General features: G+C 50.3%; 1 protein-coding gene across 2 annotated transcripts; it reads left to right on the top strand.

Annotated features, from left to right (window-relative positions):
• The first annotated feature begins 29,996 nt into the window (after positions 1 to 29,996).
• Positions 29,997 to 68,356, top strand: TGM2 (transglutaminase 2). 2 transcript variants are annotated; one of them, XM_033186391.1, is made up of 13 exons: positions 29,997 to 30,268; positions 33,793 to 33,972; positions 39,817 to 40,059; positions 44,726 to 44,844; positions 47,275 to 47,403; positions 48,474 to 48,651; positions 53,122 to 53,257; positions 53,952 to 54,055; positions 55,709 to 55,951; positions 58,169 to 58,441; positions 64,317 to 64,477; positions 65,579 to 65,715; positions 66,463 to 68,356. In XM_033186391.1, exons 1-13 carry the CDS (start codon positions 30,259 to 30,261, stop codon positions 66,611 to 66,613), a joined length of 2,064 nt encoding a protein of 687 aa, XP_033042282.1. In that variant the 5' UTR covers positions 29,997 to 30,258; the 3' UTR covers positions 66,614 to 68,356. The 2 variants fall into 2 exon arrangements, with proteins under 2 accessions (XP_033042282.1, XP_033042283.1); XM_033186392.1 differs by lacking the exons at positions 64,317 to 64,477; positions 65,579 to 65,715; positions 66,463 to 68,356 and adding an exon at positions 58,615 to 59,089.
• Positions 68,357 to 70,908: the final 2,552 nt, after the last annotated feature.

Genomic DNA, 70,908 nt, shown 5'->3' with positions numbered 1-70,908 from the left:
CAAATGTTTGATGAATGAATGGATGGATGGATGGATGGATGGATGGATAGATGGATGCATGGATGGATGGATGGAGACACCAAGCCACCTCCCGATCTTCCATCTGAGTTTGTTCCCCCATGTCAGGGAGTGATGAGTATGACCGCTCACTGTGGGTTTCACTGTGTGTGTTTTTATTTTTTGCTTTGTTTTTGGTTTTCCCCTTTTCTAAGGAAACAGTTTTAGTCCTGAGGGGCTCTGTCCTAACTCTCCTGTTACCAGGAAAGTGTGGGCCCTGGCATCACAGGAGCATCTGGCTGACACATTCCTCTTTGGGAGTGTTCCAAGCATACCCTGCACTCTCCCAAGCCTCTCCTCTCCTTCTCTTTGAAGCCCTGCAGTGCGGTGGACGGCTAGACTTGAGAGTGACTCAGATCTGAGTTCTAGTCCCAGGCCCACCACTTTACCAGCAGACTAATCTTAGCAAGCCACTTCCCTACTGTGTGCCTCAGTTTCCCCAGCTGTTAAATGGACAGCTTAGACGTCCTTACAGGTATTCAGGGGCTCCTCTCCCTGCTTCTTGCCTCTGCGGAAAATAAAGGGTTGAAATATGTGCTCAGGGAGAGAACAGAGATCTCTTTTCAGAAAAAAAGGCTGGAGCTTAGGGCAGGGCTGGGGGCCTCAGGCTTTGGGGCCTGAATGTCCTGAAAGCCCAGCCTTGGCCCTGGGGATGGCGGCTTTGCCACTGAGGCCTCCAGCAGGGCTGGGCAGGCTGAGCTGGCAGAAGAAGGAGGCTTGTTTTTCAGGGCCTGGCCTTCCCTGGGGGTGTCTCCTCCTTGGCCTGCAGGGCTTGACCCAGCCCCTGGCAGAGCCAAGCTCAGCTAGGGGTGGGTGGTACTGAGGGTGAGCCTCCCTTGGCCCGTCTCCCTCTGCGATACTGACCCAGCCCCACTTTAGCCTTCCCTGCTTTTTAGCCTGGACATACCTTCCCTGGAGGCTACTTCCCAATGCCTGGTTCTCTTGGACCAGGGACAGGCAGTGGTGAGAGCTGAGGGGCTGCCTGAAGCAGTGACCATAGAAATTGATCAGGGCAAGATTTCTGGACACCAGAGCATGGTGGTCAAGGGCCTGATGGCCACTTTTTAAAAATCCCAGCTCTGCCTTTTGACCTTTCTGGGACTTAGTTTACTTAGTAAAATGGACTAATGATAGTATCAATGCTGGTTTTTGTTTTGTTTTGTTTTGTTTTTTGAGATGGAGTCTCGCTCTGTCACCCAGGCTGGAGCACAGTGGTGCAATCTCGGCTCACTGCAACCTCCGCCTACTGGGTTCAAGCTATTCTCCTGCCTTAGCCTCCGGAGTAGCTGGGATTACAGGTGCAGGCCACCACGCCCAGCTAATTTTGGTATTTTTCATAGAGACGGAGTTTCACCATGTTCGTCAGGATGGTCTCGAACTCCTGACCTCATGATTCACCCACCTTAGCCTCCCAAGGTGCTGGGATTACAGGCGTGAGCCACCGCACCACACCAGTATCAATGTCTTTAGGTTGCTAAGAGGATTGGTAAGTGATTGATTGCTCATAACAGTATTTGGCACACAGTAAATGCTCTATAAACTTTATACTTGGATCCATGGACCCATAGAAGCCAGAAGTCTCGACTTTTCTCTGAAGGTTGAATTCATGGGGGGCTAGAGAGAATGTCCAGGCAGGGAGGAATGAGAAAAAAGGGAGGCTCCCTGGCAAAGTAGAACACGAGTTGCAGTGGAAGGAATGTTTCTTTGGCTAGGAAGTGGGCTGCTTTAAGTTCAGAGACCCTGGGAGTGTGTGTATGCAGTGAGGAGGCAGAGTGAGGGCAGTCCCCTGAACTGAGCTCAGGAGAGCCTGGGTCCTAGCCCCAGTTCAAACCTGTGTTGCTGTGTGACATAGGAAAGCCACTGCCCATTTCTAAGCTTTGAGTTTCCTCTCCTTCTTGGAACCATCTGGTCTCCAGGAGTTGCTTCCAGAACAATCAGTGATTCTGGCTGAACCCAGAAGACCAGCTCAGGGGCCCAGCTGAGTCAGTGGGCAGAAGATGTGGTCCTAAACTCCGCTCTGCTTGTCACTTCCCTTGTGCCCATTTTACAGATGAGGACGCAGGCTCAAAGGCTGACTCACTAATAGTTCCCCACCTGTTTGTGGCAGGGATGGGTTCAGAGCTCTCCTGCGTGCATAATAATCCACCTACAGGAAATAAACATATCTGTCACTGCAGTGCACAAAAACAACTGCGTAGATTTTTACACACTGGGGGGTGTTCGTTTGGGATGATCTGATTTTTCTTTTTCTTTTCTTTTTTTTTTTTTTCTTTAAGAGATGAGATCTTGCCCAGGCTGGAGTGCAGTGGTGCAATCACTCACTGCGGTCTCAAACTCCTGGGCTAAAGAGATGGGATGATCTGATTTTAAATACAGTCTGCCTCGAGTATTCAGAGTTTGCTTTTGGGGTTTCCAGGTCAACCCAGAGTGTCTCAGAGAAAAAGCAACTACCCATGGAGTAGGGCTGGAACTGAGGCACCAGGGGAGACATGGGAGATGAGGCGAGTAGATTAAGAAGCTGAGCAGACGGAGAAAACAGTGGCCAGGGGTAGGCGCTCGAATGCTGACATTCATGTCTGACCAAGCTGCCATTTCTTAGAACGCTGAGTCCAAGGTGTTGAAGTCATGTGCTCCTCAGGAGGCAGCAGTACTTATTTATTTAATGATGACAGACCTGACATTTCCATTTGGATGTCTGAGGCAACTCAAACTTCATGTGTCTTGAACTAAATCTTCTGCTTTCGCCCCACTAAACCAGCAACTCCTGCAACCTTCCCATCCCGGACAATGGCAACTCCTACTTAGGTCAAAACCCTTGGAATCACCTTTGACACCCCTCTCACACGCACACTCAATCTGTTAGCAAATTACGTTGGCTCTGCTTTCAAGATGTATCCAGAACTTGACCCTTTCTCACCAGCTCCCCTACCTCCACCATTGTCTCTGGCCTAGATTATTTCAATAGTCTCCTTACTGGTCCGGCAGCTCCAAGCTTCCCTGTAAGGTGATCTGTTCCTCACACAGTATCTGGAACATCCTTTTAAAAATCAAAGGCACATTACTTCTCTCCTCTGTTCAAACTCCTTCAGTGGCTCCCATCTCTCTCAGAGCAAAGGACAATGTCTTTGGAATGTTCCAGAAGGCCTAAGCAGTCTTGTCCTCTTTGTTGGTTCCTTACAATACCTCTGGGAAGTAAGCAAGGGAAGAAGGATTGCTCCCACTTTACAGGTAGGAGAACTGAGGCCCAGAGGGTAGAGATTATGTTCTTAGGTCTGAAGGACAGAGCATCTGGGGGCTCTGTCCATCACTCAGTCCCAGAAGCCTGAGTGGGCAGCTGCTGGTGCCTCTCATCAGATGGGTCTGCTCAACCCACCCTCTCCGCAGAGCACTGGCTCCCTGCCCATTCTCCAGAGTCAGACCCGATGCCAAAATAGGCTAATGGACACTGTGTGCTTGGCCGGGGCAGGCCCTCGGATTCCACCCCTTTTTAGGCTAGATCAGAGCAGTGCATGGTCCACTCTGAGCTGCTGAGTAGCCATCAGAGGAATTTAAATCCCCCAAGCCCTGGAGTGGGTCAGTCTTAGGCTGCTTACTTTGTCCCTGCTCTGCCACTGACTTGCTGAGTGAGCCTAGGCAAGTCACTTCTCTCTTCTGAGATACACTCTCTCCATCTGCATGGAGTTCTAACTTTTAGGCATTGGAAGAACAAATTGATGGAGCCTGGACTGTATCCCTATGAGGCTGACAAAGAACCAGAAGCCAGAAGATATCAACGATCAACTTTTGCCATTGCCCTTAACAAAGGTCCATGGTGGAATGTCACAGGGCTCTGCCCCCAGCCCCACCTGTTCAACAGGACTATAGTTCATTTTAAGGTGGGAAGATGGCCCAGTACAGCATAGCTAGGAGGGGCAATAAGGCATTGGATATCAGAACCAGGATGTCCAAAGATCCTGACCAGCAGGACCGATGAGCAGAATATAAGCAAATAAAATATAATAAGAGTGACTAGGCACAGTGGCTTGTGCCTGTAATCCCAGCAATTTGGGAGGCTGAGGATGGAGGATCACTTAAGGCCAGGAGCTTAAGACCACCCTGGGCAACACAGAGACACTCTGTCTCTACAAAAAAACACACCAAAAAAGTTAGCTGGGCGTGTTGGCACCCACCCATAGTCCTAGCTACTTAGGAGGCTGAGGTGGGAGGATTGTTTGAGTCCCAGCAATCAAGGCTGCAGTGAGCTACGAATGTGTCACTGCACTCCAAGCTGGGTGACAAAGCAAGATCCCGTCTCTAAAAAAATTTAAAAACTATATAATAAGAGTGACTGCCAACCCCCGAACTTGGACTCAAATGCCAACAACTATGGGTGGGGTGAAGAGGTTAAGACTGAGATGGAATGGGTTTAAATTGGTCGTTCTCTAGGGGACATTTTATATAATGCATGGGGTCGTCTTTGCACTGGGGGCTCTAGTGACATTTACAGGGCAAGAATAGGGAATGCTGGGCATCCCACAGTGGATGGGACAGTCCCACACAACAGAAATTTGCCCCATATCCTTTGTAGTTTTCAAACGTCCGCCAGATGCAAACCTACAACAACTGTAAGTTGGTCAGCCTTTACTACATTGCAGTACTGAAAGGTTTCTACAAGAAGTTCCGTGAAAAACTCAGTCACTTAGAAAAAGGTTGTTATTGACAAGGACACATAAATGGAATGGCAGTGAGTCAATTATTGAATAACATTCTCATTCCCCACAGCCTGTCTAGTCAATGTGTTAGACCATCGCCAACTACATATCTAGAGGAAAAGGGTTCCAGGGCATGAATGCAGTTACAGCAAAAACAGTGAAACCAACTGCAGATACTTATAACAGAGGAGATGTGTGACTCTTTTTTACAGTCTTAGAGACAAATATTAGTAAATTAGTAGAGATGCAAGAAATCTCACTGAATCTCACAAAATGACCATAGGATGATCATTTTAAATCTCTGTTGTGAAAAGGATACATTGAGATGATGAGGTCACCATTTGTTTTCCAGTCTTGCTCGGAAATTGTTTCCACAGGTGCCCCACATGGTTCCTCCATAGCACTTTGGATTAAAGCTGCTTTCATGATCTATTTGCTTGTCGCCTCTGCCTCATGAGGGATCTGAAGGCAGAATGCACCCCTCTGTTGCAGGTGGGGTTTTCAAGGAAGATGTGTTTTCTGGGTGACCACACAGCTACCCTGGCCTGTGTCATAAAATGGGAGTTCTTTGTCACTGCACACTGAGGCTCACCTTCCTTATTTCCCCCAGTGACAGGCTACAGCGTGCCTTTGGGGTACTCTCCTTACTCCAATTAAAGTCTTTCTTTCTGTTATCACATACAAATACGTCAAGTCTGTTATGTCTTGCCCAAAGAGCAGGTTTTATTTCAATCTTCACCCTCATCTCCTGCCATTTCATTTTTTGGAACTTCTTTTGTGTCATGGCATCTGGTCTGCTTACATCTCTGGAATCCAGACTTACTAATTACGGGCATACAGGGTTCTGGCACCTTCATTATGCCTTCTTGGGTAGCTGCGCCCAAGAACATATTGAAATATACTTTATTTTTTTTATCACAAATCACTTCCATTTTATGTCTCCTTTATATTAGAGACATTGCATTGATGTATGCATGTATTATCATCCATAAGTTTCATTTCAGAACATTTAAATGAAAGAAAGCATAAAATATTTGATAGAGAAAGGGGGCTTGGGTAATCATACTTGTGGGCTTAAACTCAGCTAGTAGGTGTTCACGTGTTCATCAAAAGATATGTGGCCAGGTGCAGGAGCTCACACCTGTCATCCCAACACTTTGGGAGGCCGAGGCAGGTAGATTGCTTGAGCACAGGAGTTTGAGACCAGCCTGGGCAACATGACGAAACCTCGTCTCTACCAAAAAATACAAAAATTAGCCAAGTACGGTGGCACACACCTGTAGTCCCAGCTACCTGGGAGGCTGAGGTGGGAGGATCGCTGGAGCCCAGGGAGGTAGAGGCTGCAGAGAGCCCTGATGGTGCCACACCACTCCAGCCTGGGTGACAGAGTGAGACCCTGTCTGAAAAATAAAAAAAAAAAAAGATATGTGCAAGAATGTTTACAGCAACACCATTTGTAATAGTTCCAAACTGGAAACAACACGAATATCTCAAATATCTCCAAGCTGAATGGATACATAAACTGAGGTGAGGCGCACAAAGGAACACCCACAGCAAGAAGAATCAGTCACTCACAGCTACACTCAGCAGTACAGATGGGTCTCACGTGAGCATGCGGTTGAGTGACAGAAGCCAGCCACAAAGGAGTGTGTGCTGAATGACACCACTTATAGAAAGTTCTAGAATCAGCACAACTCATCCATGCTGTTAGAAGGCAAGAGAGTGATTACCTTTGAGGGATGAAGGGTGGATGGAAGCACAACGGGAACTTCCGGGGTGATGGTCGTGTTCCTGTTTTGTGATCAGATGGGTTCAGTTTGTGAAAATGTATCAAGTTGTACAGTGATGTGCACTCTTCTGTATACAGGCTCATATTAGGGTTCTCCAGAGAAACAGAAAACAGAGCCAATGGGGTGTGTGTATATGTGTGTGTGTGTGTGTGTGTGTGTAAAGAGACAGAGACAGAGAGAGCAGAGAAGAGGGGAGAGATTTATTTTATTTTAAGGAATTGGCTTACATGACTGGAGACTGGGAAGTCCCGAATCTGCAGGCTAGGCTGGCAGGCCAGAGACCCAGAAAAGAGCTGACGTTGCAGTTCAAGTCTGAAGGCCACCTGCTGGCAGAATTCAGTCCTTTCCTATGAAGGCTTCCAACGGATTGACCAAGGCCCACCCACACTGTAGACAGATTGCTTCACTCTGTCTGCTGCTTTACTTCCGTGATCTGCTTTACTCAAGTCGGCTGATTGAAATACCAATTTCATCTTTAAAAAGATTGTGGCCTAGCCAAACTGACACATAAAATCAACTGTCACAATGCTATACCTCAATTAAAAAGTGATTAAAATGGGGGGTGCTTTGGACTGAGGGTTGAGAACCACTAATTTAGTTGAAAGCTCATAAAGGGACCCACATTTTTTTTTTTTTTTGAGATGGAATCTTGTTCTGACTCCCAGGCTGGAGTGCAGTGGCGTGATCTCGGCTCACTGCAACCTCTGCCTCCTGGGTTCAAGCAATTATCCTATCTCAGCCTCCTGAGTAGCTGGGACTACAGGCGCACACTGCCACACCCAGCTAATTTTTTGTGTTTTTAGTAGAGACAGGGTTTTGCCATGTTGGCCAGGCTGGTCTCGAACTCCTGATCTCAGGTGATCTGTCTGCCTTGGCCTCCCAAAGTGCTGGGATTACAGGCGTGAGCCACTGTGCCCAGCCAGGGACCCACATTTTAATTACAATCACCAAAGGGCGAGTTCTGCATTTGGTTGCACAAGCAGGAGTATTGTAACCGGATCAAGGAAGAGGATGTGTGTTCCCCCTGTCCTCCCCCCTCCCTCCTCCACCCCCTTTCCCCCTTTCTGCTGATTATTCATCACCTGGAGAATTCTGGTCATTTCTGAAAGCTCTTCCTTCACAGTGACCCAGCTTGTCATGGGAGTTATGTGGCCAAGGGAGTAGCCAAGAAAGAATGATTGGTATCTCAAAGAAGCACAATTCACACAACATAACAAAAGCCTTCAAAAAAAAATAGGTGCCCTTAACCTCATAAAGGGCATCGATGAAAAACCTACAGCTAACATCATACTTCCTGGCAAAAGATTAGATGTTTCCCTCCCAAAGATCAGGAACAAAATAGTGATGCTCATTCTTGCCACTTCTATTTGACATTGTACTGGAGCTTCCAACCAGAGCAATTAGTTAAGAATAAGAAAAAAAAAGGCATCCAGATGGGAAAGAAATAAAACTATATTTGCAGATGATATAATCTTTTATATACAAGAAGATGGTAAGGAATCAACTAGAAAATTACTGAAACTAATAAACAAATTCAGCAAGGTTGTGGAACCTGTATGTAAAAACAATATATAAAAAGCAATTGTATTTCTATACACTAGCAATGAACAATCTAAAATCCAACTAAGAAAACAACTTAATTTACAATAGCATCAACAAGAATAAATTGTTAGGTATAAATTTAACAAAAGGTATACAAGACTTGTATACATAAAACTACCAAATATTGTTGAAAGAAATGAAAGATCTAAGTAAATGGAGACACACTCCATGTTCATGGATCAAAGGACTTAATATCGTTAAGATGGCAATACTCTTGGGATTCATCTAAAGAGTCAATGCAATCTCTGTCAAAATTCCAGCTGGCTTTTCTTTTTTGGCAGAAATTGACAAGATGATCCTAAAATTCATACGGAATTGTAAGAGACTCCAAATAAACTAACTACAATGCTCAGGTAATCAGGACAGTTTGGTACCAGCCTAAGGATAGACATATAGATTAAGGGAATAAAATTGAGCATCCAGAGATAAACCTTTATGCTTATGACCAATTGACTTTCAACAAGGGTGTCAAGACCATTCATTCAACAGGTGAAAGAAGAGTCTTTCAACAAATGATGCTAGGACAACTAGATATTCACATCCACACCACACACAAAAACCAACTCAAAATGGATCATAGACCTAAATGTAAGTTAAAAGTATAAAACTCTTAGAAAAAAACACAGGAGTAAACTTTCATGACCTTGGGTTAATCTAAATCTTCTTAGATATAACACTAAAGGCACAAATGGCTAAAGAAAAAAAGACTGAACTTCATCGCAATTAAAAAGTTCTCTGTTGCAAACAATATCATCCAGAAAGTGGAAAGACAACCCACAGAAATTTAAAAAAAAAAAAGGAAAATCACATATCTTATTAAGGGATTTGTATCCAGAGTATACAAGGAAGCTTTGCAACTCATATAAATATGTAGTGGTTTACACCTGTAATCCCAGCACTTTGGGAGGGCAAGGCAGGTGGATCACTTGAGGTCAGGAGTTTGACACCAAGTTGGTCAACGTGGTGAAATCCCGTCTTACCAAAAATACAAAACTTAGCTGGTCATGGTGGCTGGCACCTGTAGTCCCAGTTACTGGGAGGCTGAGGCACAAGAATCACTTGAACTCGGGAGGTGGAAGTTGCAGTGAACCGAATGCATGCCACTGCACTCCAGCCTGGGCAACAGAGTGAGACTCCATCTCTAAATAAATAAATAAAAATCATATAACTCAACCTAAAAATGGGCAAAGGATTTGAAGAGACAATTCTCCAAAGAAGATATGCAAATGGGTAGTAAGCACATGAAAAGATGTTCAGCATCTTCAGTCATTAGGGAACTGTCTATCTAAACCATGAAATATGACTTCATACCCACTAGACTGGCTCTAACAAAAATGAGAGACAATATTAAGTGTTGACAAGGATATGGAACAATTGGAAATTCATACATTGCTAGTGGGAATGTGAAATCGTGCAAGAACTTTGGAAGGCAGTTTGATAGTCCCTGAAAAAGTTAAACATTGAGTTACCATGTGATCTAGCAATTCCACTTCTAGGTATATATATCCAAGATAAATTTTTTTTTTCTCTGCTAAAAATTCCTTTATTAGAGAAGAAGAGGAAAACAAGTCCCAAGAGACAACCAACAATAACTCCCACCACCACCCTTTCTTTTTCTTTTCTTTATTTCTTTTTTTTTTATTGAGACAGAGTCTCACTCTGTTGCCTAGGCTGTAGTGCAGTGGCACGACCTCGGCTCACTGCATCCTCCGCTTCCTGGATTCAAGCAATTCTCATGCTTCAGCCTCCCGAGTAGCTGGAACTGACTACAGGCGTGTGCCACCACACCCAGCTAATTTTTTTTGTATTTTTAGTAGAGACGGGGTTTCGCCATGTTGGCCAGGCTGGTCTTGAACTCCTGACCTCAGGTGATCCACCCGCCTCAGCCTCCCAAAGTGCTGGGATTACAGGCGTGAGCCACCATGCCTGGCCTCTTTTTCAAACAGAAGCAGTCCAATCTGGCAAAAATATCAATCCTTGGATTTGGAGAAAAAACTCATAACAGGCTTCTCTGACTTTGCCAGACATCTTCCATCCACACATAGATGGAGCCAGAGACTGTAATAAATCAGCGTCAGGGGGAGGAAGCTCTAAGTTTGATGACACATGTGTCAGAATGTCTGTCTGAGTAAATTCCTGACTTTTCACCTGAGTGAGCTCTTGGAAGAGTAAACTGTTCTGCTGGCCAAAGGTAGACAGCAATATCAAAATTCCATGTACACGCTCCAGTTGACTGAATACCATGAAGCATTCTCAGCACAACAATATAGAAAAACTTCAAAGGAAGGATTCTTCCTCTAAGTTCCACCAATTACATTACTTGGGCCTGAAACCATCTTGTTAGACTGCATGTTGAGGCTTGTTCTTATAGATTTGTTTGGTGTTGTCTTTGCACTCAAGTCTTGTTTTCCAGAAGAAATGCAGGCACAATCCAATTGCAATTTTATCATCATGTGTTTTGGATGTTACAGTTAGCCTCCATTCCCCTTCCTTCTCCTTCTTAAGTATCACTAAAGCCTTCTCGGCCCCTGACCAACACCCCGACTTTCGCTGACACAAGCCTCCCCAAGAGAAATTAAAATATACATCCACACAAAAACACGTACACAAATGTTCACAGTATCATTATTCACAAGAATTTAAAAGTGGAAACAAGCCAGGCTCGGTAGCTCAAGACTGTAATCCTAACACTTTGGGAGGCTGAGGCAGGAGAATCACTTGAGCCCAGGAGTTTGAGATCAGGTAAGGCAACACAGCGAGACCTTGTCTCTACAATAAAATGAAATAAGAAAAAATTAGCCAAGTGTGGTAGCACACATCTGTAGTCTCAGCTACTCAGGAGGCTAAGGTGGGAGGATTGCTGGAGCCCAGGAGGTTGAGACTGCAGTAAGCCATGATTGTGCCACTGTACTGCAGCCTGGGCTACAGAACAAGACCCTGTCTCTAAAAATAAAATAAAAGTGGAGACTACCCAAATGTCTATCAGCTGATGAATGGATAAATAAAATGCGGTACATTCATATAATGGAACATTATCTAGCAATAAAAAGAAATATAATTCTGATATGTGCCATGACATGGATGAACCTTGAAAACATTATGCTAAGTGAAAGAAGCCAGCCACAAAAGATGACATATTGTATAATTTGATTTATATGAAATGTCCAGAATAAGTAAACCTATAAATATAGGAAATAGGCTCACGGTTGCCTAGGACTGGGGAGAGAGGTAAGGAGTTGACTCCTAATGGGTATGAAATTTCTTTTTGGGTGAAGAAATATTCTAAAATGAGATGATGATGATAGATCTACAACTTTGTGAATACAGTAAGTATCAAATTGTACACTTTAAATATGGTATGTTCATTATGTCTCAGTAAAACTATTTAAATAAACAAAAAGAACAAATCCTTGACTTAAAAGTTCCATGGTAGAGATTTAGTCTAAGGAAATAGTTGCCAACAGGCTCAAAGATGTAGCTTATATCACCCAGAGTTCAGGTGCAGGTCACAGAAACCACATTCACTACTTTCAACATAAGGAGATTTAATGCGAGAAGTTGTGTTCTTGCAAAATCATGAAAAGTTCTGAAGCAAGGGACCTGGGCTTCTAGGACTGATTCTTAGAATGTCACCACTAAACTGGCCTACCCAGGAAAGATGCTGCTTCTGCCACCACCTAGAAACTTGGGAACTATTGTCTTCAGGAATTTGTCACCTTAGCTTCACTCCAGCCATCAGATGTGGCTGATGTCCCATCACCACTTCTCAACACCCAAGAGTTGGTGACCAGGCACTGTAGACACAGCTGTAGGAGGTCTCAATGGCTTCACAACTGGCAAAAGCAGGAGGATGATGTCTCTCTTACTTTTGCCTTCAAAACCTCACACAAGTGCATTTAATGGGAACTACTTAATTGGTCTCTAAACCCTAGCTGCAAGGGAGTTGGGAAATGCAGCCTTCACCCTTCCAGCCCCTGCAGTTGAGGAAGACATATAAGACGAGGTTGAAATTGATATGGAATAAGTCAATCCACCTTCTGAGCCCAAGGCTGCAGGGATGGCACTGTTCGCAGTAGTGAAAAAAATGAGAAACAAACTAAATGTGCAAGAAAAGTGGGGCTTGATAAGTTAGGATTCAGCCATGTGATGAAATTCTAGAAAACCAATAAATATGTTGTAGAAATACATGTGATTTGAAAATGTTAGGCACACAGTGAAAAAAGGCAAGGGACAAAATTGTGCTTAGAGTCAACTTTCATGACAGTAGGAACCACATTCTCTGGTCCACTGCCTGCCACATGCTTGGCACAGGGTGAATGTTCAACAAATACTTCCTGGACAATTGAGTGATTCCATTTTTAGAAATTAAATACATAATTATGTGAGTTTGTATATACACATACACTTAAATATGATGTAGCAACATCGAACAAGAAAAAACAAAATGTTAACACTTGTTCTCTTTGTTGGTGATATTTGGATTGACTTTAACTTTCATCTTTTCACTGTTCTGTATTTTATAAATTTTAAACAGTGAGCATGTACTACGCGTAATTACAGGGAAATCACAGATGTTCTTAGAGCCACAGAGAAAAAGCAGGCCGGCCTCATTTCTTCATCTCTCCTAGGGCCAGGCACAGAGCTGGATCCAGAGTGGGCTCCAGGTTGACCAAGTTGACCTCCATTTGCTGCCTGAATGATTTCAGGGTCTTTCTTCAGGAACTTATGGGTAGAGCTGGCTTTCTAAGACAATCTAGACTCTAACATAGTAGTGCTTCTCCCCATCTAAAACTGGCCAAGTACCAAAGCCATGTGACCTTTCCCAAGTGCCAGTCTTGAGTGCTTGCTGAGGCTGTCCCAGGGTGACTTCAAGCTCAAGGATCTTTAAGAGCTAGATCAACAACTCAGCCCTGCCCCTCCCGTACACCCGTCAGGCCCTGGGGCCATTGCTGTTTTGATCTACCAAGCCAGGCCTGACCTCACTGCTCCCAGCTGTGCTCAGTCAGGCAGAGGCTTTTTAGGGATTGAGGGGAGGATTGGTCTGTCCTCTGAGGCTGCCCCTTGGTATCATGAGATGTCTCTCAGGGGTTGCTTTGTTTGTTCCACTTTCACTTACACAGCTGTTAAGGTTTTAGGTCACACGAAGAGGGGAGTAGGGACCAGAATGAGAAAAATGAGAGTCCCAGTTGGCTCTGTGCCATCCAGAACCACACAGGCTAGTGAGGTAAATTATGAGCCTTGCTTTCCACAACCAGCTCTGCCTCACGCTTTCTGCCAGTGGATGGGGCACTGACAATGGCAGGCCCTCTTCTTCCTCAGGGCCTTTGGGAGAATTGGAGGAGATCCCCGAGTGCTTGATAATCAGTGCCAGCCATCACTCCACTGATCACCCCCATTAGCCAGATGGGGAAACCAAAGCTCCAGAGAGGAAGGACACAGCTAGGGTCACACAACTGGAAAAGGAACGTGTAACAAGAGAGTTTCCACATCAGCCACCATACTCAGAGACTGCAGGGCAGGCCCGAAGGGGAGGAGCAGAGAGAGGGATGTCACAGAGGACTGGGAACTGGTCCCTCTGGGAACAGCTCACTTCACAGGACCTGCAAACACACCCCAGCATCAGGCTCAGTCTCACCTACAGAGACCAGGATGGGGGCAAATGCTTCTGCCCTTGATGAACGGTGGGTGCCATTTCCCTTTCTGGCCTCAATTTGCTCTTCTTTTAAAAAGGGCCCAGGGATGATGATAATCACTAAATTCAAGATCTAAAATTCTGGCCAGGCACGGTGGCTCATGTCTGCAATCCCAGCACTTTGGGAGGTCAAGGTGGGAGGATCACATGAGGTCAGGAATTCAAGACCAGCCTGGCCAATATGGTGAAACCCTGTCTCTACTAAAAATACAAAAAATATTAGCCGGGCGTGGTGGCGCAGGCCTGTAATCCCAGCTACTCAGGAGGCTAAGGCAGGAGAATGACTCCAACCCAGGAGGCAGAGGTTGCAGTGAGCCAAGATTACACCATTGCACTCTAGCCTGGACAACAGAGCAAGACTCTGCCTCTAAAAAAAAAATGAAAGAAAGAAAAAAAAAAGATATAAAATTCCATGATGAACAATTCCAGCACTATTTTCCCGGAATGCAGCCTTGACTATGCCACTTCCCTGCTTTAAAATTTCCCATGGCTCCCTGTGTCTTGAACTGAGCCTGGTAGACAAAGACCTTTGTTGTCCAAGCCCCACTAACCTCTCCAGTCTTGACATTCCTTCCAAGTACCCCCAAACCCCGGCCATATTGTTTGACTCCTTCTTTCTGTGAATTCTCCACACTATTACTCACTTCTGTAACTTTACCCCTGTGTGCACAGACAAGTCTCTTTGCATGTCTGTTAGGCTGTTCTTACGTTGCTGTAAAGGAATGTCTGAAGCTGGGTAATTTATAAAGAAAAGACGTTGAATTGGCTCAGGGTTCTGTAGGCCATACAAGCATGGTACTGACATTAGCTTGGCTTCTAGGGAGGCCTCAGGGAGCTTCTACTCATGGTAGAAGGTGAAGGTGAAGTGGGAGCAGGTATATTACGTAGTAGGAGAGAGAGGGGGAAGACGCCGCACACCTTTAAACAGCCAGATCTCATTAGAACTCACTCAGGATAGTGCCAAGGGTATGATGCTAAACCATTCATGATAAATCCACTTTTTAAACAAATTTTACTTTAAGTTCTGGAATACATGTGCTGAACGTGCAGGTTTGTTACATAGGTATACATGTGTCATGGTGGTTTGCTGCACCTATCAACCCATTATCTAGGTTTTAAGCCCCTCATGCATTAGGTATTTGTCCTAATGCTCTTCCTCCCCTTTCTCCCCACCCCTTAACAGGCCCCAGGGTGTGATGTTCCCCTCCCTGTGTCCATGTGTTCTCATTGTTCAACTCCCACTTATGAGTGAGAACATGTGGTGTTTGCTGAGGATGAGGGTTTCCAGTTTCATCCATGTCCCTGCAAAGGACATGAACTCATTCTTTTTTATGGCTGCAGAGAAATCCACTTTTCATGATTTAATCACCTCCCACCAGACCCCACCTCCAACACTGGGGATTACAATTCAACATGAGATTTAGAGCGGACAACATCCAAAATCTATCAGTGTGAAATGCTCCTCTTTACCTTATCTGCAAAACTCATATTCACACTGGAAAACCCACATTGTGTCACCTTCTCCATGGAGGCTGCCCTGATCTGTCACACAGAGAGAATCCCTTTTTCATCTGGGGGTCTCTTAGGTCCCAAGCCTTCTTCCACCACGACCCTGAACACAGGTTGTGAAAATTAATTGTTGTTCTTGTTTTTTTTGTTGTTGTTGTTACTGTTTTGAGACAGGATCTCACTCTGTTGCCCACACTGGTATGCAATGGCACGATCATGGCTCACTGCAGTCTCAGCTTCCTAGGCTCAATTTCCTCTTTGAATCCTCCTACCTCAGCCTCCCTCAAGTAGCTAGGTCTACAGGCATGTGCCACCATGCCTGGCTAGTATTTTATTTTTATTTTTGTAAAGATAAAGTCTCACTATGTTGCCCAAGCTGGTTTTGAACTCTTGGGCTCAAGCAATCCTCCCACCTTGGCCTCCCGAAGTGTTGGGATTACAGGGGTTAGCCATCATGCCAGGCCAGGAATTACTATTTGCATAGTGAGCACCTTGTCATCTGTTTCGTCCACTGAGCTGAGAGTTCCTTGCCAGCAGAAACTGTCTTACTCACAATTAAGCATACAGTAGGTACTCAATAAACGTTCAATAAATAAATTATCCAATAAGTAAATTAATCTTTCAAAAATCCCATAGTTCTGTCTCTGTTCATGGGTCCTTGGACACTGGGACTCCTCTCTGGCCTCAGTGTTCCCAGTTCTACGACGGCAGGTTGACCAGACAGTTTCTGAGGGCATGACCTCTTTCTCCCCACAAGCTACAATGAGTCAGGGACCCCAGTAATGTCATCAGCTCACTTAGAGCCGTTTGGCTAAAGAGGAAATTGAGACACAGTTAAGCAATCTCCAGGGTCACACAGCATCTAATGTGTGTGGGTCAAATCTCTGTCCCTTCATCATCAAGTTCCCTCCACACTCTCCAGAGCCTGCTGTGTGGATGCAGCACAGACTTCTCAGGTGCCACACTACATCCAGGCTACCAACTCAAAGAAGAGGATGCCAGGCCAAGGGAACGACCAGTGCAAAAGTTCTAAACAGAGGACACGCCTGGCAAGCTGAAGGAATGGCAGGGAGGCCAGCGTGCCGGGGCCAAGTGAGCAGGGAGTGGCTAGAGAGAAAGTCTGAGAACAATGGGAGCAGATGGTGGAGGTCTTGGGGACCTGAGGAGAACTTTGGCTTTAATCAGAGTGAAGCGGGCAGTCACTGCAGGTCTTGAGCAGAGGAGTGGCAGGAGCTGACTTAAGTTTTAAAGAGATCCCTTTGGCTGTTGTGCGGAATACAGATTGGAAGTGGGGATCAAGGGGAAAAACAGGGAGACCTAGTCCAGGTGAAAGAAACTGGTGGTTTGCACCAGAATGATGGTGGCAGTGGCAGAGGCAGAGGTCGTGAGAAGTGGCCAGATTCTAGAGATATTTTAAAGGCAGGGCAACCAGGATTTCCTGAAAAATTGGGGTGGGATCTGAGACAGAGGAGTCAAAGCCGACCCTGGGGACTGAGCCTAGGGAATGGTGGCGTTTGCGTCCACTAAGATGGGGATATTGCGGGGGAGTGAATAGGGGGTGGGGCACATCAGGAATTTTGAGGAGGTGATTAGAAACCTGGACCTGGGATTTAAGAGTAAGGACAGGGCTGAAGATGCAAATGTGGGAGCCTTCAGCACATAGATGGCATTTAAAGTCAGGGATGGTCAGTAGACTGAAGATGATGCATGTAAATTTCAGGGCCCCTGCACTCAGTGAGCCCTTGGCAAATGATGGCCAAGCGGTCGTTGATGAGATGGTTGTCATCAAGACGTGATCCTGGAGTTAAGCTGTGAAGGATAAAAAAAGCATGAGAGGCCGGGCGCGGTGGCTCAAGCCTGTAATCCCAGCACTTTGGGAGGCCGAGACGGGCGGATCACGAGGTCAGGAGATCGAGACCATCCTGGCTAACATGGTGAAACCCCGTCTCTACTAAAAAATACAAAAAACTAGCCGGGCGACATGGCGGGCGCCTGTAGTCCCAGCTGCTTGGGAGGCTGAGGCAGGAGAATGGCGTAAACCCAGGAGGCGGAGCTTGCAGTGAGCTGAGACCCGGCCACTGCACTCCAGCCTGGGCGGCAGAGCGAGACTCCGTCTCAAAAAAAAAAAAAAAAAAAAAAAAAGCATGAGAAACAGTATGCACAAACAGGGTGTGAGCAGGGTCCTCCCACCTCCCAGCCTAGCCTTCATCCTCTCTCACCTGGACAACAGTACCACCCACCTCCTTCTGCTGCTCTTCTCATCCTTACTCCCTCCTTAGCTAATGCCGGTATTTTGCAAAAAGCATGGGTTTGGGACCTGGGCAGATCTGGTCCTGGGCAAGTGCCTCACTTTCTGCATCTATAGTCTGTGCCAGAGCATGGGACCAGGACCGACAGGGAAGGAATTAGACCAAGTGTGAATCCACCCAGACAGACCACAGGGCCCACCCCAGCTCCAGTGACCAGAGGCATGCTCCTTGCTCTCTCTGACCCCTACTTTTTTCTTTTTTGAGACGGAGTCTTGCTCTGTTGCCCAGACTGGAGTGCAGTAGTGTGATCTCGGCTCACTGCAAGCTCTGCCTCCTGGGTTCACACCATTCTCCTGCTTCAGCCTCCTGAGTAGCTGGGACTACAGGCACCCGCCACCACGCTCGGCGAATTTTTTGTGTTTTTAGTAGAGGCAGGGTTTACCATGTTAGACAGGATGGTCTCGATCTCTTGACCTCGTTATCCACCTGCCTCGGCTTCCCAAAGTGCTGGGATTACAGGTATGAGCCACCGTGCCTGGCCTCTGGCTCCTACTCTTTACATCTGGAAATTGGGTGATGGAGCCATTTGTCATCTAGACATAGAACTACCTGGGAGAAGGATTAACTTATGGTCCTTGTGCGGCCAGATGGGGCTGAGAACAAACAAACAATCAAAAGGCAACCACGGCCAGGTGCGGTGGCTCACTCCTGTAATCCCAGCACTTTGGGAGGCCAAGGCGGGCAGATCACCTGAGGTCAGGAGTTCGAGCCCAGCCTGGCCAACATGGTGAAACCCCATCTCTATGAAAAATACAAAATTAGCCAGGCATGGTGGCACATGCCTGTAATCTCAGCTACTCAGGAGGCTGAGGCAGGAGAATTGCTTGAATCCAGGAGATGGAGGTTGCAGTGAGCTGAGATCGCACCACTGCACTCCAGCCTGGGCAATAGACTCCATCTCAAAAAAAAAAAAAAAAAGCCAGGGGGGTAAATCACATGCATAAAGCTTCTTTACACAGAGCCTGGCACACAGGAGGTGAACAATGACCATCCTCTCTCACCTACCCTCAGAGCTGACTTGCAGGGGCACAGATGGAATCAAGATCTTTGAAGCCCTTGAAAGTAATTATAAGAGTAATAAAAACAGTCAACATCTGCAGCTTTTCCCTGCGCCAAACACTAAACCATGCAATAACTCATTTATTCTTATCTACTCTGTGAGTTTGGTCCTCTCATTACCCCCATTATCAGGGTGTGGAAACTGAGGTCAGAGACATGACATTTGCAGTAGGTTGTACAGCTAGGAGCTGTTGGGCCTTGAAGCCCCAGTTGCTGTGCCTCTGAGCTTCCTGATGGGCCTGGGTACTGTCCTGTGAGCACTGGGAAGGGAGGTGACCTGCGAAGCAGGTGAGTCAGGCTTATATGTGAGGTCCCCGCCGCTTCCCTCCACCTACCTCTCTGTGCCCACAGGGGCTGCCACTTGGGAAACCAAAGGGTTAATCTAATCGAAGCTTCCAGGATCGCGCACAGGGTGATTTATTTTATTTTAAAAAGTTTAAAAAAGAAACCAGCCTGTCAAGTCTTGTTTAGAAAACTGGACATTCTGAAAATATTGGTGAAGAGAGGGGGCTGCACCCCTTAGTAGATTCTCAGCAAAGGGGGTGATGTTAATCCAAGGTGACAGGGGCTTTTTTCATTTTTTTTTTTTTAGGCCAGAAAGGCAGGAAGTGCAAATTTCTCTTCTAGGGGTCAACCAGTTCTGGGCGCAAGCTCAGGAGGCCGCCTGTGGGGATGGATGGGGGAGTAAGTGCTGGGCTCCCCTTCCCCCACCAGCCTCATTCCCTGGAATTCTTCATCCGAAAAGAAGGCCCTGATGTCTCCACTTTCACAGCCACCGCATGTGAACATCACGGACGCTAGGGGCATCAGAAATTCATTACTTGGTTCATACTTGTCATTTCACACATGGGAAACTGAGGCCCAGAGAAAGGGAGTGAGGCATTTATCCGATAACTCATCAGTCAATAAACACTCGTTAGAACCTTCCTTGTGAAAGTTCCCTCCCACCAAGGTGACTGGGAAATTAGAAAGGGGGCTGTGGCTTCCTTTGTGACTTTGATTTAGATTTGAGTACCTGATGTGTGGTCTGGGGCAGGTTATTTAGGCTCCCGAAGCCTCTGTTTCCTTGGTAAAATGAGGTCAATAATCCATAAACCCCACAGAGTCACTGGGAGAATTAGGCGAGGGAGATGTCACTGTCCCATTCAGCTGCTGGGTTGCATGAATGAAAAGAGGCTCAGGGCAGCTTAACCACATCCAAAAAATTAACTGGAAGGATGTGGGGATGGCTCACAGGTATTTGCCCAAGAGAAGTGAAGACATCTGTCCACACAAGGAGCTGTACCTCTACGTGTATGGCAGCTCCATTCATAATCTCCCAGAACAACCCCAGGTCCCAGGTTAATGTACAAATAAATTGTAGTATATTCATTTGACAGAATAGTACTGAATAATAAAAGGGAATGAACCGCTGATATCTGCAACAACAGGGATGAGTCAAATGCATTATGGTAAGTGAAGGAAGCCAGACACAAAAAGCTGTGTGCTGCGTGATTCCATGCCTATGACATTCTGGAAAGGCAAAACCATAGGCGCAGTAACCAGATCAGTAGTTGCCAGGGAAGGAAGGTAGGGGGAGAGTACTGCCTGCAAAAGGGCATAAGGGGAATTTGTGGGGGGTGACGGAAATGTTCCGTATCGTGATTGTGGTGTAGTAACACGACTGTATTTGTCGACTCACAGAACTGTATTATGGGTGAATTGCACTGTATGTAATACAACACGGGTGAATTGTATCATATGTAAATTTTAACTCCATAAATATGACTTTGAAAAAATCAAGTAAACAGCTAAAAAGCCCATCTTTAGAAAAGATGAGAGCTGAAGTAGTTTTAGACATGAACCAGCAAATTTCAACCATTATTTAGAACTTGTGTCAGAGTTGAAAGAGTCAAAGTCCCAGAAGAGCGTCTGATTGGCTGACTTTAGGTCCCAGACCTGCCCTTAACTAGAGTTGGGTGGGGCCTCTTGATTGACAGTTTGACAGTATCAACAAGACTATGGAAAAGAGCAGTCAGCCAGAGGCAAAACAAAGGACTCGTTATGCCTACAAAGAGGACACCACCAGCTGGAGATGCCTGTACATGCGTGTGGGGTTTATTATTCTGGAGACCGAGCCCTGCCCTTCCAGGACTGAGGCCAAACCTCCTCAGTCTCCTGTGATGCTGGCGCGAGGTGACTGCAGCACCTCCGCAGATGCAGATAGGGATTTAAACTAACTGGGTCAAGTTGAATGTTCCTTCAGACCTACAGGCATTCAGTTGAGGCAGACGTCACTCAAGCGGCTCATCAAACAGGCAGGAGAAACAAGTGGTCAGTTTAGCCAAACATGTGTTCAATTTAGTCAAACGAGCTCCGCCACCGCCCCCAAAGGGTCATTCATTTCCATGAATGAAAGTGTGTTTGACTCTTATTGACTGAACTGGGTGTGCCAGGCAGACACAGCCAATGACTCAGCCTCCTGGGAGGGATGTAGGGGAATGCTGTATATGCGGGTGCTTCATCCCTCCGTGTCTCCAGCAGCCCCACATGGCCATGGGAGCTTGGCCAGGCACCCACGATGCAGGCTTAATTCCCTTTGCATGCTATTCCAGCAAGCACTTCTCAGCGCCCCTGCTTCACCCTTTCTGAGCTGTGTGACCTTGGGCAATACACTGCACCTCTCTGAACCTTCATTGATACAAAATCACAAAATAGAAGATTTTCAAGCACTTTCCAGGGTGGTGCTGCAGGAGCACTTTGAAACATAAACAGTTTGGCCGGGCGCGGTGGCTCAAGCCTGTAATCCCAGCACTTCGGGAGGCCGAGACGGGCGGATCACGAGGTCAGGAGATCGAGACCATCCTGGCTAACACGGTGAAACCCCGTCTCTACTAAAAATACAAAAAAAACTAGCTGGGCGAGGTGGCAGGCGCCTGTAGTCCCAGCTACTCGGGAGGCTGAGGCAGGAGAATGGCGTGAACCTGGGAGGCGGAGCTTGCAGTGAGCTGAGATCCGGCCACTGTACTCCCGCCTGGGCCACAGAGCGAGACTCCGTCTCAAAAAAAAAAAAAAAAAAAAAAGAAACATAAACAGTTTGTGAAGTAAACAGAAACTCGGTGTAGCCTTCAAAATTACGTTTCTTAGATATGATTCAATTCTCATCTTGAATTTCTTATTTATTCATGTGCTTACTTATGGGTTTGGTTCTGCAAGACTGTGCCAATATTAACAAAAGCATTTTAGGGGTTGATCGTGGATGGGGGGGGGCACATTTACTTTCTCTTTTATCTTCGACTATACTTTTTTCTATCTACTTTGCCAGAATTTCTTTATTTTGGAGTATTTCCTTTTTTAATAACAGCACAATTCTAAATGTAAAACAGGTTATTCTTTTGTTTGTAAAATTAACCTTTAATTACCTAAGTGATACATAACATTATTTATTCACAGAAGACTTTTCTCACCTTCCAGGGAATATTGAAACCACCTTTCATTACCACCGTATTTCCCCCGGTTATGGCCCCCAACATAACCCTCCCACCCTGCCAGTAATTTGGAGTGGATTTTTCCAAACCTTCTGTATATTGACATTTACATACTGTGCATATATTTACTTATCTGTTCCCATAGAAATTGAACAGCCTGGTGGAATCGTACTTCATGGAATGTCCTGCAATGTGCTTTCTTCGCTCTACCTTATGACTTGGAATTCTTTTCATGCCCACACACAGAAGACTGTCTCTTCTTTTTTAGAACTGCTGAATAATATTCCCAGGCATGGCTTCTTTATCCATCCCCCTCTACTGGGCACTTAGGTTGTGATGGGTTTTTGCCATAACAGACAATGCTGTAAAGACCCCTCCTCGACGCATCTCCTTGGGCACATACATGTGCAGTTTCTGTTAGATTTTTTTTTAAATTTGAGAATGAGACAATATTTGCAAAGACTTTCAGAGCTTTAGTCCTGGCTTTTTTATTTTAAATCATTCAAACATTTTTGAAAACCATGTTATCAAGAGATATTTCACATACCAAAAAAGTCATGCATTTAAGTGTACAATTCAATGGCTTTTAGTCTATTTACAGATTTGTGCAAACACTACCATCCAATTTTAGAATGTTTTATTTACTCCCAAAAAGAAACCCTGTATCCATTAGCAGTCACTCCTCATTCCTCCCTCTTCCTTTCTCCCTTCCCTTGGCTCCTGACAACCCCTGCTGTACCCTCTATATCTATGAATTTGCCTATTCTGGGTGTTCTGTATAAATGGAATCAGATGATATGTGGTCTTTTGTGACTGCCTGTGTTCACTTAGCATGATGGTTTGGAAGTTCATTCTTGCTGTAGCATGTGTCAATGCATCTTTCCTTTCTACTGCTGAGTAATCAACCACCTTTATTTGAGTGCTTACTGTCTACCAAGAATGGTGACTACCTTCACGAAAATCCTGTAATGTAGGCACTATTTTTATCACCCCCATTTCACAGAGGGGAAAACTGAGGCTTGGAGACGTGCTGTGACTCACTCAAGATCACACAGGACAGTGCATGGCAGAGCTGGATTTGAACCCAGGCCCGTGTCCTCGTAGTTGAACCTTGATGTTGCTAGAAGAACGTAGAAGGGAGTGAAAAGTGTCTTGTGGGGCTAATGTGCAGGTCACCAAGTCTCTCTACTCATAGGATGGCTCTGGGTCAGCACGGCAATCACTGACAATTGCCCTGTGAAGCTGCACAGAAAGAGCAGGACTGTTTATCCGAACGCCACATGGCCCCATCTGTTGTCAATGTCAGAGCTCCGGTCCTGCTTTTGCAGTTTTCTGACCCTCTCAGCACCTCCTACCTCTAGTGTTTCCTGAGCCCTAATGTCTCCTCATCTTTTGGAGTTGTCATGTCAGATGACTGTCTTTGTTAGGATCGTGTGCCAAGGAAGGGATAATCCGGTTGGCAGTTTTGATCCTATGAGAAAAGCAAATCTTGCTGCCAGAGATGGCCAGAACTCTGTTCTCCAAAAAGTCCTAAAACTCCCCATTCCCTCGGGTGTCTGGATCGCTAAGAACTGGAGCCACTTCATAATAACAATCATAGAATCGACTTATTTTCCTTATCTCCCGTTTCTTCTGATCTCATCCTTCGAGCCCAGCAGGATGGCGTGTCGGTTGTGTTGAGTCCTTTTTGAAGAAGAGGAGGCCACAGCCAGTAAGAGGAGGGCAAGCTGGAGCCTGGAGCTGTGGCCCCTGCCTCACGGACTCACTGCCGGTTCTAGCATTTGAGCCTCATCTTCCATCGCACTCCTTGTTAAATGCAATACCCAATTCCAAGTTACCTAAAAACAGCTTTCTCAAAGTTCAAAACTTACCAGTGCGTGTCCCCCAGTCATAGCCCCCCATATCTCCTTCCACCACTGCCAGCAATTTGGAGTGGATTTTTCCAAACCTTCTTCTGTATGTTTATATGTATGTACTGTATGTGTATTTACTTATCTGTTCCCATAGAAATTGAACAGTCTTGTGGAATCATATCTCATGCAATGTCCTGGCTGGTACAGGGCCACTATTTACTTCTATAGTGTTTGGAAGCCCCACCTTGACTCTGCCCTGACTTGCAGTGTGGCCTGGGGAAAGGCTGGTGCCCGCTCTGGGGCCCAGCAGTGGATATTCCTACTCTGTGCTACCCACACATCCCCAGATCTGTCCTTTGTTTATCTCCCAATGGTTGTCCTGGGATTGTAGAAGATATGATTGGAGGGTAAGTCAGACCCAGATCTCTCCTCTCTGGTGCAGACAACAAAGGCTGAGAGAGGCCCCAGCATCTCACCCTGATTCCTGGTCCTACCAGGGGCAAGTGGCACCACAAATCCTATCAAACAGAGCTCCCAGGCTAACCTCAAGAACCTGGCTTGGTTCTCTCTCTCTCCTCCTTAGAACCCCTGGTGCAGGTCATGAATTCATTCAACAAGGCTTTACTGAGCAGCTACTGAGAGCCAGATGGGTGGAGGGAGACAGAGATACACAAACACTAGAACTTATACAAGGTAGGCTGTGACTATGTCCTGTGGGTGTGGGGCCAAGAAAGCAAGGAGGAAGTCTCTGGGTGGGTTTCAGGAGGATGAGTAAAGGCTGGGTTAAACTTCGATAGGTGAAGAGGGAAGGCCAGCCTGGGTAGAGGGCATAGCTAGAGCAAAGGCCTGGAGGTGGGTGTTTGCAGGGTGCATTTGGGGGCGAGTACTGTGTCTGGTGAGGCTGGAAGGGAGGAATGTGGAAGATGTGATAGAAGGGTAAGCTGGGTCAGCCCTGCGGGGCCTTCAGTGCCTTGTGAGGTCTGGGATGTGATTTCCACTTTTACAGAAACAGAAACTGACACTTCGGATAAGTAAATAAAAGTGCCTGCCCATGGTCCATCAAGCTCAAGGGGCTGGGACCCTATGCCAGCTGCAGGGACAGTAGAAGGGGGATGGACTGCACTTGGAGGGTGGTACATTGTGGAGTCAGAACTGAGGACAAGATGACCAGGTCAGTCTCTCCATCTGCAAAGTGGACACACTGAAAGAAGCCTCCTTCCCCACACAGATGCCGTGTTCTCTGTTCCCCACAGCCTGGGAGACCCAGATCCCGCCCCAGACAGGACACTCTCTCAAAGCGCTTGAAAGGTCAAGCCTGCCTCCTGATATTTTCCTTAAGTCCCCATCCTAACACCCCTACCCCACCCCCTCCCACCTCAGGCGAGCCTGCCCCACCCTCCCTGTGCTCCCTCACACCAGACACTGCTCATCCCACTTAGTCAGTAGTTGGAAGAAAAACCTCCAGATGCCCCGGCACACTTCTGCCCACCCCACCCTCCCTCCCTCTCACATCAGCTGTCCACGTCTGTCTCTGGCCTGGAGGCACCTTGTCCTCGAGGAGTGGCTGAGCTGAACCAGGGCCTGAGAGCCTGGTCATGCTGTGTGACCTTAGGCAGTTTCTCCAACCTTTCTGAACTTTCATCTTGTTTCTGTGTTTCCTTCCTTCCTTCTATTCTTTCTCCAGCTGTGGTAACTCATCCCTCCCTCAGGCCATAAACATTTATTAAGCACCCAGTGCATACCACACACCATGCGTTAGGAGCACAGGCTGCAGTCCTCGGAGGCCTCACTTGCTGAAAGCTGTAGAACTGGACATGGCCCAGGCCCCTGAGGACTGCCCTGGAGGGCACAGGGAGACAGGACTGACCTCTGAACCTCACGGGAGCAAGCACAGGTCCTGCTTTCCCACGTCCTGACCGTGTGGCCTTGGGCGAGGCACTTCCCGTCTCTGAGCCCGGGGTTCCTCATTTAACAAGTGATAAGAATCATTCTGTGAGGTTTAAATGGAATGTCTGACTGGTAGTGGGTTATTCCAAAGTTTCTAAATATTCATGTTTGTCTCCACCTTGAGGCCTGAGAATCCTTGGGGAAGGGGCTGAATCTCTCTAATGTTGGGATACTAGGCATCAGTGGCTGTGGGAACAAGATTTATTTGTGAGACAGACAGTCTTTCTGAGCAACACCGACCAAATATTCTACATTGACTGCAACCTGCTTCACCCACACACAGAGACTCTCCCTTTTCTGGAGAAAGTCCTGACTCTTGATGACATCATCATAAAGCTTAGGAGATGTTTATTGAGTACTTACTATGTGACCTGTAAGCACTGTAGAAACATGACCTCTAATCCCCAGTGTCAGAGACTCTTACTATGCCAATTTTATAGAGAAGGAAACTGAGGCTCAGAGAGGCCTAGTAACTTGCCCAGGGTCACACAGCCAAGAGTGACCTCAGAGCCCTCCTGCTCTAAGCATTGCACAACACTTCCCCTGAATGGATGACAAAGGACCCTGACTGCAGCGTCTGGGGATCTTGAGCCCATAATTACCCTCTCTGGGACTCAGTGGAATTTTGAAACCTTTACAACCACTGAGGTAAGACAGGGCACGGTTCCCCAGTCCCTTTGAACAAATGCAGCCTTCCTGGAAGCCAGTCCTGCCCCCGGCTGGTCACATCCTGGGGTTGCTCAAGGCCATGCGTCACTCAGGTGGCCATAGTTCTGTGGAATGTGGCAGAGGAAGTGGGGCAGTCCTCAAGACACTCTGTGCAGTGGGTACCAGTACGGCCCCCATTTTACAAATGAGGAAACTCAGGCACAGAGGTTAAGTGACTTGCTGTGTAGTGGACATGGCTACACAGTGAGGAGGCCAAAATTTAAACCCAGGGCTGCGTGACATACCCACTCTGTGTGATGAACTAAGTCCAGGCCTGCAGGAGGAGGCAGTAATGATATTCAGAATGGAGCTGCTGCTGCTGATAGAATTGATGATTTCTCAAATCAGACATTTTTGGGGGCTGGTGCTGAGCCAGGCACCATGCTGGACACCATGGTCAAGAAAAGTTTAAAAATCTCTGGTAGGCCAGGCACAGTGGTTCATGACTCTAATCCCAGCACTTTGGGAGGTCGAGGCATGCGGATCACTCGAGCTCAGGAGTTTGAGACCAGCCTGGGCAACACAGTGAGACCCCCATCTCTACAAAAATTAGAAATATTAACTGGATGTGGTGGTGCACTCCTGTAGTCCCAGCTACTCAGGGGAGCTGAGGCAGGAGGATCGCTTGAGCCTGAGGGATGCAGGCTGCAGTGAACCAAGATTGCACCACTGCACTGTCTGGGTAACAACGTGGGACCCTGTCTCAAAAAAATAAAAATAACATGCTTAGGTGGCTCCCTGTCTTCTAAGGAGCTCCCAGGCTGAGGGTTTTGAAGGAAAAAAATACCTGGTAGAAAAGGCCAAACCCATCCTTTCATTTGGGGCAGGGCTGACACCTGTGGAAACATAGCTTTCCTTCCGCAGAACTGACTGTCCCTGTGCCTCCTGTCTCTCCTTGAGGTCCTGAAATAGGCAGGTTCTGGGACACTTGCTATTTCGATGCCAAGTCTCAGGGCCCCCAGTTATTGCATGCTCGCCATGTAAGGCACCCAATGTTGGTCATTTAGACTGAGTCTTACTCAGGTCTGTGAGGGACGGATTCTTGCCCCCATTTTGCAGAGGAAGAAAATGAGTCAAAATCCTGCCCATGGCCACGCTTGAACCCTGGCCTCTTGACCGACTTCCCTCTCGGTCAGGTGATTCTCCTCACCCTGCTGTTTCCTCCAAGCTTCCACCAACTGTAGGGAACAGTTTCTGCAACAATCTCTATAAAATGGGGCAATTATAGGTCAGCTGGGCCCAACACGGTTTGTGGGTTTGTTCACTGAGACTCCAGCCAGAGCCCATTTGACCCAGGGAGAAATACCCATTGAAGCAACACGGGTTTATTTCCCTGTTCCATGTGTAACCTAAGAATGGAGATGGGGGCTGCTTCTATAGTCCAAATTCATCAATAGATGTAGAGCTTGTTCCGGAATGTAGAGCTTGTTCCAGCAGAAGCGCCAGGGGAGCCCCGTGGGCCTCTGTCTCTCCAGGATCCCTTCCTGCTCAGGGCTCACAGTGGATTGGAAGCACGGGAGATCAGGAGACCAGAGAAACCAGGATGAGAGATAGGCCCCCTGGCTGCCAGGTTCGAGAAGTCCTAGGCTGAGTCCCTGGAAGGTTGGCCGTGCTCCTTTCTGGCACACAGTGGGGCCTCAAGAAAGCTCAGTGCATGGATGGATTGAGGGAGGGAGGGAAGAGAACATGGAGGGAGGGATGGATGAGGGATGAGTGGATGGATAGATGGATGGGTAGGTGATGCAAGGGTGAGTGGATGGATGGGTAGATGGATGGCTGATTAGATGGGTGGCTGATTAGATGGATGGCTGATTAGATGGATACAAGGATGGGTAAGATTGGAGGATTATCTGGGTTTTGCTACAGGAAGGGACACGGGTGTGTCTGTTTTTGCAGGTGTGTCTGCATGTCTGTACCTGAGTCCATGCCTGCATGTGTGCCCACCTCTGAGTAGCCACATATTTGTGTGTCTGTGGGTGCCCTCTCTGATTTTGCATCCACATCTAACAGCGGCATTTGGTGTCCGGGGGCTCTGTATGTGCGCCAGGTGCCTGTGGACACCTGATCATCTGTGTCCACAGCTGTGTGTGGCTCGCAGTCAAGGTTACCTGGCTGTACCAGGCTGTATCTACGTCCTGGTGTGTCTCTGCAATTCAAATCTGATGTTGTATCCATGTCACTGTGTCTGTGTGTCCAGCTGTGTCTGGTGTATCTGTGGGAGTGTATCTGTGTCCGTGTGTGTATCTCCACAGCCTTGTGTGTCTGTGTCTGCTCCCCGTGTATGTGTACCTGACTATGTGTGTGAGTGTGCGTGTGTGTTGGGTGTGGGGAGATGTTCTTGATCCCAGATCTGACCTGAGAGCCCACGTCTCTGTGTCCAGGTGCACCCAGGTTCCGTTGTGCGTTTCTGTGAGGGTGCTGCGTGCGTCTGTATCTGAGTGTATGTGTCCAGGTGCACCCAGGTTCCGTTGTGCGTTTCTGTGAGGGTGCTGTGTGCGTCTGTATCTGAGTGTATGTGTCCAGGTGCACCCAGGTTCCGTTGTGCGTTTCTGTGAGGGTGCTGCGTGCGTCTGTATCTGAGTGTATGTGTCCAGGTGCACCCAGGTTCCGTGGTGCGTTTCTGTGAGGGCGCTGCGTGTGTCTGTATCTGAGTGTATGTTTCCAGGTGCACCCAGGTTCCGTGGTGCGTTTCTGTGAGGTGCTGCGTGTGTCTGTATATGAGTGTATGTGTCCAGGTGCACCCAGGTTCCGTGGTGCGTTTCTGTGAGGTGCTGCGTGTGTCTGTATCTGAGTGTATGTGTCCAGGTGCACCCAGGTTCCGTGGTGCGTTTCTGTGAGGTGCTGCGTGTGTCTGTATCTGAGTGTATGTGTCCAGGTGCACCAGGTTCCGTGGTGCGTTTCTGTGAGGTGCTGCGTGTGTCTGTATCTGAGTGTATGTGTCCAGGTGCACCCAGGTTCCGTGGTGCGTTTCTGTGAGGGTGCTGCGTGCGTCTGTATCTGAGTGTATGTGTCCAGGTGCACCCAGGTTCCGTGGTGCGTTTCTGTGAGGGTGCTGCGTGCGTCTGTATCTGAGTGTATGTTTCCAGGTGCACCCAGGTTCCGTGGTGCGTTTCTGTGAGGGTGCTGCGTGTGTCTGTATCTGAGTGTATGTGTCCAGGTGCACCCAGGTTCCGTGGTGCGTTTCTGTGAGGGTGCTGCGTGTGTCTGTATCTGAGTGTATGTGTCCAGGTGTCTGGTCTCCAAGGTCTGACTCTGTGGGTCCAGGTGTGTCTATGTCCTGGGCTAGTTGTGTGTCCCTGTCCGCTCCCCCAGGGGGCGCCCTCGCCCGGCCGCCGTCCCTCCCTTGGGCCCCGGTCCCCTGGGTAAGCCCCAGCGCTGGCGGCGTGGGCCGGGGACTGGGCACTGGGTGGCCTCCCAGGTCGCCGCCTTCCCGCGGGGCCCCGCCCCCGGCCCGCCCCAAAGCGGGCTATAAATTAGCGCCGCTCTCCGCCTCGGCAGTGCCAGCCGCCAGTGGTCGCATTTGGAGGGTCCTGCCGCCAGTGGAAGGAGCCACCGCCCCCGCCCCCGCCCGACCATGGCCGAGGGTGAGTATCAGAGTCAGCGCAGCCGTCACTCAGGGGCCCCGGGGCATTGGGGGTCAGGACCTGGTGGGAACTGAATTCCCAAGTCCTGATTTGGAGAGCAACAGGCAGGCTGGGCTGGGTGGGGAGGCGCCTCGATGCTGCTTGGAGCCTCAGTTTCCCGTTCCACAGTGCATAACCATTAACCCTTGCCTCCCTGGATCAGGTGAGGCAATGGAACGCAAAGGGGTGTTGTAAACTGTAAAGTACTGTCCTGGCGGACCACTGGCACGTGTCCCCGGTCAGTCAGTGGGGGCTGGCTCCCTGATGTGTGCCTGGAGCCATGCAGGGGGTGCTGGCCTGGCCTCAGAACACTTAGGTATGGGTGGTTCTTGCCAGCCAGGACCAGGTGGTGTGCATGCCACCCCAGTGGTGTGCAAGCCAAGCCTGGCTGAGTCCTTGGCTCCAGCAGCCAGAGAGGAGCTTTCAGCATCCTATCCTGGAGCCTTCGGAAACCAGGCTGGTTCTTCCCGACCTCACGTTCTGCAACCCTAGACCTTGGCCACTTGTTGAGTCTCGCCTATAAAATAAGAACAACAGTGTCAGCCTTTGGTGCATCTGTGAGGAAGGAGAGGAGTGGAACAGAGGCTTAATTTCATAACTGCACCGCCCCCCCCACATCCCCCCAAACACAAGCAGCACTGTCATGGGTCCCAGCGAGAGGAATTTCTGCAATGGAGGATGTCACTGCTGGACCCAGAACCCCAGCTGGCTCTTGGGTCAAGTTCATCTGGGGATGGCTTCTGCACCCATTGCAACCCCCAGGAAGGGGTGTGGTACAGGGACATGCGGCAGGTGGAGCAGGAATGGGTGGCAGGAACTGTGGACCCGCCTGACCCTGCTGTGTGATCTCAGCCACCCGCCTCCCTCGGACCCAGCTCCCAATACACTGTGATGTGTCATTTTGGTGGCCGCTTGTCCTCAATGCATCTTCTCACCCCTACCCTGTGCTCAAAAGCAGGGCTCAGTGGGGCTGAGAGATCCTGGAGATGCCAGTTATGACGAGCCCCCAGCCCCATGTCACAGTGAGCACTTCTGACAGGGGTCTCACTGGCCTGGAAGACCTAGGCCTTTTCTCAGTGCAGAAATCCTATAAATCCTACAATTCTAGACCCCAGTGTTTCTGCACCTTTGGAGTTGGGCATGATTTCTGGAAACCCTTCTTCGGACAATAGATGGAGAAAAGGCCCCAGCTCCCACAGCGCAGAGACTGGCCATATCTCCAGGGTCTTCCACAGGAACAACAATGGCCTCTTTCCTACTCAAGCTCCCTGGGACTGAAATTTCCAAAAACAACATTTTCTCACCGCAACAGGCCAGCAGGAAGTTTTTCCTTCTGGCTACTGAGGTCTCTTCTGTTGCGGTTACACGGGGACCGACATCCCTGATACTTCAGTGGCGCAGAACTATCTGCCCGCAGGTTTGAGAACAACACAGGACATGGCAAGGGAGGGTCGTAAGAGGGGCTGGAGAACACACTGAGCTGTAGTGAGGTGGTTCCCAGGGCAGAATCCTACAGAATGCTACAGCTCTGGATTCCAATCCCAAAGCAGCCACTTGCTCTGGGACCCGGGGCCACCTGGTGCCTTTGTCTACAAAATGGAAATCATGATAGCATCTAGGTAAGCAGAGTTGTTTTGGGCTTTAAGTTGAGATAATTCACATACAAGGCACTTTGCATGTCATTTTTGGAATAGTCGAAGGCGAGCCGGAGACCTGGGCTCTCCCACTGCAAGAACCAACTTGCGGCGTGACTTTGAACAAATTCCTGCCCCTGGGCCTCACTTGGACCACATGCTGTCCAATGGCCCCACTCTCCGAGAGTCTGTCTTGCCCACTCCTCCCACCTTAAGGGCTTCCCAGTCTTGACCTTGAGCTCGCCAAGGTTTATGAGATGTGTTTTCCCCCAAGACCCCCACACATCTGTCACCCCGACCGTGCCCTGGTCCTCTGCTCCATCTGAAACTGTAAATGGAACTTTTACATATCAAGCTTCTGTCCTGGGCTGGCCCTGGGGAAGGGGGTTCCCAAGACGTCTTCTAGACTCACAGCAGCCCCTTGAGACTTCAGAGGAGGAGGCCAGAGAGGGGGAGACACTTATCCAGACTCACACAGCAGCACAGCAGAACTAAAATCTACCTCTGGAAGTCTTCAAAGCTCCTATCATGTTAAAAATGTTTTGTTGTGGAGAATATTGAACATACATAAAAGTAGATAGAATTGTTTAATAAATTCCTATATCCCCGTCACCCAGCCCTGACCACCGTGGTGTCTCCTGCCCTTGTGCACTTTCTCTGTTATTCACAAGGAAATCTCAGACATCACATCATGTCATCTGTCAATGTTTCAGTATATGCCTTTAAAGGATAAGGACTCTCTTTTTTAACACAAATTAACAAAAATTCTTTGATATCACCATTATGCCATCAGTATTTAAATGTCCAGTTGTCTCGTACATGTAATAAATGTTTTAAAACACGTTTTTGAAATCAAGATCCAAATAAGATCAATATATCACAATGGGTTTAAATTTCTCTTTATAGGTTTTCTCTTCAATGTTTTGTTCATTTTCTTTCTTGCAATCTATTTATTAAAGAAACCGGACCCTTTGTCCATAGTTTCCCTGTGTATGAAGTTTGTCAATTACATCCCGGTTCTATGTTTAACTTGTTCCTCAGCCCTGGGTATTTCTTGTAAATTGGACGTTGGCTCTAAAGGCAAAGCCCATGTCATTGACCTATACCAAATACTGCCCCTGTTTAAACCAAAAGAACCCTCTGATAGCAATAGAATAGCTCGTGTTTATTGAGTATTTATTACACAACAGACATTGTACTAAGTATTTTACATGCATTAATTCATTTCATGCTCACACCAGCCCTGGGAGGTAGATACTACTGTTCCCCATGGCTGCTGGGGGTCACACAGCTAGGAAGTGCCACAGGGGGTCACAACCTTGTGATTAAAAGATTTAGGGGAAGCTGGGCACTGTAGCTCACACTTGCACTTTGGTAGATCAAGGCAGGAGCATCGCTTGGCCCAGGAGTTCGAGACCAGCCTGGGCAACATGGCAAAACCAAAAATGAAAAAATTATCTGGGCACATACCTATAGTCCCAGCTTACTGATAAATGAAGAAATTAGTGTTGCACGCCTGTCCTCTCAGCTACTGAGGAGGCTGAGGTGGGAGGATCCCTTGAACCCAGGAATTCAAGGCTACAGTGAGCTATGATCACACCACTGCACTCCAGCCTGGGCAACAAAGCAAGACTTTGTCTCAATTAAATTAAAAAAAAAAAAAGGTTAGGGAGATTGGGCCCCACCCAGCCCCTGTGTGACCAGGGCTGGGGAGAGAGGTCAGTCGAAAGAATGGCAGTGCTTCATGCGGAGTAAGAGGGCACCAGGCCCCCATGTCTAGGGAGGTCAGGTGCATCGCTGAGGGTCTGAAGGCTGCCCTCGAGACTCATGCGTCTCCTTCTGTTTCCATAGATCTGGTCTTGGAGAGGTGTGATCTGGAGCTGGAGACCAATGGCCGAGACCACCACACGGCCGACCTGTGCCGGGAGAAGCTGGTGGTGCGACGGGGCCAGCCCTTCTGGCTGACCCTGCACTTTGAGGGCCGCAACTACGAGGCTAGTGTAGACAGTCTTACCTTCAGTGTCGTGACCGGTGAGTACCTGCATCCTCACTCCACCACCACCACCACCTCCTCTCCACCCTGACATGTCCCAGACCCCTGACAGAGAACAGAACAAATAACTTTACTCCTCTTTGTTCCCTGGGAGATTGCCACCTGTCATTAGCCCCATTTTAGAGATGAGGGAACTGAGGCCCTGAAAGGGAGAAGATGTCACGCAGACCACCAGCTTTGTGAGCAAGTCTGTGCCTCTGGACCCCTGAGCTTCTGAAAGCCTATTATCACCAGGGTTGCAGGTCAGCCTTCAACGAGGAAAGTTGATCAAGATCCCATCTACAGGGCGGGCGCGGTGGCTCACACCTGTAATCCCAGCACTTTGGGAGGCCGAGGTGGGTGGATCACCTGAGGTCGGAAGTTCAAGACTAGCCTGACCAACATGGAGAAACCCCATCTCTACTAAAAAATACCAAATTAGCTGGGTGTGGTGGCGCATGCCTGTAATCCCAGCTACTTGGGAGGCTGAGGCAGGAGAATCGCTTGAATCCGGGAGGCAGAGGTTGCGGTGAGCCGAGATCATGCCATTTCACTCCAGCCTGGGCAACAAGAGTGAAACTCTGTCTCAAAAAAAAAAAAAAAAAAATCCCATCCACAAGCCAGGCACGGTGGTACATGCCTGTAATCCCAGCTATTTGGGAGGCTGAGGCGAGAGGATCATTTGAGCCTAGGTCTTTGAATCCAGCCTGGACAACATAGCAAGCCACCACCTCAAAGGAAAAAAGAAAAAGATCCTGTCTGCCCTTTCCTATAGCAAAACAACTTTCTAATCCCTCTGCAGCCTGAAATCCATGCAACCCAGCCAGGCACCTGGAGCAGGCCCAAATCAGGCCTGAGTGGCAGAGAAAGAGCCCAGTTGGCGTCAGCCTCCTAGATGAGCAGTTCTGGGTCCCAGCAGTTCATTCTCCAAGCATTTGGCGGCTGCCTCAGTCTCTGGGGCTGGACAGAGAGACCTGGATTCTAGCGCAGGCTGGGTTGCCTACCTGCTGTGTGACCTTAGGCAAATTCCTTAACTTTTCTGAACCTGAGTTTCATTATCTGAAAGCCGTCCTATGGCAAGGTTCTTAAGTGTCTGCTGTTGGGGAGGGCCTGCGGATGTTTGCAGCTGTTGCTTATCTTCGTACTGGGGCTGCAGGGATAGGTAAAGGATGCCAAGGCCCCAGGCATCTCATCCCCAGATGCGTCGTGCCCATTTTTTTTTGTTGGCCATTCCTGGGAAAATGCCCTGAAATGCCAAATCAGTGGGGCTGGTTTCTGGTGGGAGCCACTCCCTTGAGGTCAGTGAGGGGCCACCTGGCTAGGACTCGGGGTGGGAAAGGCCAGCTCTTTCTGCAGTATCCGAGGGCAGAGATGGCAGCAAACATTCCTTGGCTGAGGCCTGCATTGACCTAGAAGGCCGTTGATAAGGCTTATCATGGGGACTGCAGGCTCGCCTCGGATACCTCCTCCATCTGTCTGCTTCCTGCCCCTGGCCTCCTGGTGGAGACACACCCATTGCCCAGGGCCTCCCCCATAAACACACTGGCCCCGTAGGTCCCTTGCTAACAGAGCCAAGGAGCCCCCAGCAAGTCTGTCCTTTTCCAGCCTCCATTTCCCCCTCTACGAAGTGAAAAGTGAGGGTACGTGGCAGTTAAGGGCTGGATCTGGTGGCCTGAGAAAAGTCAGGCTTGTGATAGTGAAAATCACAACATCTATGGCACACCCGCTGAACGCATGCATGCTTGTCTTGAATCCTCGCAGCTTAGAAGTTATAAAGGACTCCATTCTGCAGATGGGAAAGCTGAGGCTCAGAAAGGTAGTCACTGGCTCAGGAGGGTCAGTCACACAGTGAGTTAGGGACACAGAAGGCTTCAAACCCTGACCGCAGGGTGAGGCTTTTCATCCCTATGTCCCTGCAGCAGGCACATTTATCGCAAGTGCCTGCCAGGTCTCAGTGTGTTCCTCTATGAAATGGAGTGGTAGGTGAGCTGCTGGCTTGGGCAGCCTATGATTTCTACTTTCTTTTTTATTTGTTTTTCTTTCTTTCTTTCTTTAAACTTTTATTTTAAGTTCATGAGTACATGTGCAGGTTTGTTGTGTAGGTAAACTAGGGTCATGGGGGTTTGTTGTACAGATTATTTTGTCACCCAGGTACTGAGTCTAGTACCCAAGCATTACTTTTTCTGCTCGTCTCCCTCCTCCCACCCTCTACCCTCAAGGAGGCCCCAGTGTGTGCTGTTTCCCTCTATGCGTCCATGTGTTCTTGTCATTTCACTCCCACTTATAAGTGAGAACATGGATTTGGTTTTCTGCTCCTGCGCTCATTCGCTAAGGATAAGGCCGCCTTCTTTTCTCTTCTTTTACTCTCCAGTTGTCCCCGCCCCCCCCCCTTTTTTTTCTTTTTGTTTTGAGACAGAGTCTCGCTCTGTCGCCCAGGCTGGAGTGCAGTGGCGTGATCTCGGCTCACTGCAAGCTCCGCCTCCCGGGTTCATGCTGTTCTCCTGCCTCAGCTTCCCAAGTAGCTGGGACTACAGGCGCCCGCCACCACGCCTGGCTAATTTTTAATATTTTTAGTAGAGACGAGATTTCACTGTGTTAGCCAGGATGGTCTCGATCTCCTGACCTCGTGACCCACCCGCCTCAGCCTCCCAAGGTGCTGGGATTACAGGTGTGAGTCACCGCGCCCGGCCAGATGTCCCCTTTCTTAGTTCTCCTCCAATTGTCTGGGCAGAGTAGTGTTAGGTAATTAAGGTCCTGAGTTTGGGGTTGGGTGAAGGGCCGCCGCTGACCTTCCCACCCCAGCCAGCTAATCTCTGTCCTCCAGTCTCCACCAACTTATCTCAAACCATAACCAACCTGCCCTGGTCACTTCCGCAGTCCCTGTAGGCAGCCACAGAGGAGCCCAGATCTCTGAGTACAGAGTGCACACAGCTTCCCTGTCCAAGCAACCAAGAAATTCCTGAGGCCTGGGGAAGCCTGAGGGACAATACCAGGAAACGGGGCCCTCCCTCAACTCCAGGCCTGGCCTGGGTCAGCACTCGGTTCAAGGCCTGGCCAGGTGACTCTGCTCCTCTGTGGGAACATTCTAGCTTGTGATGGGAAACTGAGGCCCAGAGAAGCAGGAGAGCTGGCTAAGGTCACTCAGCGAATGGAGCTGAGTGAATGTGAAAGTGGATGTGTGGCCTGACCTCACACATTCCTGATGTTGTGTGTTTTCACCCAGACAGTTCGAGACCTGACAGATTCTGTTCTGGGGTCCAGGCCACACTAGACAAATGCCATCCTTGTTAGAGGGATAAAGCTCTGCTTCCCTCCAAGGATGGGGTTGGGTTTGAGGGGGTGTGGCTGGGGCCGTAGGAGTGAAGTCAGCCTGCAGGAGTGAAAGTAACCCTTATGAGGCGAATAGAAGGCTTTACTCTAGAAGGTTCTGCTCATCCACCCCATCCCAGCCCGGCCACCATGGTCTGGGATAGTGGCCAGGACCCTAGGCTTCCTGTGGTCATTTGGGCACAGAGTCGTCCTCATGGTGCCCCTGGTTCCACAAAGAGGATGGTGTAGAACCGCAGCCAAGGAATTTGTGAAGCCAGCTTACGCGAGCAGCGGGTGGACCGTGGGACAGCCTGTCCTTCTCCTGTCCCCCCGAGATCTGGGAAGAAAGGGGTGTGTGAGTGTGTGTGACTGTGTGTGCATGGCTGTCCCAAGATAGAGAGAAAGGGAAATGTGTTCCCTGACTTGTCCCCGAGGGTAAAATGTCAACAGCGACATTGGCAATGGGACCTGGCCCAGGCCTGATGCCACAGAGACCAGGTCATTGATCCTCCAAGCGGGGACATTTCTGAGATTGGAAGGAGGGCCCTTAAGAATTAAGTAAGGGCCACAGGCATAAACTGAGGTTGTCCTGAGCAAACTGTGATGCTTGGTCACCCCAGAGCCACCCCGCTCAGCCTCAGTTTCCATGTCTGTGAAGTTCTTCAATAGAACTAGACAATCTCTACATTCCACTCCAGTTCTCATAATCTACTATTTAGCCTGAGAATTCAGATTTTTAGTGGCCCCTTCTAATAACACTGACGATAGCTCACATTTCCTGCATGATAACTGAGCTGGTCACTGTTCAAAATGCTTTCTATGAACTCCCTCATGGAACCTTCGCAACAGAACCAGGAGGCGTTCATGAAAACTGAACAAGGCTAACTATGATTTCCTGAGCACTTACTATACACCAGGCGCCTTGTGGGATGCTTTGCATGCCTGTGCTCTTTAAGCTTCATAACAGCCTTATAGGGAGGTACTGCCACTGGCCCCATTTTACAGATGAGAAAACTGTGGCATAGAGAAGCTAAGTAACCTGTCCAAGTTCATAGAACCAGTTTCGAACCTGAGATTGGACCCTCCCAGGCATGTAGCCTAAGCCTGTTTTCTTCTTGGATAAGAAAGCAGATCAGAGAGGCCTGGTGATGTGGCCCAGGTCACACAGTACTCAGGGGCAGAGTGGGGGAACCAGACCTAGGGTGGGTCTGGGACCCCAAGCCTGCACGGCTCCTCCCTGAATGCCAGCTCTGGAAGTCAGGGAGCTTTCAAAGGTTTCCAGTTGGCCCCTGGCACTTGGGCAGGGCCCCAGAGGCCTGTGTCGTGCCTGTTAGTTCATGGTTACATTTGAGCTGGGTGTGGGTGGGGCTGGCTGGCCAGGGGCGGGGGTGGCTGGGGGCTGGGGGTTGGGAGGGAGCCCCAGGGTGAGCAGGCCCCAATAATGTCAGCAGCGGGTGGGCAGAGCTGCAGGGAGGGAGATGTAAGAATAAAAATAAACTTTCCTGGGCACCCGCCCAGCCAGGCAGAGAACGTCCTCTGTCTCCTCTCCACCACCCATGTCCAGAAAGTGACCGGCCCCTCCTCACCCTGCCCATGACTCAGACCTGCCTGTCGGGGTGGGCCCTCCCCTCCACCTGGAAAAGCAGCTACTTTGAGAGTGTGCCCATCGCTGTGCCTTTGAGAACCCGGCCAGGGAGCATCCAGTTTGGGAAGGAGAGGCACCGTGGAAGACAAGTGAGAGCTAAAGACCCACTTCAGATGCGACCTTTGCCACAAACTCCTAGGATATCCTTGGGAGACCCCCTTCGCTCTGAGTCTCAGTGTTCTCACCTGGGCAAGGGGTCTCAGAGGAAGCAGGTGCTTCATAAAGTGTAAAAGGCTGTAGGAAGGAGAGGGGTGGTTATGACCAGCATCTCAGAACTGCCTATGGAGATGCGGGGGACAGCAGTTGCGGGGGCTTAGGGAGACAGACACCTAGAGGCTGTGTGGGCCAGCCAGCATCCTCCGCTGGCCTACAGCAACAGGCTCTCAGAGGAAGGAGGTCCCTTCCTGCTCAGTGTCTGGGCTTCCTTCTCTGACAGAAAAAGTGGGACGCTAGCAGGTAGAGGATTCAGGCAGGAAAGGAGGGCCCTGGGGCATCTTGCCTGATCCTTGTCTATGCTGCACAAATGAGCCAGGTGATCCCAGAGAGAGGGATGGGCTTGTCCCAAGTCACGTCACTGCAGAGCAGTGGAACTGAGCCTTGGCTCCGGGTTGCCTGGCCCCTCTCTCAGGAGGACTCTCTAATTGAGGATATGTGTATGCCTGTGGTTTTTTATCCATTCCCACAAAACCACCCCGAAAGGCTGGGGTTCTGAGCCCCTCTGTACAGATGAGGAAACTGAGGCTCAAGGAGACAAAACTTCTTTCCAAAGTTATTTCAGTGGTTAGTGGCAGAACTAGGCCTGGAGCCCAAACCGGGGGACCCCAGGTAGGTGCCCTGCCCTGCCAGCCCTGCCACCCCTAGCTCACAGCTACTGCTTCTCCCTCCACAGGCCCAGCCCCCAGCCAGGAGGCCGGGACCAAGGCCCGTTTTCCACTACGAGATGCTGTGGAGGAGGGTGACTGGACGGCCACCGTGGTGGACCAGGAAGACTGTGCCCTCTCGCTGCAGCTCACCACCCCAGCCAATGCCCCCATCGGCCTGTATCGCCTCAGCCTGGAGGCCTCCACTGGCTACCAGGGATCCAGCTTTGTGCTGGGCCACTTCATCTTGCTCTTCAATGCCTGGTGCCCAGGTGAGCCACACGCCGTCCACTCACAGCGTTGGGGTGGGCAGGGCTGGATCCGCCCATGGAGGCCACTGGAGGTGGGAAGAACAGGGGATAAGAGACACACATCAAAGTGGGCTGAGTGAGGCCCACTGTGCTCCAGCCTCACAAAACCCTCAAGACATGAGTACTCCTGTTAGCCCTGTTTATAGAAACAAAATGAGGCAGGTCTTAGTGATCCATGCCTATAATCTCGGTCCTTTGGGAGGCTGAGGAGGGAGGATCACTTGAGTGAGCCAGGAGTTAAAGACCAGCCTGGGCAGCAGAGCAAGACCCTGTCTCTACAAAAAAAAAATTTTAACAGTAGCTGGGTGTGGTAGTGCACGCCTGTGGTCCCAGCTAATTGGGAGGTTGAGATGGGAGGATCATTTGTGTCCAGGAGGTCGAGGCTGCAGTGAGCTGTGATTATACCACTGCACTCCAGCCTGGATAACAGAGTGAGACCCTGTCTCTAAAAAACTCAAAATACAAAGAAGTAGAATGATATGCCCAATTCCACATATTTACCAAGGGACTTCATTTGCTGTTTGAGGCCTATGTATTCCCAGACCACTGTGAACTGGGGCTTAGTGGTGACTTGGCTTCAAAAGCTACACATCAGAAAAAGGGTGCCCAGCTGATGCCCAGGCCTGGGCACTATGTCCTGGTTCTGTTTCATGGGGCCCTGTTTTTTTTGTTTTGTTTTGTTTTTTGAGACAGAGTTTTGCTCTTGTTGCCTGGGCTAGAGTGCAATGGTACGATCTCGGCTCACTACAACCTCCGCCCACCAGGTTCAAGCAATTCTCCTGCCTCAGCTTCCCCAGTAGCTAGGATTACAAGCATGTGCCACCACGCCTGGCTAATTTTTATATTTTTAGTAGAGACAGAGTTTCACCATGTTGGCCAGGCTGGTCCCGAACTCCTGACCTCAGGTGATCCACCCGCCTCAGCCTCCGAAAGTGCTGGGATTACAAGCGTGATCCACTGTGCCTGGCTGAGGTGGGCAGCACTGTTTTAAATCTCACCCAGACTGGTTTGGGGAAGGGAAACGGGGAGGTGAGGTTGGGGGGAGGGTTGGGGGAGGGTTGGGGGAGGGGTGAGTAGGAGCAGTTTGACCATCCGGCTGCTTCCTTACGCACTGTCTCAGTCGGGCCTCTCAACAATCCTAAGGGTGACATGACAGCGCCGCCACTTCACACACAGGAAACTGAGGAGGCAGGGGTTGCCCATCACCTCCCCAGGCCTCGATTTTCCCCTCTAACTAGCAAGGCAGTCGGATCTAATGATCTGTTTCCTTTCTGCTCTAATGAAACAAAGCAGGGGGACAAGCATCACGAGCCAGGCCCCTCCTGGGAATCGTGCGTCCCTCCTCAAAAGGGCAGAAATTCTGGCCTCCTGGCTGTTAGACCACCACCTTCTTGCTGGCCCACTGCTTTATCTTTTTTCTTCTCTATTTTGAGGCAATTTATATTTGAGCAGAAAGCTTTTAAAATTTTTCTCCTTTCCATATTTTGACTTTTATTTCCCAGTATAACAGTAGGCCATGACAGCATTCTCTTTAGAAAAGCTTCAAGCCCAGGTGCAGTGTAATCCCATGCCTGTAATTCCACACTTGTAATCCCTGCACTTTGGGAGGCTGAGGCAGGGGGATCACTTGAGCCAGGAGTTCAAGACCAGCCTTGCCAGCATGGTGAAACTCACCATCCCTATAAAAAATATAAAAATTAGCCTGATGTGATGACACACACCTACCTGTAGTCCCAACTACTCAGGAGGCTAAGGTGGGATGATCACTTGAGTCCAGGAGGTTGAGGCTGCAGTTAGCTAGGATTGTGCCACTGCACTCCAGCTTGGGTGACAGAGAAAGACTCTGTCTCAAAAACAGGGGAGGGGAGGGCTTCAAGACTACAGAGAAGCGGCCTCCCCCTTTGACCCCTCCTCCTTGGGGGACACCATTGTTAGATATTTTGCGGGGGCTCCCCTCCTCAGGCCAGTCTGCATGTGCCTGGAGAAACTGCTGTATTGTTTAGGGCTCTGTCTCTCTATCACAAACATAAAAGGATCCCACCATATACATTAACCTACAACTTGGTTTTTTCCCCTTGCAATACACTGTGAGGATCTGTCCACATTGGTCTGCATACATCTGCTCATTCTTTCTTTCTTTTTTTTTATTTTCTTCTTCTTTTTTTTTGAGACCGAGGCTCTCTCTGTCACCCAGGCTGGAGTGCAGCGGTGAAATCTCGGCTCACTGCAACCTCTGCCTCCCGGGTTGAAGTGATTCTCCTGCCTCAGCCTCCCGTGTAGCTGGGACTACAGGCATGCACCACCACACCAGGCTAATTTTTGTATTTTTAGTAGAGATGGCGTTTCACCATGTTGGCCAGGCTGATCTCAAACTCCTGACCTCAGGTGATCCGCCCCCCTTGGGCTCCCAAAGTGCTAGGATTATAGGCGTGAGCCACCGTGCCCGGCCACATCTGCTCATTCTTTCCAAGGGCCTCAAGTGTCCTGTGTCTTGCCCATGTGGATGGTCTAGCCCCCACTGATGGACAAGAGGTTGTGCCCAGAGGCTCATGACATGCAGGGACCGTGCATCAGTGAGCACCATTGCTTCAGACCCTGTGGCCAATGGAATAATTTCTCGGGACAGAAGTGGCCTTACTGGATCCCCCTGCCCCATAGGTTTGTTTTGAATTTTAATCAACTGCAGAGGGTCGCAACTAGTTGGCAGCTCTGCCAACAGGACGGGAACATGCCGGTGTCCCCACCCTTGTCCATACCACAGGGTTTCAGAGTTCAGGGAATGGGGAACGTGGTTCTGGAGGATGGCTCCCTTCCTCCTGCTTGGCCTCACCCGGCGGGTTGGAGTGGCGGTCAGCCAAGCGGCAGAGTGACTAAAGTGACCCACATCCCGGGGCGGGAGCTGTAAAGCTGGTGATGCAGAGCCAGGAAGTTGGGCTGGGGTAAGCACAGGGGCGTTACGGGAGGAAATCAGTCTGATGGGTGGGAAAGGGCCGGATCTGCCTGGAAAATGGGACCCTCCTGTACGTCAGCTCCAAGACCAATAAGATCGAGTGCCAGTTATATGCAAGGCTTCACGTCCCCAGTGCCCCCACCTTTACCAGATGGAGACCTGAGCTGGGGACGTCACAGTCTTGGCATCCTGAGCTGGGGTGGGGACAGTTCCACAAGTGCTGACACTCATTCTAATGTTGAAACACTGTGGCTTGTCCTTTCTCTTTCATTCTTTATCCCACATCCCCCGGCTGCTGCAGAGCCATTGTAGTTCATTGACTTCAGGGTTAATTTTTATAGAAGTTTCCAGAGCCAAAGATCAGAATACACAAGAGACTTGGCCTCTTTCCCATTTTTCCTGACTGTGATGAAAGTGGGAGCTGCTGGTCGCTGCAGATGGGCATGACAAAGCTCAGGGGTCTGAGGGTCCGGCAGCTGCTTCCTTCCCAGGCCACCTTCTCCATTAGACCCGACAGGCACAGTGCCTGGGGCCTGAGAAACTTTTAGGGGCCCGTGAACATGTTTTAATTTAATTTAAAATCAGAAGAAAAAAATGAACATTGAAGTTGAACAATAGGTTTCAATATGTAATACTGAGATAGCTGTCATTAACCAAGGCAGTCATAACGTTCAATTACTTTTTTTCTCATGGAGGAAGGAATGCATGAAGTCAAGACTGCCTGGGGCTCACCAAAGTCATAATGCGGCTCCAGATTGCCCCTTCTTGGCCTCAGTTTCTTCACCAGTGAAGTGGAGTCAGTAAAGCCTGCCTGATCTGTGGGCTTCTACCATCTGGTCCCAACTTCCTCAGCCCCCTCTTCTCACCTCACTGGCCACAGACAACTAAATGCCCTGCATTTTCCAGCAGCCAAAACTTTGTTCTTTCTGGTCCTCTGCTTAGAATGCCACCCTCCAGGTTCCAACTCTCTAAACCTGAATCATTTTTCAAGACAGCATTCAGATGCCACCTCCTCCAGGGAGCCCTCTGTGACTCCCTCAAGCTGGACAGGACCCCACCTCTCCTGAGCTGCAGGAATCCTTTCTTGGCCTTCCCCTCCGCTACTGAGCTCTCTCTCCCTTGAATCATGCGCCTCCCTCACGCTACCTCAGGGCTTTCGTTTCCAAAGCACCTTTCAGATCTGCATTTTGGGCTGACACAGTGAGATGCTAAGGTGGGCAGAGAAGGCAAAATAGCCTACCCAGGGTCACACAGCAAATGAGGCTCAGGAGTTTCCTGACTTCTGGTCCGGTGCTCCTCTGTCTTTAGTCTCGATTTTCCTAGCTATAAAATATTCCTGAGCCTTAGTTTTCCCATCTTTAAAATGGGGCTTTCAAGGGTCCATTCCTCATAAGGCTCTTCTGGAGGTTAAATTTATTAACACAGGTCAGACATTTATCACAGGTCCCGGCACATGGTGAGTTGGAGAAACGGCAGCCTTTGTTGTCACTAACCGATGACACCTTATCTCACTGATGTGGGATTGTTCCTTAATGGTTACTTTTTCTAATTAAAAGAAGGATGGATCTCTGAGACACTGGCTTGGCCTAGGGAGGTGGCACCCTTGACCGTCAGATTTGCAGGGACCCTGGGGCCTCTGCAGACCCAGAGCTGAGGTCCCTTTCTTCCTGCCTGCAGCGGATGCTGTGTACCTGGACTCGGAAGAGGAGCGGCAGGAGTACGTCCTCACCCAGCAGGGCTTTATCTACCAGGGCTCGGCCAAGTTCATCAAGAGCATACCTTGGAATTTTGGGCAGGTAGGGGCAACACCCTGTTTCTCCCAACCATCTCAGGCCTGTCTGTGTGCCTGACCCTGTGTCTGGGGGCAGCCAAAGCTGCATAGGTGGGAGTGAGTAACAGAGTCACCCACTTCATGCTGTCAGGGATGCAAAGGCCCTGAAACAGCTGAAGGTTCAGAGAGGGCCAAGGCTGGCCTGAGGTCACACAGCAAAGGCGGTGGCCCTGGATTCAAGGTGGGGAAAGAACTAAGAGAGCCTTTGGGAGCTGTGAAGTTGGTTGATATCCCGGGAGGGGGAAGAGGGAACAGTAAAGCTCATGTATTTAAATAATAGGCAGTACTCAGAGGGCTGTGTGCTAGGCATGTGCTAAGAAGGGGCTTTAAACCCTCACCCAGATCATTGGTTCTCAGGATCACTGAGAGACAGTGTTAAAATACTAGGGGGTGAGAATTTGCTCTTCAAACAAGTTCCCAGGTGATGCTGATGCTGCTTGTCTAGTAACCATACTTTGCAAACAAACAAGCCTGAAATTTAGGGACTAAAACAACCATCACTTATTATTTGTTACAAGTCTATGGGTCAGCCGTGCATGGCTGTCTAGGCTGGGCTTGGCTGGCCTCAGCCGATGGCTCATCTGTTTCATGTGGTTTCTCACTCTCCAGCCGGCCAGCCTGGGCTGGTTCTCTAAACCGGTGATGATAAATTTGATTTATCATCCAGCCACCTGTAAAAATTCTTGAGACTCTGCTGGGAAAACTCACGAAGCAAGAACTATTGTACCCCTGGCCACTCAACCTCCTGGTGTGTTAGGAGGTATTGGCCTCCTGGGGTGGGGTTCACCCTGAGGCTTTCCCCAGCAGCCTCTGGGGCAGGGTTCAATGTTCAGGCCTAGAGAGTCCTACCCTGAAACCATAGGGAAATCTTCCCTGTATGGTCTCAGGCTCTGACCAAAGTTTTCTCATCTGAATACTGTCATGATAATTGCAAAACTCTCTGCCCAGCAACCCCATAGCCTGCTGTGGGATAGAAATGAAATGGGGGTATGACCGTGATACATAAAATACATCAGAAAATGAATTGGCTCTGATTTTTCATGGCTTTTTATTCTCTCCTGAGAAAGAGAACAAAGTCAATTTCTTCCTTTATTTCCCAGGGTCCTGTTTTGTATCCGGGCTTGTGCTGGGCTGTGGAACATGGCCCTTGCAAAGCTTCTGGAGGGGATCACAGTCCAGGAAGATGAGACTTAGAGGAAGGAAGGAATAACAGCCTATGGGGATCGGGGGGACTTGTTGAAGTAGGGAATATTTGAGCTGGGCTTTGAAGAACAAATAGGAGTTTGCCATGCAAGGAGGTGTGTGCACGATATACTAGGCCAAGGGAACTATGCAAGTGAAAGCTCAGAGGTTGGAAAGCTTATGTCATGCCTGAGACGTACGTTGTAGCTTGGGGCATACCTTGTGTGTGAAGGAGCCCCAAGAGATGAGGTGGGAGAAGCCAGCAGTGTCCAGGTTGTGGAACAGCGCTGAACATCAGGCTGATGGCAATAGGGAGCCACAGAGGGTTCATGCCATGGAAGGCTATTGTGCAGCTTGGAGGGAGATCTGGCCCAGGAAAGGACCACAGAGGTGGGGGGAAGAGAGCAGACAGAAGGGCCTCTGCAGGTGGATGGTCCAACGGAAGGTGGCAAGAAGGGGTCCTGCTTTTGAGAAAGATGACATTTGAATGGCTAGGATGAGGCGATGTGAGCCCTGCAGAGAACAGCAGGAAGCGCATTCTGAGCAGAGAAATAGCACATGCAAGGGCCCTGGGACCGTGAGCCTGGGCAGAGTGAGTATGGGTGTGAGCGGTGAGAGATGAAGTCAAAGAGGGGATGGGGGCAGATTGTGAAGGGCGTTGTAGGTTGCACGGGGAAGTCTGGGTTTTACTGTGGATACGGTTGAAACAGAAGAGTGATGGGACTGGATTTCTGTATTTAGAATCTGTCTCAGTTCCCATCAGAGCAGTGTGTGTGGGCTGGGTCGGAGGGGGATGAGGGGCTGACATCAGCTCTGCAGGGTGGGTCACACCTTGGGGAAGTGGGAGATTTGGCTGAGCAAGAGGAGAAAGGGACAGTGACAGGGCCCAGGGTGACTCTGAGGGGGAGCCCCAGGGACACTGGGCTGCCCACTCCATGGGCTCCTGCTCCAGATTCCCAGGTCCCCTCAACCAGGTCCTGGATGAAGATTGTCACCCCCTTTGTCACACACTCACGGCTCACCCAGTCATTGTCCCACTCCATTCCCTCCTGGGTCAAGAGAAGCTGCCACCAGACGGATTTGGCAGACTCAGCTGGAGCCTCCCAGTCGGCTGTGTGGGGCACAGCTGGAAACAGTGGAGGCTTCAAGGCAGGCTTCCTGAAGGAGGTGCCTTCCTAGCTTCCTCTTTCTCCTCTTGTTTCCTCTGACACAGTTTGAAGATGGGATCCTAGACATTTGCCTGATCCTTCTAGATGTCAACCCCAAGTTCCTGAAGAACGCCGGCCGTGACTGCTCCCGCCGCAGCAGCCCCGTCTACGTGGGCCGGGTGGTGAGCGGCATGGTGAGTGAGTGGCAGGGCCATCTGGGGCGGGGCCCACAGGGAGCTCCCGCAGGCCTCTCCCTCGCAGTGGAGACACAGGCCATTCACTGTGCTGGGCGCGGTGGGGGGACCCAGGAGATGGGTAAGTCTCGAGGAAGAGACCTTACATTGGAAAGATATGATTTACACAGATGAGGCTGATGCTATGAGGTCCCCCAGAGCAATTAATTTATTCAGTTCTTCAGTGAATGTTTATCAAGTACCACTTGTGTCCTAGGCACTGGGGAGACAGCCGTGTACAAGTCCTGTGTGATCTCTAACTTTACGGAGACTGTGTTATAGAGGGTAGGGGAGAGGAGACAGACACTAACCAAAATACCATATGAACGAGCAGACAGTCATAAATGACGGTGCACACTCTGAAGGAACCCGAGGTGTGACAGTGCTGAACCGCAGGACCAGGCTCGGGGAGGGGCTGAGGGGCTCCCTAAGGTGGTACGCCGGAGAAGGGCGTTCCAGGCAGAGGGTACAGCTGTGCAAAGGCCCTGAGAAGGGAGCGACTTTGGCAGGTTTGAGGAAGGAAGGGAGGCCAGTGTGCCTGGAGTGGAGGGAGCAGGGCCTGTGGGTGCAGAGGACGCTGCAGAGGTGGGCAGGGGTGACACCAGAAGGGCCTCGTGGATCGCGGTCAGGAGGCTGATTTTATTCTTGAGGTAATGGGAGTTCAGGGCGAACGACACAATCTGGGGTGGGGGACCCAAGCAGGTCTTTGTAAAACTGAGATCACACCATGTCACTCCCGAGCAATCCTGTGTTCTTCACAGGACAGAGTCACATCCCCAGCATGGCGTTCAAGATCTTGACCCTGCCCCACCTCCTTCTTCCCCATCTCCCTCCTGTGCCCGGCTCCAGACCCCACCCTCTGCCACACACCACAGTCTGTCACACCATGGCCCCTTTGCCCCTGCTCTTTCCTCACCCTGGAGCTCCCCTCCCCGCCTTTCACCCCACGCCTGCCGTACTCAGGCTCACCCAGGCGGCACAGCTTTCACCCCATCCCAGGCTCAGTCCCCGTGCTGCCCCACTGGTTGCAGGTCAACTGCAACGATGACCAGGGTGTGCTGCTGGGACGCTGGGACAACGACTACGGGGACGGTGTCAGTCCCATGTCCTGGATCGGCAGCGTGGACATCCTGCGGCGCTGGAAGAACCACGGCTGCCAGCGCGTCAAGTACGGCCAGTGCTGGGTCTTTGCCGCCGTGGCCTGCACAGGTGAGCTGCATGCTGGGATGTGGGTCCTGAGCCCTGGGAGGGGGCACAAAGAGCACCAGAGTAGGAATCAGGACATCCCTGCCCCTGCCACCAACACTCTCAATGTGCTATGTGGCCTAGAGCCTGTGACCACCCTCTCCGGTCCTTTATCCAATAGCCATCCCTCCCGTGGCTGTTAGGATCAAGGGCTATTATTTGGGAGACTGCATGGGCTTGAGGCTGAGAACTTGGGCACTGGAGCCAAGCACACCTGAGTTAAAAACCCCCACCCTCCCACCACTTGCTCTGTGACCTTGAGCAAATGACTTCTTTCTGAACCTCAGTTTCCTCATCTGGAAAATGGGGACAACATCAAGACCTTCCTCCTAGAGTGGGTGTGACATGAAGCTGCCCAGCACAGAACCTGGTCCAGTGCTGCTCTCAGCAAATATTAGCCAGTAATAACTGGATCCTAACAGTAATATCAGTGTCAAGAAACAAAGCATGTTCTAAATGTCAAGGAGGAATAGCAAGCAATTTAAAACCAAAAAAGTAAAAAAAATTTTAAACAAAAATCTTAAAAATTTAAGGCCAGAAAATGTTGACAATTGTTGCCAGGCTAATCATGGTGCTTATGAAAATGGGTTAGCATCACACACTGGCTAAGAATGTGGACTCAAGACAGGAGGATCGCTTGAGGCCAGGAGTTTGAGACCAGCCTGAGCAATGTAGTGAGACCTTGTCTCTACAAAAAAATAAAATAAATAAAAATTAGCAGGCATGGTTGTGTGTGCCTGCAGTCTTGGCTACTCAGGAGGCTAAGGCAGGAGGATCGCTTGAGCCCAGGAGGTTGGCTGCAATGAGCTATGATTGTGCCATTGCACTCCAGTCTGGGCAACAGATCAAGATCCTCTCTCTCAAAAAAAAAAAAAAAAAAAGAGCACAGATTCTGGAGGCAAAGCCTGGGTTCAAATCCTAGCTCTGCTTCCTACCAGCTGTGTGTCCTTAGGTAAATCACTTAACTCCTCTGAACCACAGTTCCATTGTGTGTAAAATGGGCATGACGGTAGTACCTTTATCCTGGGATGGTTGTGAGGATTAAATGAGTTAATATGTGTGAGGTAGCTGAGCGTGGTAGTGGTGCACCTGTAGTCTTAGCTATTTGGGAGGCTGAGGCAGGGGGATCACTTGAGCCCAGGAGGTCGAGGCTGCAGTGTGTCATGATTGCACCACTGTACTCCAGGCTGGGTGACAGAGCGAGACCCCATCTCTAAATAAATAAATGAATGTGGGAAGTGCTTAAAATGATCTTGGGTGCATGATAGAAAATACTTTTGTGATATTTATTGTCATGACTATCATTATTACCAGGCTCAATCTAAAAGGCTGGTCTAGGCTTCCCAGCTTTTCTGATTCCAAAAGCAGTGCTAAGGCCCAGGAAAGGGTCCCTGGGAGGCCCCCAGCATGTCCTCCACACCAGCAGGCTGGGTCAGGGCAGCCTAACCTAGGTTTTCAGCCCGGCCGTCCTTGCCTTCTGATCCCTGCCTCTCTGCCTGGGACTGCCTGTTCCCCGTGACCTCTAAGTTCCTTTTTCTTATGGAAACGCTCTCATCCCAGACACTTTCCTCTGAGAGCCCTAAAACACATCTTTTCAAAGAAGCCCATGGGTTTTCCTGGAGAAATCCCACAATCCAAGGCCTGGGTCCCCAGGCTCACCCGCAGAAACCCTGATCACCCTGGTCACCCTGGGCTGTGGCCGCCTGAACATTTAGCAGCAGATCCTGCCCTCTGCTGCCCACTGCAGGGCTGTATTCCGGTCCCTGCAGCCTCTTCCCAGGCTGTGTAGGATGAAGCCAGGGAAAACTTGCCCAAGAAAAGGGCTGTCTGACCCCCGTGGCCGTGGAGTTCCTGTGAGGAACCAGTGGTGGATTGGCCTGTGAACTCTGGAGCTGGACTGCCGGGGTTTGAATCCAGCTCTGCCTCTAACCCCTGGGTGGACTTGGGCAAGAGAATTGATGCCTCCAAGACTCAGTTTCCTCATCTGTAAAGTGGAGACAGTGGTGACTGATCTCATTCATAGGAAGCTCTTCATACCAGGGAGAGATCACTCAGCACAGTCTCTGGCTCTGGTTAGCCTTGGGTTTGGGGATTTCCAGGGGAACCTGGGGTTCCAGCTTTCTCAGCCGGATCCCTCCCTGCACTTCCTCGATGTCAATGAATCAGCCAGCACCGATGGACAGTGTTTGCCATAACGGGCACGGTGACACACTGTGCTGTTCCCGAGCACCCCCTCAATGCTTGCTCTGGGAATGGGCGGACGAGGCTCTGCCCACACCTGCGGCCTGTCTCTGAATCACCACAAATCCCCACAAGCTGCTATTATTAACTTCTCTTACTGAGGAGGAAATGGAGGCTCAGAGAGGCCAGTGGCTTGCCCAAGCTCACACAGCTGGTGAGCGGCAGGGTCAGGCTCTGATCCAGGTGTGCGCGGTGCTGGGGCAGCCTCCTGATAGACTGTGATGAGGGGGCCTCCCAGGACACCATCCCTGGGGGAAGAGTGGCACTTGGCTCCCTGGACAGCAGAGACAGGCCTCCCCCATCCTCCGGTGCGTACTCAGGCCCATTGCATGGTGGGATAAGACCTGCGGTTAGGACACCAGCCTTTGCTGAGGGCAGCCTTAGGGCTAAGCTCTGCCCAGGCCTCAGGGGGACAGAAACCAGGCAAGAGGGGGAGGTCATAGCTGTTCCTTCCTCCTTCCTCCCAGCTCCTACAAGTCTCCTGGCAGGAATCCAGGGCCAACTGGTAAGCTCTTACCCTGGCCCATAGATGGTGGCCCCAGGGCAAAAGTCATATTGCTTCTCCCCCTCTCCCAGACTCAACTTCAATCAAAACTAAAAGTAAAACAAAAGTCCCACAGATTACATTATTACATAATCTTGTTTCTCTTCATTTTTTACATATTTTTTCTGTGAATCTGTTACTTTTACAATACACATAAAAAGCACATTTTTAAAATGAGAGAGTAAAAGCACCCGTAATTCCGTGTGCCAGGAGCACCCAGCGGGCCATGTAGGTGAGATCCACGCTGGGGTTTTACTCCCTCTCCTGTGCCCCTCGCCTCTCTGAGCTGAGCTCAGCTTGCAGATTAGTCAATGTCCTGTCTCTGTTTAACATGTCATTGCAACATCAGCCCCTTTCCCAGCAAACAGGGCCTTGGCAGGAATGCAGGGCCCTCCCTCCTGACAAGTCTGAGGACCCTGGCCTGTGCTGCGACCTGTTTATAGGGCCACATGCATCCGTGTTCTTGTACATTGGGTAAGATGATGAGTCCCCAGTGGCATCACTAATCCCATAGAGAGGGAACCAAGGCCCAGAGAGGTGAAGGACTGGTCCCAGGTCACACAGCTGGAAGCAGCTGGGTCTCCCGACCTCTGTCCCCTCCTCTGCCTGTTCTGCTGTTTGAGTCTTTAAGATCCTATCTTGGGGACAGTCAGTCATTCAATCACTCCTTCCCTCCCTCCCTCTTTCCTCTCCTCTCTCCTTCCTCCACTCCTTCATCCCGTTTGACAAAATAGTCAATGACAGGCCTGTGCTGGGCTCCAGGATCTAACTTAAGACAGATCTCTCACTGTCCTTGGAGGGCTAATTAAAGAATCCCTCACATGCCGGTACACTGGAAAGGATGATGCATCTCCAGCCGTGCTATGAATGCAAATGATCAGGCAACCTGAACCTGGCAGGCAGGCTTCCAGGCAGAGGGAATGGCAGACACCAATGCCCTGAAGCTGGCGGAGGCACAGCATGCTGGAGGCCAGTGTGGTGGAGCATGGTGTGGGAGGAGGGTGTCAGGGGCCAGACCCTGCAGGGCCAAGGGCCGTGGCTAGGGCTCTGGCCTTGACCTCAAGGGCCATGGGGAGCCATGGACAATTGATCAGAGGAGTGTTGACATCAGATTTGTATTTTATTTTATTTTGAGATGGAGTCTCGCTCTGTCACCCAGGCTGGAGTGCAGTGGTGCAGTCTCGGCTCACCGCAACCTCCGCCTCCCAGGTTCAAGCAATTCTCCTGCCTCAGCCTCTTCCTGAGTAGCTGGGATTATAGGTGTGCACCACCACGCCCAGCTAATTTTTGTATTTTTAGTAGAGACGGGGTTTCACCATGTTGGCCAGGCTGGTCTCCAACTCTTGACCCCAGGCCCACCTCCGCCTCCCAAAGTGCTGGGATTAGAGGCGTGAGCTACCACGCCCGGCCCAGGTTTGTATTTTAGAGTCTCCTGGCAACTGTGATGTGAGGGGCATAGAATGGACATGGGGCGACCAGAGAGGTGGGCGCCATTGTCCAGGCAAGAAGGGCTGGCTCATGTTCTCACCACTCGGACAGCAGGTACAGTGTTCCCTGGCATGCAGATGGACAGGTGGAGGCCCAGAGCAGGGCGGATGTCTGCAGGGCCAGCCCGTCCCCTCAGCCTGCTTTCCACTCCTCTCCAACAGTGCTGAGGTGCCTGGGCATCCCCACCCGCGTTGTGACCAACTACAACTCGGCCCATGACCAGAACAGCAACCTTCTCATCGAGTACTTCCGCAATGAGTTTGGGGAGATCCAGGGTGATAAGAGCGAGATGATCTGGTGAGGTGGGGGCCGGGGTGGGATCAGAGCCCAGTAGGGAGGGCCCCATGGAGAGGAAACCTGGGAGGGCTTCTTGGAGGAGGTCACATTTGAATTGGACCTTAGAAGTCGAGCAGTATTTGAGCAGGCTTGGGGAAGGACAGCAGGAGCCAGGGCCTAGAGGGAAAGGCAACCACATACACGATGAGGCCTCAGGGAGAATCATGCAGCAAATGTTGTCGGGAGCCTGGAATGCCACATTAGGGAGCCCAGGCTTGATTCTGAAAGCAACAGGTTGTCACTCAAGGCTTCAGAGTGGGAGAGGGTGGGGCTGACAGCTACCAGGAGGGCCAGAGGGGAAGAGATGTGCAGGGGGCTGGGGCGTGGCCCAGGTGGGGAGTGATAAGCCCTGAACGGACAGAAGAGAAAGGATGGAGCCAAGAAATTAGGAGGTCAAAAGGGCAACTGAGAGGGGCAAGGAGGGGAGAGGCGTTGAGAAGGGCTCTGAGGTGTAGGAGTGGGCGTCTGGCTAGACAGGGTGCTGTGAGATGGGCTCCCGTGGGAGGAAGAACAGGGCAGTGGGGAAACGTGCTGGGCTCAGTTTGGGACGAGGCGAGTGTGCATCTGAGGACATGAATGGGTGGTCTGCCCGTGGGAGGTGGCAATGAATGTTGCTCAGGTTCTGCTTCATTCCCACCTCCCCCCACCCCCCCAGGAACTTCCACTGCTGGGTGGAGTCATGGATGACCAGGCCGGACCTGCAGCCGGGGTACGAGGGCTGGCAGGCCCTGGACCCAACGCCCCAGGAGAAGAGCGAAGGTGCGTGGGCAGGCACTGTCACGTCAAACAGATGGGGAAGCTGAGGCTTGGAGAGTTAAAGTGACTCAGCTGGAGGGCGGCAGAGCTAGGAGCTCACCCGGAGACCACTGATGGGTCCACACAAGGTTGGGGGATCTCACTTACATCTTAATAACACACTTCTTGATAATCTCAAAAGTAATTCACATGCATTGCGGAAAGCAGGAAATACAGAGAAGCACGAAGAAAAAAATCAAATAGCATCTTTGTCCCCACCCACTAAAATAAGCAGCATTAACATTCACACAAGCTTCCCCTGATTTCAAATTGTATATTTGTATGCGGGTGTATACATGTGTATTTAGTGTTTATATACATACATGTATAAACACACACATATATATATAGTACCTGTGTGTCTGAAAGAGAGCGTACACTAAGGCAAAATTTTGTGATGCATATGGACACTTTCTAGCAATATTGTTAAATGCATAACATATAATACATAGCGTTACAAAGAAAACCAATTACATTAAAATACAGTGATCACAAGTTTTAAAAACCAAGTTTATGATATAATAATATATGCTGCTTTATAGAACAAGATCTAGCGGTAGAGTCAGTCAGTTCCATAATATAGTTGTAGAGATAATTTATGAGCATAAATTAATTTCCTGCCATCTGTGACAGCTGTAAGGTTGCAATGACCACGCCTGTGGTTCTTATGAGTGACAAGTCCTAAGTGCTCCTCAGGCTGCTACGGTTGTTTCCTGCTTTTGCAATTGAAGAAAGTCCTATAGTGAAAACAAAGATACCCTTTTTTCCCCATCGTAGAGTTCATAGACCCCTGAATTCTGTGGGTAGTGCCTTGGGGGATCCGTGGGCCCTAGTTGAAGACCTCCAGCGGCTTAAACTTGGAGCATTTTTCCCCAGCTCTGTCCACTTCTGGATAAAACATTAGCATTTCTCTAGCAGATGGTTTTCTGTGATTTGAATTTTTATTTAATGTGACCATCGCCCATCACATGGCTGTGCTAGGCTGTATCTATCCAGCCTCTAGTCCTCAGCACTGGAACAGTGTGGGGACACACTGCGGACAGTGTGGGGCGGTTATCAACCACACTTAAGTAAACATCAGGCACCCGTATTCACTTGGAGAACACACACGCCCTGGGACCGGCCCCATGCGGGGCACTGAGCTCCACTCTCGGTACAAGCAGGAAACGGGACAGATGTCCTCCTTGCTAACATGTTGCCTGCCCTTGGCTCCGTAATTTCCTTAGGATGTCTGGGATACATTTCCATTTTATTTATCAAATACTTGCATAGCATTTAGTATAGGCTATGAGTTTTACATCTATAATTCATGAATGCTCGTTAGGTGGGCCCAGATCTTATCTCCACATGAAACTGCCGGTTTGAGAAGTTAGTGACTGGCACAAAGTCACCCAGCTAATAAGAGGCTGAGCTGGGATTTGAACCTTAAAAGTTGTGCTCCAGAGCCCCTGTTCTGAACCCTCGCCCTGTGGTACCCACCTAGAAGTGGAGTCCTTCTGTCAGAGGGCTGTGTGGTCCTGAGGTTTTTGGCTACATGTGGTTGAATTGTGGAGGGTTTTAGAGGATACCTCCCAAACTTTACCCAGGCCCATCCCTTCCCCTTTCTACCCCTGCCAGGGACGTACTGCTGTGGCCCAGTTCCAGTTCGTGCCATCAAGGAGGGCGATCTGAGCACCAAGTACGATGCGCCCTTTGTCTTTGCGGAAGTCAATGCCGACGTGGTAGACTGGATCCAACAGGACGACGGGTCCGTGAGCAAATCCATCAACCGTTCCCTGACCGTTGGGCTGAAGATCAGCACTAAGAGTGTGGGCCGAGACGAGCGGGAGGATATCACCCACACCTACAAATATCCAGAGGGTATGTGCCCTCAGAGTCTTTAACATGGCCTTGAAGATGAGCATCCGGTTTTCCCAGCCCAGCAGGCTCATGTGTGTGTGTGTGTGTGTGTGTGTGTGTGTGTGTGTGTTTTAATTGGTAGCCTACGTACAGCAATGGCCCCGTAGGCTATACTCCATCTTAAGCAATTCCTTAGAAACAGGAGCAAACATGTTGAGCGACAGTAGTAGAGGATTATTCACTTCAGAAAAGAGTTCTATATTCTACAAAAGGGCTCAATTCAGTTATTAAGACACTTTTTTTTTAAGTTGGTTTGACTCTTTTTTCTTTTTTCTCCTTCCTTCCTTCTTTCCTTCCCTCCCTCCCTCCCTCCTTCCTTCTTTCCTTCCCTCCTTCCTTCCTTCCTTCCTTCCTCCCCCACCCCCTTTCTTTCTTTCTTTCTTGACAGGGTCTCACTGTGTCACCTGGGCTGGTGTCGTGGCATGATCTCCACTTACTGCAACCTCTGCCTCCGGGACTCATGCGATCCTCACACCTCAGCCTTCCAAGTAGCTGAGACTACATGTGTGCGCCACCGTGCTCAGCTGATCTTTTTTGTTTGTTTGTTTGTATTTTTTGTAGAGACAGGGTCTCAATAAGTTGCTCAGGCTGGTCTCGAACTCCTGGGCTCAAGCGATCTGCCTGCCTCAGCCTCCCAAAGTGCTGGGATTACAGACTGAGCTGCCAGGCCTGACTGGTTGATTTGACTCTCAATAAAACTTTAGAGGATAAATATTACAGAGGAGAAGGATGCATCTTAGAAAAATGAATAATGGCTGTGCTATTATGTTGCTTATTAACAATATTTATCTGCTGGGCGCGGTGACTCACGCCTGTAATCCCAGCGCTTTGGGAGGCTGAGGTGGGCAGATCACGAAGTCAGGAGATCGAGACCATCCTGGCTAACACGGTAAAACCCCGTCTCTACTAAAAATACAAAAAAATTAGCCAGGTGTGGTGGTGGGCACCTGTAGTCCCAGCTACTTGTGAGGCTGAGGCAGGAGAATGACATGAACCCGGGAGACAGGGCTTGCAGTGAGCCGAGATCGCGCCACTGCACTCCAGCCTGGGTGACAGAGCGAGACTCTGCCTCAAAAAAAAAAAAAAATCAGTATTTCTCAGCAGTGGAAACTATAACCATAGATGGGCAATTCCACACGTTTTAATTGCAATGTACTTGTGTTAGAGGGGCTTGAAAGTCCAGAGGGGCCACGGAGGACAGGTTCCTCAAATTTTGCAGTGTTTATTTTTGCAGTATTTGATATACAGATGGGAAAATGAACATGAAGGTGGATAGGAAGAGAAATGGGCCAAGATAAACTTAAAAATAATGTCACGGGTTCAATCAGACATGAGGATGAGGCATCTTTCTGCTACTGATGCTCAATCAGTTGCAGGGGAAAGGACTTGGTTTATTTTTAAAAATTGGATTCGAGCACATCCAACAGCCAATTCAATATGATATATAATTTCTAAGCAACTACTAAGCACAGCAGGGCCCACAGAGGGGACTAAGAAACCATAGTTCCTGCCTGGGCCTGACCCCTGCTGACTTTCCAGGGGCACATAGCCATACTCTAGCTGAAAGGGATAACACGGAATGAAATGATGCTCTCCCCATCCCCTGAAAGGTCTAGAGCTGGTGGTTTGATTGAAGAAATAGATATGCACCCAACAGCACTGGGAGAAAAAAATCAAAAGAGCATAGGAGACAGATAAATGGAATATAAGGAAAGGAGCAATGAGAGACAGGGAGGGAAAGGATTTCAGGTAGAAGTAATCCCTGTGCAAATGCTTGAAGGTAAGAAAGATTGCACTGTATTCATGCCTAGCATGCACCAAGCACTGTTGTAGGCACTGGATAAATAAGGCATAAGGATAAGTAAAACACAGCCTTAGCCCTCGAGCAGCTCAAGAGGGTAGGTTTGAAACAGAAAACAACACAGGGGAAGGAGTGGTCAGAGAGGGCTTCCTGGAGGAGGTGTCATTTGCGGCTGAGTCTTGAGAGATGTATAAGAGTTCACTAGTGGAAAATAAATGAAATACTGTGTCCTCCTCCTGGCTCAGACATGTAAAGAAGGGGTTCCTTCAGGGCTGCCCTGAGTCATCAGGGCTCTGTGAAGCCAGCTCACCCCGTCCCAGCCCCCTTCCTATGACCTATTCACGCTGTGATTGAGGCTCTCTTCCCAACCCCTACAGGGTCCTCAGAGGAGAGGGAGGCCTTCACAAGGGCCAACCACCTGAACAAACTGGCCGAGAAGGAGGAGACGGGGATGGCCATGCGGATCCGTGTGGGCCAGAGCATGAACATGGGCAGTGACTTTGACGTCTTTGCCCACATCACCAACAACACCGCGGAGGAGTACGTCTGCCGTCTCCTGCTCTGTGCCCGCACCGTCAGCTACAATGGGATCTTGGGGCCCGAGTGTGGCACCAAGCACCTGCTCAACCTCAACCTGGAGCCTTTCTCCGGTAAGGGCCTGTGTTCCTGGAGCATTTGTTGACCGCCAACTGACAACGTGCTAGGTAGTGACCTAACTGCTTAGCATGTGTGATTTCACCCCACAGACACTTACGTGGCACTTACTCTGGGGCAGACCCTGTCCTAAGCACTTTATAAATATCAACCCACTTAATTCTTACAGCAAGAGTGAAGGGTGGATTCTGTCATGGCTCCATTTTCCAGATGACGAGATGGAGGCACAGAGAGGTTAAGTCATTTTCTTAAGGTCACACAGTTGGGGAGTGAACCTGTCCTCTCAGTAGCTATACTGTTTGGTTTCACCTCATCTTCGTGTGACCCCTGCTGCCCTCTCCCAGTGAATTCCACTGTCTCCAGCCCCTCATGCCTCAGCAGCCTCTCCCCACGGGCCCTTCGAGAACCTCTCCTGTGCGTCTGGTTGCTCTCAGCCTCAGAGTAAAGGCTCTAGCCCAGCACCTTGGAAAGTGCCCGTTGCACTTTCCACATTAATGGAGATGCGCTGAGTCTGCACCCCCTATCCAGCATGGCGGCCACCGGCTCCACATGGCTGCTAAGCGCTTGAAAGGTGGCTGATGCAACTGCAGAACTTAAGTTGTTTTGTTTGTTTGCTTGTTTTTTATTTTTTTCAAGATGGAGTCTTGCTCTGTTGCCCAGGCTGAAGTGCAGTAACACAATCTCAGCTCACTGCAATCTCGGCCTCCCAAGTAGCTGGGGTTACAGGTGCACACCACCATGCCCAGCTAGTTGTTGTATTGTTAGCAGAGTTGTGGTTTCACCATGTTGGTCAGGCTGGTCTCAGACTCCTGGCCTCAAGTGATCTACCTGTCTCAGCCTCCCAAAGTGCTGGGATTACAGTCATGAGCCACTGCACCTGGCCAAAACTAAAGTTTTAATTGTGTTGAAAGTTAGATAGCTACATGTGGCCAGAAACTGCTATATTGGACAGAGCAGATTGGCAAGCCAAAGGTGGGAGCGTCCAGGCCTCTGCAGGGAGAAGTGCTTTCTTCCAGGACTTGATCGTCCCTCTTCAGTGTCCCCAGCACCAGCCTAGTTGCCTTTCTTTTTCTTTTTTTTTTGAGACGGAGTCTCGCTCTGTTGCCCAGGCTGGAGTGCAGTGGCCGGATCTCAGCTCACTGCAAGCTCTGCCTCCCGGATTTATGCCATTCTCCTGCCTCAGCCTCCCGAGTAGCTGGGACTACAGGCGCCCGCCACCTCGCCCAGCTAGTTTTTTGTATTTTTTAGTAGAGACGGGGTTTCACCGTGTTAGCCAGGATGGTCTCGATCTCCTGACCTTGTGATCCGCCCGTCTCGGCCTCCCAAAGTGCTGGGATTACAGCTTGAACCACCGCGCCCAGCCGCCTAGTTGCCTTTTTAGGTAGATCCCCTTCGCTGTGAAATGGTGTCATTAGACCACCCAACCCAGCCCCGAGCCAAGACTTTGTCACCAGGTTTCCCGCACAGAGGCCTACACAGTGGTTGTCCCCTGGGTCCCTTTCACTGTCTGGCTTTGTCACTGTGCCTGGTTATCTTCCTAAAAATAAGCCTGAGGCCCTCAGAGGAGCCGTGACCACTCAGGTCACTTAGTGAGGCAGTGCCGGGCCAGGCATCAAGCCCAGGGCTCCACCCACAGCTCCACCACCACCCAGCAGCCCCATCCCACTTTCTACCGTTTGGAGCCCAGCAGGTGTGAGGAGGGCAGAGGGGTCTCCAGGCTTGAAGAGAACCTGGGAGCTGCCGGGTGAGACATTAGCCATCCACCGAGGGGCAGCGGAATCAAGTAGGACATCGTCTTTGGGCAGCGTCTCACTGAGTCACTGGAGAAAATGGCCACCCCCCTGCACCTTAGCGTCCCCATCAGCCTCCTGGGGGTTATGATCCGACAGTGCAGGACCATTGGGAGTAAGAGAGTGTGCACACAATAGGCACTCGTGCCCGGGATTCAGTGTGGCCACACCTGGAGATGCTGGAGAGCCCCCGGGTGGGGCATGGTTTGTGTTTACAGTTTATTTCCCCGTCTCTTTTCCCTGGACTCCTACCTGTCAAACCAGTGATCGTCCCTCTCCTCTATGACGGTGCCTGGACCCTTGGCGCCCATGGACTGGCGTCTGGGGCACAGCTTTCACCCTCCTAAGAAAGCAGGTCTGTGTTGCGGGTGGGGTGTCTGCAGTGTTGACAGTTGCTGCCTCCTGGTTTTTCTATCTTGGGCCCACCGTGGGCACTCCTGGAGCTGCACCCCCTGGGCACACCCACTGTCAGGCCCTGGCAGACTCCTCAGCAGGGGCCAGGCCCTCAGAGGGCAGATCCTTTTGGTACCAGGACCGCCCCCAACACTGAAGCTGTTGAAAGGCATTTTCTGAGATCAGCAAGTCCTGGCTTCGAATCTTGGCTCTGCTGCCCTCTGAATGCACCACCTTGGGCGCGGTGAACATGCTCTCTGAGTCTTAGGTCATGCTCCCCTGTTACAAGGGGTGATGACATGCCTGCCTGATTCGCCCGCAGCCGTGAGGACTGAGGGAGAAGATGTGTGCTCAGGAGGTATCTGGAAAGGGCACAGCAGCGCCAACACGTGGTAGGGCCCTCACTCCTCCCTGAGGGCGAGTGCTAAGAGGTGTGGGGAGGCGAGAAGCTCGTGGACCTTTCCTGAACACCTACTGTCCCAGGCAATGGTGTCAGCCCTGGGCTCAGGGGTTCCTGTGTCCCTGACACCTCGGTGGTGTAGAAAGGACCCGGCCCTCACTGCTCATTCAGGCCCCAAGAGTCCGGGACAGGATCCATCTCTACAGGCGTGTAGGGGTTCAGGACACAAGGACACCCAAGTTCTAGTTCCTGCCACCTGCTGCCTGGCTGTGGGCTCCTGGGTATTCCTCTCCTCCACCCAGGCTACAGGTTCCCCATTTGCACAAAGGGGAAGGTGAGTTCCTCTTTTAAGAGCCCTTCCAGCCCTGTTCTCTCTCTTTCTCTCTCTCTCTCTCTCTCTCTCTCTCTGTGTGTGTGTGTATATATACACACACATATATTTAGGAGGTCCAAGTGCAGTTTTGTTACACGGATATCTTGAGCAGTGGTGAAGTCTTGGGCTTGACATTGGAGACCCAGTCCCGTCGTTTCAGTGCACACCCACCAGCTCCTTCTCGTGCTCAGAGCTGCTCCAAGGGGAGAAAGTGTCTCTCCTAGAATGAGTGGCAGGAGGTGAACTCCAGGCCTGGGCCAGACGCACCAAAATCACTTCCTCCCAGGCCTCTGTGGTGTCAGCCCTCACCTCTAAGACACCATCGGGACACTGAGAGCATTGTTCTGCACTGGCATCAGCCAAGCATGCTGGCTTTTCTCATCCTCCCAGGAATGTGCTCACCACAGAGGGGGTCCCTCCTGCTGGAGACCCACTGGAAGCATAGCCTTCAGGGAGGGGAACGGGAGGACAGAAGGTCCTGGGCGTTGGCCTCTGGCTGGAAATTGGGGCTGGTCCAAGTGCCCTGTTGGAACCTCCAACGCCAAGCTCAAACTGAGATGGGTTCCCTCTAAGCCCCCATACTGAGGTTGAGTTGCTTGTTATTCTTTGAAGATAAGATCTGGGGAATTTCCGTGTGCTGGTGGACAGGAAGCCAGGCCCTGGACAGCTGAAAGGAATCCAGTTGCCCGCACCCCGCCTCCTTTCTCTGCTGCTTCTCTCTCTTCTCCTTCCTGCCTCCACCCTTTCATGTTCTGTCCTCCCTCATCCCTTCAGGTGGGTCACGGGAATGCAGACAATGCGGCCTTGGTGGCTGTCCCCAGAGTAACCTTCTAGAACAGGGCAAATTGTCTAAAGAATGATTGAGACTGACCACACACGTTTCTTCTTCCCAGTCAGCATCTGGCCCAACACCAAGGCCATGGCCACTGGCTTGTGGACGGAGACTTTCAAAGGTCCAGCCCTGCCCTGGCCTCCACCTCTTAGAATAGTTGACAGTTGGGACACATCCTCCAAGCTCCCGGAGGATAATGTTGTCCTTCTTTCCTGTGGAGCAAGCTAGAATTTCCACTCTGCACCACCAGGTCTTGACCTAGTAATTTTCACTCTCTTTTGTCCTTTTTGGCACAAAAGTTTTGGTTTCCTTCCCCAGATCACGTCATCTGATGAGAGGTTGGAGCAGATCCACCCAGGAAATGAAAGACCAAAGGGGTGGGGAGGCCAGGGCAGCATTTTCCAAAGAGGGGGACGTGGACCACCAGTGTTCACGGTCAAAGCCTGAACCTTGAATCCCACAGTGGGAAAGTGACTGTCTCCTCCGGTCTCAATCCGTCCTTCACGTGACCTCCTGGGGAAAGTCTCCGAGGGTGCTAATTTGCCTCTGGCCTCCCAAGTCTTGTCAATCTCCCTCTTTAGCAGCAGACTTAGGCCTGAAACTCAGAGTCCACAGCACATTGCTGTATCGGGCCAGAAGTGAATATGCGTGACTTTGTTTGTATTTTCTCTCTCTTTTTTTTTTTTTACTCCTTGAGACAGGGTCTCACTCTGTTGCCCAGGCTGGAGTGCAGTGATGCAGTCACGACCCACTGCAGCCTCGACCTCCCAGGCCCAAGACATCCTCCCACCTCAGCCTCGCAAGTAGCTGGAACTGCAGGCTTACCCCACCATGCCCGGCTAATTTTTGTACTTTTTGTAGAGACAGGGTCTCACTATGTTGCCCAGGCTGGTCTCAAACTCCTGGGCTCAAGCAATCCTCCTGCCTCAGCCTCCCAAAGTGCTGGGATTACAGGCGCGAGCCACTACACCCAACTACTTGTATTTATTTACTGCTCCTCCCTGCCTCCTACAAACAGACCCCAGTCTGTTTCCTTAAAAGCTAAAGTACATGAATCCTTAAAATGCTACACTACTAAGGCCCTCCAGCCTCAGTGTTCTTTTCAGAAACATGGGGCTAAGAACCACCCTTCAGTGGGTGGGTTTGTTCCTGCCAGCTTCTTTCTCATCCCCACATCACTGTGCAGCTTTTGCTCTGTGATGACCCTTGGTCTTACTTCTGCCCAGCAGGTGATAAGATCTAGGGAACAGAGAGATGAAACAGAGAGGGGAGGTCATCTCCCCGCGCTCAGCCAGTGAGTGGCCAGACCGGGCCAGAGGCAAGTCTCCCAGTCTGAGCAGTTACTGGCAGAGGTGATTCTTCATCTGTGCAATGGGTACAGCATCACGAGCCTCATGGAGGGAAATGACCTTATGTCCATGAGAGGCATTCTTCAGTGAGTGTGGACCATGTTGTTGGACTCTAAGATCTGGATTATTCGTCCAGATGCCTGCACAGTACATATCAGCTGTGTGACCTAGGACAATGTTATTTCACCTGCCGGAGCCTCAGTTTTCTCATCTGTAAGTTGGGTGGTAATACAAGCCTTTTAGGGTTGTCATGAAGGTGAAGTAGGAGCCCGCCATGGGAAGTGCAGTGCCTGATGCAGCAGCAGATGTCGGCTCTGATCCTCCCCAGGATGAAGGGCCCGCGGCTCACACCCTGAGTCCTGAGTGCACCAGGCTTTTCCGGGACACTCGCTCAGCTAATCCTCCCACAGCCTTAGGAGTGCCTGTGCCACGCAGATCCAAACATCAAGGACCTGGGAGGTGGAGTGGCTCACGTGAGGTCACCCATTAGAGGAGGCAAAGACAGGATTAGAACCCAGGCCCGTGGGAGTCCAAGTGTGTCCTCTACCCACTCTCCAGCTCCTCCCTGGGAACCCTGGAGCCACAGTGGGGAGTTCTGGGATCCGCCCAGCCATTCCCCTGCTGTGTGACCCCAAGCACATTCCTTCCCCTCTCTGTGCCTCTTGGAGTTGCAAGAGGAGAGTTGGGAGGGGTGATTCTGCATCATGAGCACCCCCCTTTCTCCCCTTCTGCAGAGAAGAGCATTCCTCTTTGCATCCTCTATGAGAAGTACCGTGACTGCCTCACAGAGTCCAACCTCATCAAGGTGCGGGCCCTGCTCGTGGAGCCAGTTATCAACAGCTACCTGCTGGCTGAGAGGGACCTCTACCTGGAGAATCCAGAAATCAAGATCCGGGTAAGGGCAGGCTGGGCAAGAGGCAGGGTCCCAGGGCAGCTCAGCACTGGGGAGAGGGCAGATCCCTACCCTCACCCCAAACACCTGCATCCCTGTAAGCTCTAGACCTTTGGTGCCTTAGCGATCCTCAAATCCTAGCCTCATCGAAGAAAAGCATCATGAAGCCTAGAGAATTGGGGACTCGTAGACTCCAGGAAAGAATCTGAAAATCCCAGCATGATAGGGTCATGGAATTTGGGGATCTTAGAGTCATGAATCCTTAAAATGCCATACTACTGAGACTGGAAACCCCACACACTGGGCACTGGTGAGGCAGGGTGGGGTGGGGGAGTGAAGGGCACAGACTAGAGTCTCACTGTCTGAGTTTCTACCAGGGCAGCCCTGGGCATGTGACTTTGCCCTTCTGTGCCTCCGTTTTCTTCATCTGTTACATGGGATTAATAATAGCCCTGAGGGGTGTTGTAAGAATTAAAAGCACATCCACAGGAAACACAGAGCCATCCTCAGCACAGGATAAGGGCTCACTGAAAGCTCACTATCCTTATCATCGCCGTCATCATCATTATAGCCCTTCACTTAGAAGAGCCACAGCCCAGAACCCCTAAGGGTAACAATTACACTTAAATGGTAAACAGCAGAGGGAGAGGCGATGAGCAATGTGCCAGACATTCTGCTGGAAGCTTGCGCATATTAGCTCAGTTAATCCTCACAAGAACCCTCGGTCAGGCATTTCTCTCCCATGAAGAATTCAGGGTGTGCAGAGTGGAGAGTAACTTCCCCAGGTCATGTGAAGAAGGGGCAGGGATCAGCCTGGCTCAAAAGCCTATGATCTTTCCCCTCCAGACCCTGGGACAAGGGAAGCACTTTGGACATCCCCTGGGTCACGTGGAGCCTCATTGCAGCTCCATGCAGGAGAACCTGGGCAGGTAGCACGGTCAGTGTTTTCCCGATAAAGAAACTGAGGCACAGAGGTGAGGGGGCTGATCGTGGCAGACCAGGGTACAGCTTTGTTCAGCAAATATTGGGCCAGATTACAGTGAATATAGACGGCCCAGCTTGGATCCCACCTGCCCCTGACATCTGCCCCATGCCCTCTTCCAGATCCTTGGGGAGCCCAAGCAGAAACGCAAGCTGGTGGCCGAAGTGTCCCTGCAGAACCCGCTCCCTGTGGCCCTGGAAGGCTGCACCTTCACTGTGGAGGGGGCCGGGCTAACCGAGGAGCAGAAGACGGTGGAGATGTAAGTGCTGGCTGCTCTAGCTTTGGGGCCTGGGGGAAGCGGGCAGATGCCAGTGGGGATACAGACTGTCCTTAGGCACCAAGCCCTGGCAGAAACCCCCTCCTCTCATCTCCCACACACACCTGTACCCCAGACACTCTGGGGCTGGAGTTCCCACCGTCACATCCTCTCTCAGTGCTGACACCACCCATGCACAGATCTGCCACAGACCTCCGCAGTGACATCATCCATCAGTAGGCGCTCACTGCAGACACATGCACCCTCACATAGACAGGTATCTGCCCTCCGAATGTCCACACATGTGCATGCACATACACATGCATGCGTGGGCATTTCCTCATAGATACCTAGCTACACACATACATACGAGCACATACTTCTTATTTTTTACTTTTTTACTGTAATGTAAGTTATATACAGTAAAAAGCACAGATCACCTATGTACAGCTCAACACATTTTCACACACATGGCTACCTGAGCATATACCCACTTGTGCCCCCAAATGCACCATCCGCTTTTATGCACACGGACACACGTGTGCACACGCACTGTTCACTCTAGGAGGGCACATTGTCCAGGCCCCGCAGAGGGCCGAGAATGAGGCCCACTGATGATTGTCGCCATTAGCTCGAGTTCGTGGAGACACTGTGCTGAGCCTTGGGAGTCACGTGACTTCCTGGCTGGACCCCAGTACGGGGGAGCCAGGCCTTGGGCCCCTTTCTTTACCATCCCCTCTCTTGCTGCAGCCCAGACCCTGTGGAGGCAGGGGAGGAAGTTAAGGTGAGAATGGACCTGCTGCCGCTCCACATGGGCCTCCACAAGCTGGTGGTGAACTTCGAGAGCGACAAGCTGAAGGCTGTGAAGGGCTTCCGGAATGTCATCATTGGCCCCGCCTAAGGGACCCCTGCTTCCAGCCTGCTGAGGGCCCCCACCTGGATCCCAATCCTTATCCCAAGCTAGTGAGCAAAACATGCCCCTTCTTGGGCCCCAGACCCCAGGGCAGGGTGGGCAGCTTATGGGGACTCGTGGAAATGGAATGTGCCCCTGGTCCATCTCAGCCCCCTGAGCTTGTGGGTCCCCACTCACCCCCTTAGCTGTGAGGAATGCTCTGTGCCAGAAACAGTGGGAGCCCTGACCTTGGCTGACTGGGGCTGGGGTGAGAGAGGAAAGACCTACATTCCCTCTCCTGCCCACGTGCCCTTTGGAAAGCCATTGACCACTCGCCATATTGTTTGATTTACTCCATAGCCCCTTGGAGCGTGCAAGAAAGGGACAGCATGCCCCTTGGCTGGATCAGGGAATCCAGCTCCCCTAGACTGCATCCTGTACCTCTTCCCCTGACTGCACCCAGCTCCAGGGGCTTGGGACAGCCGGAGCTGGGTGGGGACAGTGATAGGCCCAAGGTCCCCTCCACATCCCAGCAGCCCAAGCTTAATAGCCCTTCCCCTCAACCTCACCATTGTGAAGCACCTACTATGTGCTGGGTGCCTCCCACACTTGCTGGGGCTCATGGGGCCACCAGCCCATTTAATCACCATGGGAAACTGTTATGGGTGCTGCTTCCAGGATGAGGAGACTGAGGCTTAGAGAAAGAGCGGCCCCCTCCGCACCAGTGGCCTCATGGTTATTAGCCAGGCTGGGTAATGTGAAGGCCCAAGAACAGAGTCTGGGCCTCTGACTGTGAGTCCACTGCTCCGCTTATGACCCCAGCCTGACCTGAGACTGTCAGAGACGCTGTCTGGGACCTGACCAAAAAAAGACTCAGCTGAGACAAGGAGGTAGGGAGGGGACTGGGGGACTGGGAGTCAGGGCCCGGGCTGGGTTCAGGTCCCACGTCTGGCCAGGTGCTGCCTTCCCCTCTCTGGGCCTCCCTTTCCTTATTGGTCAGAGGAGTGATTGAACCAGCTCATCCCCGGGGTCCTCTCCGCTCCATCTTTGCAATGCTTTTATATGGCCCAGCCTTGTGAGTAACCACAAGGTCCGCTCCTTGCTCCACAAAGCCTTAAGCCCAGGATATTTCTGAGAGTGAAACCATGACTGTGACCACCTTCTGTCCCCAGCCCTGTCCTGGTCCCCTCCTGTGCCCAGATACCACCTTTCAGACCCCAGTTCTAGGGGAGAAGAGCCCTGGACACCCCTGCCCTACCCAGGAGCCTGCCCGCTGCAATGCCTAGACTTCCCAACAACCTTAGCTGCCAGTGCTGGTCACTAACCAACAAGGCTGGTACCCCAGATACCCCTTCTTTGCAGGGCTAAGGCCCCCAAACATAGCCCCTGCCCCTGAGGAAGCTTGGGGAGCTTATGAGTTTTCAGCTCTGATTTTATCTCCTGCTCTTTCTACATGACTGGGCTTCCCTCGGGCTGGAAGAAGGGGGGATTCTCTATTGAAGGAGATCACAGCCTCCAGGGTCCCCCAAATCCCAGAGAAGGACTTGGAGAGAATCATGCTGTTGCATTTAGAACTTTCTGCTTTGCACAGGAAAGAGTCGCACAATTAATCAACATGTATATTTTCTCTATATATAGAGCTCTATTTCTTTACGGTTTTATAAAAGCCTTGGGTTCCAAGCAGGCAGTAGATGTGCTTCTGAACCGCAAGGAGCAAACACTGAAATAAAATAGTTTATTTTTCACACTCAAGCTAGGTCTGGTCTGGTCCTTTATGAGTTTGGAGGGAGAAAGGTGGGTGAGCTCGCTTACACCTGGACCCCCACTTCCTGCCTAGAGTCTTTCCTGAGCCTCAGCCCTGTCCCTGGGTTTAAATTTTATTGGCATTCAAGGTCCTACACAGTCTGGCTCCATCTCTAGCCCCTTCCACCAGCAATCTGTTTGGGGGCCACAATTAACTTCCTGTATCCCCAGAACACCCTGCGCAGTTGTCTACCTCTTGGCTTTTGTGTGTGTAGTTCCCTGAGCCTGGAGTGCCCCTCCTCTCCTTTCCCTGTTTGGCAAACTCCTACTCATCCTATAATGCTTAACACTGAAGTCACCTCTTCTATGAAGCCTTCCTTGATTTCTTTTCAGGTTCCCAGAGTCCTGGAATACGGACCAATTCAAACATTTATCACAGTAAATTTTACTTCCACGTTGGCCTGTCTGTCCCCTTCTCCATCCTATCTGAAGCCCTTGAGGCAGGGACCACATATCTCTTAAATAAACACTAATAAATGCTGAATTGGTAAATCAATGTTTTCCAACTCAGCTCCCACAAGACCTGTGCTATCCGATAGAAATAAAACATGAGCCACAAATGCAAGCCACATATGTAATTTAGAATTTTCTAGTGACCACTAGACCAAAAGTGACCAAAAGACTAGACTCTTTTTACTTTGAAAAGAGTAAAAAGCCATGGGTGGAATTAGCTTTAATAATGTATTTTATTACAAAAAACTAGCCGGGCGATGTGGCGGGCGCCTGTAGTCCCAGCTACGTGGGAGGCTGAGGCAGGAGAATGGCGTGAACCCGGGAGGCGGAGCTTGCAGTGAGCTGAGATCCGGCCACTGCACTCCAGCCTGGGCGACAGAGTGAGACTCCGTCTCAAAAAAAAAAAAAAAAAGTATTTTATTTAATCCAATATATCCAAAACATTATTTCAACATGTAATCAATATAAGAATTAGTAAGGTATTTGACATTCTTATTTTTGTATTCAATCTTTGAAACATGGTGTGTGTTTCACACTGACAGCCCATCTCAATTCAAACTAGCTGCATTTCAAGTGCTCAGTAGCCAGTCTGGCTAGTGCTGGATGAAGCAGGTCTAGACTGTGATTCCATGGGTGTGCGGATCCGGTCATTCATTTCATTCCCCACCGTTGAAGCACTTAAGCACTCATGAGTGTCCGTTGAATGAATAGATGATGCGGACAGTCCCACCCTTGGGAAGTCATGCCGAAAGATATGACATGCACATAAAAAATAAATCAAAATAAAAACATGACATCACGTGTTCTGAGTGCCGAATCCTTCTGTTCCTTGGACGCTACAACCTGGTGCTGGCTGGGTGGCTTGAGAATTATATCGGTGAGTCACCGGCTGGAAAACAGAAACCACACTACTATTTCAGGCAGAGAGGGAGTTCATAGAGGAAGTTCATTCCAGAAGTATCCAAAGGGGCGGAGGAGCAGATGGGAGAAGGAGTGTGACCTAGAAATTGGGAAGCAGCTGCAAAGCCCACGAGCTGGCGCCCACAGCCCTAGAACCAATATAGCTGCTGGGAAATACAGAGCCTGCGGAAGCCACCTGAGGCTGCAGCCAGAGGCAGGCTGGCATCTCCCCTCCTCAGGCCTCTTTCCCACTGGCAGGTCCTAACCTGAAACCGGCTGGCAAGCAGCTCTGGGAAATGTCATTTTTCAGCTTCCAGATCCCTGAAATACAGAGAGCGTAAGCAAGGGCAAGGACGGAGTCGTTGGGACCTATTGCCATTCCCTGTGCCAAAAACGCTTTTACTGTCCTCTCTACCTAATGAACTCTTACTCAGTCTGCAAAAACCTGTTCCAAGGAGGCCTCCCCTGTGAAGCCTTCCTGGACTGCAGCCCCTTGCTTTGACCTCTAGATCTCCCCAACCCTTTACGATACTGGATACTCAGCAGCCTTAGCTAGGAATAGCTGTTTCTGTGCCTGTCCCCTGTTCTGGAGCACCCCGAGGGCAGGGTCAGGGCACAGCCCCAACAAGGGCTGCCAACTCTGGCTCCCAGGCCCGATAGCCTCCCAGCTATAGAGCAGGGGCAGGGCTGCTCCTGCCAGGGCTGCTGACACTGGGCAGGTGCACAGGCCTCCCTGATCAGCCCCCAAGCCTGCCCCACTCCAGGGAGCCCACTAGCCAGGAACCCAGGAAGGGGAAGGATACTGACTCTTTGGGGTGCATATGTCCATTTTACAGACAGAGAAAATGAGTCTGAAGCCTTGCCCCTCAAACCCCATGTGAGGGCTGAGTCTGGGCCCCACAAGGACAGTGCTGAGCACTGCTCTTTGGCAGGTCAGGGCTGCCGATCCCCACCCAAGCTCTGCTCATAGCTTGGTGCCAGGGGCCTGGACTCCGGATCAGAGCTGGCTCTGCCACAGATTCACAGTGTGGCTTCAGGCAGGTTGTCACCCTCTCTGTGCCTCTACTTCCTTATCTATCAAATGGGGATGACACGGTGTCTACTTCCGTGACTAATGCGCAGGTTCAATAAAATAGTGCACATCAGGT

The sequence above is a fragment of the Trachypithecus francoisi genome, unplaced genomic scaffold (assembly GCF_009764315.1).
Source record: "Trachypithecus francoisi isolate TF-2019V2 unplaced genomic scaffold, Tfra_2.0 Lachesis_group21, whole genome shotgun sequence".
Taxonomy (NCBI): Eukaryota; Metazoa; Chordata; class Mammalia; order Primates; family Cercopithecidae; genus Trachypithecus; species Trachypithecus francoisi.
Note: the sequence above shows the minus strand (reverse complement) of the source record. Positions and strands in the feature narration are given on the sequence as shown.

Bases quoted from the DNA above. Each gene is read 5' to 3' on its own strand.
- TGM2 (XM_033186391.1), top strand. The intron at 44,845-47,274 runs GTAGGGGCAACA...CCTCTGACACAG, and splicing joins TACCTTGGAATTTTGGGCAG to TTTGAAGATGGGATCCTAGA. The intron at 64,478-65,578 runs GTAAGGGCAGGC...GCCCTCTTCCAG, and splicing joins ATCCAGAAATCAAGATCCGG to ATCCTTGGGGAGCCCAAGCA.